This window comes from Erigeron canadensis, chromosome 1, assembly GCF_010389155.1.
Source record: "Erigeron canadensis isolate Cc75 chromosome 1, C_canadensis_v1, whole genome shotgun sequence".
Taxonomy (NCBI): domain Eukaryota; kingdom Viridiplantae; phylum Streptophyta; class Magnoliopsida; order Asterales; family Asteraceae; genus Erigeron; species Erigeron canadensis.
In genome coordinates this window covers 20,888,469-20,960,557 of record NC_057761.1, presented here as the reverse complement: position 1 = coordinate 20,960,557, position 72,089 = coordinate 20,888,469, and the positions used below count along the sequence as shown (strand labels likewise).

At 33.2% G+C, this 72,089-nt stretch overlaps 6 protein-coding genes, 1 long non-coding RNA gene and 1 pseudogene across 8 annotated transcripts; 4 read left to right on the top strand and 4 right to left on the bottom strand.

The window, feature by feature from the left end:
• Window positions 1-3,989: 3,989 nt before the first annotated feature.
• On the bottom strand, window positions 3,990-8,410 carry LOC122580840 (UPF0426 protein At1g28150, chloroplastic). The gene is made up of 3 exons (XM_043752998.1): window positions 8,283-8,410; window positions 8,014-8,169; window positions 3,990-4,277 (listed from the first exon to the last, which is right to left on the bottom strand). Exons 1-3 carry the CDS (start codon window positions 8,313-8,315, stop codon window positions 4,101-4,103), a joined length of 366 nt encoding a protein of 121 aa, XP_043608933.1. The 5' UTR covers window positions 8,316-8,410; the 3' UTR covers window positions 3,990-4,100.
• A 4,516-nt stretch (window positions 8,411-12,926) lies between these two features.
• Window positions 12,927-29,547, top strand: LOC122602262 (ABC transporter D family member 1-like). The gene is given in 27 exon segments (XM_043774974.1): window positions 12,927-13,189; window positions 13,325-13,493; window positions 14,371-14,647; window positions 15,749-15,973; window positions 16,092-16,289; window positions 16,907-17,361; window positions 18,315-18,450; window positions 18,517-18,595; window positions 19,374-19,612; window positions 20,098-20,402; window positions 20,504-20,621; window positions 21,181-21,339; window positions 22,802-22,901; window positions 22,981-23,089; window positions 23,293-23,383; window positions 25,143-25,267; window positions 25,411-25,560; window positions 25,652-25,724; window positions 26,086-26,266; window positions 26,616-26,774; window positions 27,223-27,384; window positions 27,455-27,472; window positions 27,475-27,690; window positions 28,313-28,473; window positions 28,570-28,622; window positions 28,710-28,788; window positions 29,256-29,547. Coding segments are annotated over 26 exon segments (4,020 nt in total). The 5' UTR covers window positions 12,927-13,189; window positions 13,325-13,428; the 3' UTR covers window positions 29,343-29,547.
• A 10,171-nt stretch (window positions 29,548-39,718) lies between these two features.
• Window positions 39,719-41,460, bottom strand: LOC122602215 (receptor-like protein EIX2). 2 transcript variants are annotated; one of them, XM_043774938.1, is made up of 3 exons: window positions 41,082-41,458; window positions 40,049-40,986; window positions 39,719-39,891 (listed from the first exon to the last, which is right to left on the bottom strand). In XM_043774938.1, exons 2-3 carry the CDS (start codon window positions 40,963-40,965, stop codon window positions 39,858-39,860), a joined length of 951 nt encoding a protein of 316 aa, XP_043630873.1. In that variant the 5' UTR covers window positions 40,966-40,986; window positions 41,082-41,458; the 3' UTR covers window positions 39,719-39,857. The 2 variants fall into 2 exon arrangements, with proteins under 2 accessions (XP_043630873.1, XP_043630866.1); XM_043774931.1 differs by having other exon boundaries at window positions 40,049-41,460.
• A 3,906-nt stretch (window positions 41,461-45,366) lies between these two features.
• LOC122586771 (receptor-like protein EIX1) lies at window positions 45,367-46,299 on the bottom strand. The gene has a single exon (XM_043758759.1). It carries the CDS (start codon window positions 46,297-46,299, stop codon window positions 45,367-45,369), a length of 933 nt encoding a protein of 310 aa, XP_043614694.1.
• Window positions 46,300-46,395: 96 nt separating this feature from the next.
• LOC122602289 lies at window positions 46,396-47,561 on the top strand. The gene is made up of 2 exons (XR_006324202.1): window positions 46,396-46,654; window positions 47,280-47,561. It is a non-coding gene; the product is annotated as an uncharacterized LOC122602289 (long non-coding RNA).
• Window positions 47,562-48,379: 818 nt separating this feature from the next.
• Window positions 48,380-51,441, top strand: LOC122586762. The gene is made up of 6 exons (XM_043758754.1): window positions 48,380-48,510; window positions 48,820-48,898; window positions 49,351-49,417; window positions 49,895-50,008; window positions 50,255-50,322; window positions 51,301-51,441. Exons 1-6 carry the CDS (start codon window positions 48,380-48,382, stop codon window positions 51,313-51,315), a joined length of 474 nt encoding a protein of 157 aa, XP_043614689.1. The 3' UTR covers window positions 51,316-51,441.
• A 6,728-nt stretch (window positions 51,442-58,169) lies between these two features.
• On the bottom strand, window positions 58,170-64,338 carry LOC122586754 (annotated as a pseudogene).
• A 1,790-nt stretch (window positions 64,339-66,128) lies between these two features.
• Window positions 66,129-69,540, top strand: LOC122602272 (ABC transporter D family member 1-like). The gene is made up of 7 exons (XM_043774984.1): window positions 66,129-66,137; window positions 66,585-66,743; window positions 66,818-67,054; window positions 68,300-68,460; window positions 68,556-68,608; window positions 68,696-68,774; window positions 69,249-69,540. Exons 2-7 carry the CDS (start codon window positions 66,620-66,622, stop codon window positions 69,333-69,335), a joined length of 741 nt encoding a protein of 246 aa, XP_043630919.1. The 5' UTR covers window positions 66,129-66,137; window positions 66,585-66,619; the 3' UTR covers window positions 69,336-69,540.
• Window positions 69,541-72,089: the final 2,549 nt, after the last annotated feature.

Genomic DNA, 72,089 nt, shown 5'->3' with positions numbered 1-72,089 from the left:
GGATTTATTCAAAACAACTTTCACAATGGGAGTGGACATGGCTGAGACCTCCCTCGAACGCCATTGAAATTCATCAGTTTCAAGAATTACTTACCCGCATCTCACAGGTGTCTCTACGTGATGAAAATGACTCGTGGACATGGAACAAGGATAGCTCGGGAAACTACTCGGTTAAGTCAATGAAAAATCACCTCCTCTCCACAATGCACAGGCCGAACCTGTGGCTTTTTCCTTGGAACCGGCTTGCACCCCTTAAGGTCAACATCCTAGGGTGGAGAATCGAGATGAACAGATTGCCAACCATTGATCAACTACAAAGAAGGAACATTACTATCGCGTCCACATCCTGCCCATTGTGTCTGCAATTCAACGAAACAGAGGAGCATCTTTTCATCATCTTTTCATCCACTGTTCCTTTGCATCCTCACTATGGCACTCCATCGTTACTTGGTGCAATCTCCTGATCACTAGGCCTTCAAATGTCAGAGAACTCTTCGAGATCTACAAGCATGCAATGATACATCCACCGAAAAGGAAACTCATTTGTCTGATAGTCCCACTTACTGCTGGGTTATTTGGAAATGTCGTAATGAGCGTGTTTTCTCCAATAAGTTGCCTTCGATTCAGTATGCTTCTAAAGATATCAAGAACACTAGCTTCCTTTAGTTAACCAGTAGATCTGAGAAGTACCAAGTAGATTGGGAAAAATGGAAAAGTTTTAATGTTTAGCCCCGTGATGTATTCTCTTTTGACTCTTGTACTCCTAGCATTTCAAAAAAGATGGAAAGAAGCGGACTTATAAATTGTACCTCACCATTAGAAACATGAGAGCAATACGCGATGAAGTAATCAATAAATAGTATATATAATAATAATAATTCATGGAAATCATGAGCCAGCCCAGTAGTATAGTTGGGCTAGAGAAGAGCCTAAGGCCTCCAACTAACTCCCTAAATTTATAGTGGTGGGTTTTTTTTTTTTTTGTCGATGATGATGATGATTTGACAAACGTGTTTACTGCTTGTCTGCTATGCTGACATCCGTAAAAGGAAACGTTTTTTTTAACTCCGCCAATTACAAGTTTTCTTAGCTTATTTTTGACAACTTGGATAACGTATGAAAGTTTTTTTTAGAACATTCAAAAAGCCCTCAAAATTAGTGTTTCCTAGAGCCATAAAAAAAATTAAGCCGGCCCTCAGAATCAATTTAGAAGACCCCGACGACCATTTATGAAGACAACACTGACTCCACAACTGATATTAAAGAAAGCTACATCAAAGGAGAAAAAATAAAGCCCTATCTCATCGAAGTTCTTTTCCACATATGATTAACAAAGGAAAAGAGGGATAAATACACAACATATCAAGTCAAGTGAGAACATAACTAGCTAAGAACAAAGTAATTAGCTAAAATCAGTTTCAAGCAATTGTCACACAAAATCGGGCTTTGAAGATTAAAAGACGTTTGACGAATTTAGAACTCATTATACACGTTGCATTTTTTTTACTCAACTAAGTTTATCCCACCGAATTTTCGTAGTAATTTTCAACGGGCAACAAAAAAAATATAATGTATAGTAATAATAATAATAATAATATATACATGAGGGAAAAATTTGTAATATATACATATTCATATGCATTTGCTATTACATATTTGTAACCGGTCTATATAAGGGTCTTAATCATAACCCTTATAACCTTTATTTTTTGCTTTAATACATTGCTCTCTTCCTTCTTTCTATGTGTGTCCCCTTTTTTCCCTAATCATATTCTTCGTCTATATTTTTGACTATTGTGAGAAGATGAAAGCTTATCAATACTGTCTATATAAACAAACTATCCCCAAAAAAAATTTAACACTCTACCTTTAAAATCTCTAATTTACCCTTTTAATCTATACTACTATCTAACACTTTATCCCTAAAATTCCAAAAATATCCTTAAAAAAAACAACCTTCCCTTCCCTGAAGTTGCCCATATAGTATACCAAAAAAACACACATGCGTTAAATTTAATAATCAATCAACATAAAAAATGTTCAATCTAAAACAACAACGGTGGTTTGCACTTTCAGCTGGACTAAGAGACACTTGAGTTGAATCATACATTCCAATAATAACACAGTACCGCTACTTCCAACTTTTTTTTTCCTATGTCCCGTCGCATTGCGCGGGCACAAAGCTAGTAACAGTATTACCATTCTCACACGTTCAATATTCCAAGAATAGAGGTGGGTTATTTTGAGAACCATAAAAAAAAAAGAATGCGAGAACCAATGTGGGCCACACATCTCATCTCCTTTTTTCTCTCTCATCACTTTCATCCAAATTTTTCAAAACGTTTTATCTCACAAACCGTGCATCGTTAGACGAAAAAAAAACCATGGGTAGTCTTAAAATTTCGTTCTCTTTCATTAGAGATGCGTCTTGATATACTTTTGACAAACTTTTAAATTTCGAAATTTTTTTTTTTTTTCGAATTTTTTTTTTTACCTGGACATACCTACACATGTGTAGGATGTATAACCTACACATGTGTAGGATGTGTATGATGTATACCCTACACATGTCTTGCACATGTGTAGGATTATCGCTAAAAAAAAAATTAAAATAAAAAATTGAAATTTAAAAGTTTGTCAAAAGTATATCAAGTCGCATCTCTAATGAAAGAGCACGAAATTTTAAGACTACCCACGCTTTTTTTTTCATTTAACGATGTACGGTTTGTGAGATAAAACCATTTGAATGAATTGGTGAAAATGAGGAGAGAGAAAATTAAATATCATCAAGATCAAAATCAATGGCCGAGTTCTCAAACTAACTTTCCTCTCCAAGAACAATTAGCATAGCAAACCAAAATAGATATTTAAATTTACTCGCTATCATTTATGTGTTTGCCTATTTGTTGCGTTTAATCCTTGTGCTTTATTGCCCATCCTTATACTTTGTTTTTGTATCACTGCCTATCCTTTATTGCCCGTCCTTATACTTTGTTTTTGTATCACTGCCTATCCTTCCGTTAGATGGACGTTAGTTTTGCTCCGTCAAGACCCCCTGTGCGTCCCAGTTTCAACCACATAATTTCGTTTGCGGTGTATATTATAATCACCGTTCTTGAAATGACACTTCGATTATAGCTGTTGTTATGGTGTTCTCTATTTTCCTTCATTGCCTTAGCCTAAGGCGGTATCAGGAAAAAATTCCAAGGGGACAAACTTAGAAAACTTATGAAAAATAAATCTAAAAAGGGACAAAATGTTAAAAACCTATAAAAAAAATTTTAAAAATTTATGAAAAATTTAAAATACATGACAAAATTTAACCCCCCCTCTTAATACCGCCCCTAGGCCTTAGGCTTCCTACGAATTTTGAGTTTTGACAGTAGTGTTAACACCTAATAGTTGGAAAAGTTTCCCTTGTAAAGTGTGACAAGTTGACAGACCATTTTTATTGCTTGTGTCCCACATGAATGCATCGTTTCACTTGCCAAATAGTTTGATACTTTGATACGAGTCTTTTGAGTACAAATAGATACAAGTCTTTTTACCACTATCGTTTTAAAGTTAAAACCATTCCATCAAGAATAAAAATTTGTTTAGTATTTGGTTTCTCTAAAGTGATAATGGTTGTGATCAGTGGCAACATTGATACGGAAACAACAATGTAGTTTTGCCGGTGACGAGTTAACAATGATGGGGAAGCCAGGGCTGAGGGCGCAGAAGTTTGGTCAGGGAGGTCTCTGCCAGTCGATAATGATGACAGTTGCCATACAAGTTATGGCAGTGCGCGTTGATGTTTGTTGGATTGGTGCATAGTGGTCCATATGTATGTCCTTGTCCAAAGTTTTCCACGTAATTACGAGATTGTCACCGATGAATAGTTCAAGACGACAATTTTTTCAGGTCAAAACCACAGTTATTTCCATAACTGTATGGTGATTAATACTTAATAGGTATAGAAATATACGTAAATTTGAGTTGATATCAAATTATCAAAGAACAAGGGATATTACTATGTAGTATATGTTGCAAGGTTTATAGAAAGCGGCATAAATAACGGGTGGCGAAAAGTGATTATTTTACATATCACTCCAGTTAAACTATTCAATCTCTATTTCCTGGGGAACTTCTTCTGAAGTGATATTTTCAGAGTCAAGTTCCTCGTCCGTAAAACCAGAGGCTTCTACAGTCCTGGTAACCCATTCCTTGAGTGGATCTTCATTCAAATCCAGCCTCAGAAGCCCTGCAAACACGCCTCCCATGAAAGCAACAGGCTCCTGTATTCAACAAAAAGAAAAAATAGGGCATGATAAAAGAGAGAATAAAAGAAAGGTTTGAAAATTTAACAAAATGTGAGAACTTTTCTCCACACAACAGGTTATATGTTACCCGTGAATATATATAATAAGTTCCTTAACGTGTATTGTCCTTGATTTTGAACTTGCTTACTGACATAAGGACTTCATTAATACCTTTATGCTCCATTTTGCTAATTATCACCAATTTCCTTGTTTTCTAGAGGGCACTTATATTACGGTCTCGTAGAAGCCGGAACTTTAAAGTTGGGACACTAACGAATAAGTTGATTAGGTTAAGATTAATCATTTAATCTCCAATGGATCACTTTTTATTTTTTCGAACGGCATAAATAATTTTTCCTCCACTAAATAGGAACTAGCAAGAAACTAGATTACAATGAACAACCAACAAACCCAAAACAAAACACCAAAGTTAAAACGCATTAATTCCTAGAAACTAAAAGCTAAAAAACTCCCAAAACTATGTCATAGACAATCCACAAATTACAAAATCCATTTTACACCTTAGAAAATACCCCAAACTAACTCGCCTAAACTAACACCACACCTTCACGAACACTCCTAACATATTAACTAAAACTATACTATAGTATTTAGGTTAAAAGGGCTAATGAAAAGACATTATATTGGTCCTAGGGATGTCCATACCCACAAGGCCACAACCCACATATTATAAATCTGCATATGAAAATGCTAATCTGCTTATAGAAGTACATACCTAATACATTCTTACTCTCAGAGAAAATTGAAATGCAAAATTAGCAAATCAAAGCTAGAGTAAACTTTAAAGCACACAAACATAATAGTCAGCTGCAAACAAAGCAAAAGTTATGGTCAGCCAAGCCTGGTCCAAGGTGAGTTCAGTCATCAAGAACTTTACATTAGTTGCTTAGGAGTTAGAACTAGTTAGTTTCCCGTGTTTGGGATGTAGGAAATCAAATGAAAAGCCACAAACTGGAATTGAACTAAGTCACTAACTAAATACTTAAAAGTAGCCGGCCCAAATTACCCATAATGATAGCAGATACCACCCACATAAAATCTAAACAACTAAGTGTGTTGGGAATTGGGATGCAGTAAGTTGCTCCAGCTATCAAAACCTGCCTATTCACACATACAGACACACACATATATCTATCAAAAGTAAATTGAGATCTGTTAAAGATCCAGATTAAGGTTGTGAATTTTAATACTGAAGATGATAAAGTACCAATCCTGGATGGGCATTTCAAAAATGTTGCAAATAGCATGACCTATAGCCTATAAAATATGTTATAGATGATGTGAAAAAAATTCTTCAGAAATGTTACAGGTTTGGTGAATACAACTGTCATATACTTGAACCCTAGGTCCTAGAATAGGGCGCGTACATAAAGTTTCAGATTTACACCAATATCGTGTTGTAACGTCATAAATAAGCAGGGGCGGATTTATTAAGTAAAGAGTGGGAGGTATGGCCCCGAATGGCCTCCAAGCATATTCTAGTAGCATTTTATTTTTACAATGCTAGTAACTCCTTCTTGCAATGCTTACGTTAGATTGCCCCAAACTAAAAATAATAATGCCCTCTACCAACTATAGTCATGTTCTCAAAAATAAGATAGCCAGAGAATATTATGCCTATGCTTATGCTTCTCTCTTATTAGCCTATGTCAACTGTTGTATGTATTGAAGAGAAGGGAGATGAAATTTGTTTTGTTGTCCGATGTGGGACAACCTTCTAAAGGCTACTCTCACTAATTTGAAAGATTTCCACTTTTTTACCACACTCATAGACATATTAGTAGTAAGTATTAGACATACATGTTAACTTACCACTCGGTTTTTATTCTGGTTTTCAGTTATATTTTCTGTTTCACTTCTAAGCAAATTTAATAGTAAATTTAAAGCTTGGACTTAACCAAATCAACTATATTGTTTAAGAGTTAATTTGATCCGGCCCATTTTGACATACTAAAATTTGGTCCGCTGAACCCGTAATCCAATCCTTAATACCTCGCCCCATGTGATAGCATTTTCTGGATCAGGAACTGTTATAAAAGTATTTCTCAACTCTTACAAAATCAGAAAAAAGGGTGCTTTAGTGCTTGAACGATTTCATGGATAACAATTCCTAAAAAGCATATCAATGATAATATTCTACTAACATAGGACTTTATGTGTAAATATCACATGTGCATTCAAAGTAATGGATATTCAAAAACCATAACATGTGGTCACTTGGTTTTTTGAGATGCGTATCCGAGCAATTTGGTGCCACTCCATGTATAGGTCAGATAAGTTATAACATGAATCATCACAACTTACTTTCCAGTAAATGTTAATGGACTAATGGAGCACATCAACGTTTTTTAAAGCTTTAAATGATAGAAAAGGCTTTGATTCACGGAGATCAAATTTGGTCATCAAGAGGATGAGGGTTCTAAATTAAAAATCTGACAAGTTAATGTTTTGCAAATGACCTGTTATTATTCTATCATGAGGATTAGGTATTGGCTTGCCCCCTCAAATCAACTTACTGGTGCTTCGGGCCAAAAGGCTTTTGCTTCATTCTATGCTTGGTAGCAACCTCACACCCCTACTAAAATTCATCCAACAATTTTTTCAAGATGGCAATCAGATCCATCTCCTAACAACATAATGATAAATATTATTAGCAAAACATAGACAAGTTGAGTTTAACTTCCAGTTCAAATGATAACCAAGACCCTTAACCTGTTTAAGATACTGTTGACAGACACATTTAGGACTCGTATCACAAGTTTAACTAATCCACTTTTAAAAGAAAGTTGTCATAATCCATCATGATAAAACCATATTCGGGTGAAGCTTATAATGCAATGATATGGGTTTTAAATATCAACATTAAATGGACAGCTAGAGGGACCTCATTTCCTATGATAACGATACATAAGAGCGTAAGCTAGTAGAATAACATACACGATCTCCTTTTTTAAGGCATGTTGATTATCATCTAGCGTATCATCTAACTGACCTGACTAATACATGTAGAAATGATGTTACAACATGTTATAAGCCTAAATACATTACTAGACAGTCTAGACACTCGTTCTTGAAACGGGAAGGGGCTTGTTATGTCAATTAAAAAGTAAATTGCCACTCTAGACTCCTCATCTACAAACTCAAACTTAAATCGCTTTTGTTTCAAAATACTTTAAAATAACAGACACATGTATGGTCCAACATGCAGTCAGAGAATAGAGATACTTTGAACTTCTGGGCAAAATGTGCTGAGTTCTTGATCTAAACTGAAATAAATTTGTACGAGATAGTTTGCTCCTGTATTTTGTTAGACCATAATTAACTATTCAACACATTTTAGTGTTTAAGCTTATCTAAACTTCTCCCGGTTTATCTAGACTCCTCATAAGACGGACCCAGATACCAACCTCACGTGTTAACATCTTCGAGTGGCCGGCAAAAAAGTCTATGGCGATGCCACTTACAATAGAGCCAACGGCTTGACCATTCCCATAGTTAAATTTATTAACTAAACACACCCTAAATAACCGTTGGTAAAATCAAAGGGAAACATGACAGTAAATAAATAATGACCATTGGGTATATGAACATTTTCTATATTGGCATTATGGCATAACAGTAGGAATAACAATCATTAAATAAAATAAATAATCGATATTATATATATATAAATATATATATATATATATACCTTGAAAGCCTTTTCAAGAATGCGTTGGTCTGAAGGAATGAGAATAGAGGGAATGGCTTCACATTGATTATCACTGCTACTACAACACTTGATACAAATATTTGCTTTTCTTACTTGCTTCTTGTTCCCACCATTGTTAATATTCATCAATTTCCACTGTTTTACAATAAATTTTTACACAATTATATATATGTATATATAAGACTGATATAATAACAAAATTATTATAGAAAATTATAAAGAAATTAATAAGAAGAAAAGGTTATCACCGGTGAAAGTGGAATTAGGGACAAGGAAGTCATGTGTGTAATTCTTCTTCTTCTGATTCTTTGATTGATTAGTATATTATTATTATTGTTATTATATATCTATATATCTATATCTATATGTATGCTTTTCTTAAAACCACCCTGTTTCTGTTTGTGTGTTTCAACAAAGATTTTCCCACTGTGTTTTTCTAACAAGTACTGGCAGTAAATTGTAAAAACTTACCTGACTATCTACGAGTATTTTTATATGGTCCCAAGCGGCCAAGCGGGTATAATATGTCATGTTGTCACGTTTTGTATCCATGAAATTTCCTCACCAAAAAAATAAAATGAAAATAAATAGAAATTGTATCGAACGTTACCAAGTTTGTTAACAGTAAGAACTTATGACTACATGGTATCATCATTTGAAATCATTTAAACCTTTTATAAAAAGTATTGGATATCTTAAAATTCTAACACTTTTTTTTTTATATATATTTTTACTTAAACATAAAACTCTTATACAGCCTCATTTCCCCGTTCTCTCTAATCATTATATACTCTCATCGACCATCTATCACCAACCGCCGCTTCCCTCGATCTCCACCACCACCTCCTTTTTTATATTGTCATCACCTTCTAGTCCCCGCAACGCGCGGGCAATATGCTCATATTATTAAAAGATTTTTATGAGTATTTAAGTAAAATGTTTATTTCCTTTGTTAAAATATTTAGACAAATCCCCTAACTTTGAAAACGGTTGTATATTCATGTTCATTTTAAAGTACTTTATTATGTCAATACTTACCGGTCTTCTTAAGTATATCATTAGACATTAATACGTGATACCTAGTCATCATTAAAGTTAATAAGTTGGACACTATTATATGGAAGGGATATTATATTAAAAAAAAAAGTAATTTAAAGTTTTCAAAAATATTAAATTAAGTTACTCATTTTTTTTCTTGTAATAAACTCGCTCTATTTTATATGGTTCAAATTTAATTTTTTTAAATATCAATAGTTAGTCTTTCTAATATCAATACCCGTCATGCACAAATCCAATTTAAAACTATTAATATTATAATGAGAAAAAATAATGGCTCACTAAGGAAAAAAAACACCAAAATGCATTTTATAATCTAGTTTGTGTTTATAGATTTCACAAGTCATCAGATGGGGTAAGTTTCGAGTGTAAGAATAGTAAAAATCTTTTCTTTGTACCACATTTTGTTTAGACCATTAATATGATCAAACTAATCGTATCTTTTTTTTTCTCATTGTTGACCCATTTGTATTATTGGAATGGGAAGTGATATTGCTACAACAATGTTTAACCATCTATAACAATTCCTGCATAATACAGTTGTATATTGGGCAATAAATATTGTATTTTTGTTATAGATGGCTAAAACTTGTTGTATTAATATCACTCCTCTATTGGAATAGTAAAAATTGAGTTCGTTAAATTTTTTGTAGTTAATTCGGGCATTCGTTGATGGAAGGAATTGATTTAATTTACATACCAAAAGAGTAATAATTTTGGCTGTAAATTAAGAGGCCGATAAATCCATCAATAGTTCAATACATACAAACAAAAACAAAATATGTGAAAGACCATAAATATTTCCCTCCTTTTTCAATTTTTATTTCTTTACTTTCTTAAATATAAGAATTGCTAAGAGGTATCAACGACTAAAGTTGAGTCATTTTTCCCAACTTTTTAATTTTCCTTAAAAAGAAAATAACTATTACCATTCAACATGCAAAACATTATGGTTTATAGGTCATTTTTTTTCATACAACCATTATTTTCTTAAAAATAAGAAATGCTTGGAGGTATCAACTATTCAAAGTCTAAGTAATTATTTTTTTAACATTTTAGTTCTCCTTGAAAAGAAGATAACTATGACCATTCAACATGCAAAATATTATGGGTTAAAGGTTATTCTTTTTTACATACAAACCATTGTTTTCTTACATAGATCTATCAAATAAAAATAAAGAAAATAGAAATGATTTATTTTCTTTAAACGAAATTGAAACAATCTTTTCTGATTGGTGTATATTTTTACTATTTATGGATCAACAACTTTATTTTCTTCTCGATTTTGTTGTTTTTATATAACTTCACACTTTCTCTGTCATTTTGTGACCTTTGATTGTTTGATAACATTTGAAATTATTTATTGACTTATCATCTATTTGCATTTGAGTGTCGATAAAATATTTTTAGTTTTTATCATATTGACAATATTTTTTATCCTTGTATACATCTTATGGGTTGGTAAGGATGATCCTTTTGTCTGTGTAGAAAATTTTTAATTCATGATCGGTTTTATAAAGGGAAGTTGTTAATGATCACCAAAAGTGTTATGAAATACCATGATGCCAACATCTTTAAGTTTCACAAACTACACTTGGTTGCTATTAACAAATTCTGACTATAACTCACCACCAATGACCACCATAAAAATAACCCATGTATGTATCACGAATGTATAAGTGAAATAGAATATATTAAACATGTCTCATTAGATATTGTATCCATCAAACTTTAAAATCTATATAACATTTAACAAATTTTATATGTGTTGCCAATGAAATAAAAAAAGGTTAAGAAGAAGTCCCCAATATCACATTGAATATCCATCATTCCTCCCTAAAAAGGTTATGATGACAGTAAAACACTTTCACTCAATTCTTACATGATATGAGCATTCTAAAGAATTAAACCAGCGTCGTTAGATATTATATGTGGGCCTAACTAGTTAGATATCTCTTCTTCTGTTAATAAGAGTTTCCGATAATGTGAAAATTACATAGTTGCGTATGACTTGTTAGGAGAGAAAAATGGGTTTGATACACATGAGAACAAAATGTGATAAAATTCTCTTTATTGATACCGACACCATTATTTTCTACTCGTCGTTTCCATACGCGTGTTAACTTTACATATACGTAGATTCGACAATTAGACCCATCTATATATAATTGGGTGATTGTGGATAGTTATTATTGGATTTTGAGTATAATTGGGCTATTTAGATATTATGGATGGATATACATGGATGAATTCGAAAACATAATATAAGTAATTTAATTTTCGATTTGAAAAGAGGAAAGTTTTAAGCCTAGAAAGTGGTTTTAGGTTAGTTTATTTATAAACAAAAGAAAAAGTACATATAGAACTATGAGAATACTTTTTACTATTTTTTGTTTTCAGCTTCCCCTCCTCTTTAGTGTTAATTTGTTGATTTTTTATCTAATTGTTACATATGTCATTAGCTTTTTTTGTTGTACTTTTTAATGTTTCTATCTGTTTCTAGTTACATCTTGTAATTTTGTTAGTTTTTTTTTAAAATTAAAAATGTATGGGTTACTAGCACCTAAAGGTTTTTATTTTTATTTTTTAAAAGCAAGTTAGTAGTTAGCATTCGAGACACCGCAGTGACATCCGATTGGGCAGTATGTGGTGCTCGAATCACGCATGTCTGAAATGAAACCTAGGACTCTCAAAAACCCTCCCTAATAATCTACTCCTACAAATATAACATACATTATCTTAACCGGGTCTACGTTAGAGAACCCCGTCATCTCTAATACCTTATAAGAGGAGAAACCTCCAACTAAATTGTCCGAATACATGACATTTAATTAGGATAAAATCCTATACCCTCAGCAAGTCTCGAACCAGGTCTTTGATCAATGAAAGACTTTGTGAGATTCTTTATACCACATAGTTAATTACTCGTTGCGTGTGGTTTTGTTAGTTATTGTTTGTAAACATGATGACTAATATTTCATTAAATGATTATATATCATATATAATTAGCTTAGTGGTTGTTTTAAGGACATTTTTAAGAAACGACGACAACGATAACGATACTCAATCCGGTAAAAGCTGGGGTACAAGGGAGGTAAGATGTAGACAGACCTTACCTTATTCAAAGGTAGAGATGCTGCTTCCAGGTCCACCGGAGTGGAAGGGACCTCCAGCCCAAAAGTGAAAAATAGGATTACATCTACCGTAGTGGAAGCCTTAACCGGATGAGGATAATCTCGATCCCAAACTCTTAATCTCAAGCTCAACCCCACTCTCAAGGGCACAAAATCAGATCTCGGATCTAGAAAGTTGTTACCGTTAGGAGAGGATAGAGAGAAAATCCATTGTTAATATCTGCGTGTATCTCTTTTAAATTTCGAAGGTTTAGTGAATAATGCATGATAGTATGAGTAGCTTTTTCAAATACTTGAACAAAACTAGTTGTGTTTTGAAAAATTTTATAGAAAAAATATACGGTCACAACTGTTTTTTTAAAATTGTCCTAAACACAATATGACTAAACGGTATTAATTTATTATTAAAACTATTTATTTTCACCCTCGTTACCCAATTCAAAGCAACCCGATCATTATGCCACTTCTATATGACATGAAGATTGTATCCTCCAATCTTTCCAAAACGTTAATTTGGAACTCGAAATTCGTAAACCGATAGTGTCGTATCTTTGTATCACCAAAATAATAATCAAATCAAAAATTTCTATATATCCCATAGTTTGTTGTTTTTGGTTGTGTGACGTAATTAATAAGACCTTCCCAAATAAAAAAAGAGATAAAACAAGAAATGAGTCTTTTTTATTGAAAAGGGTGCACACGTAAATTACATCACCCTTTCTCCTCCTCCTCCTCTCACAAAATTTGGCTTTGCCTTTTGCTGACTGATTGTGTGTGTATGTGTGTGTGATATTCTTCCGTACCTGCCAAAAACACCGATCCAAACCCCCCAAAAATACTTAACAAAAACTCACTTTTTTTTTTTATCCTTTTTTTTTTCTTTCATAAATCCGATCATAAAACACACACACACACACACACACTTCATGCTTCCACTTCAATTTCACTTCATCAAATTATTACTTGTATGATGATCATTATCCTCTATACTTTAATTTAATAATATTCACAGTAATATATTTGTATATATATAGCTACTATTATTTTTAATTAATTAGCTTTTAATTTGTTATTGTTAAGTCTGTTTAATTTAATTTCAGGTTTTTAGCATAGGATAGAACGATTGGCTGACGTCATCACCTAGTCTACTTATATTTATAGATAATAGATATATCATCAATCGATCAGTTGGTGGATTTCAAGTATGACTTCTCTTCAGCTATTACAGTTGACGGAACGAGGCCGTTCCCTCTTTTCTTCCAGTCGCAGGTACATATATATATATATATAACACTCCAGCGAGAACCGTCTTAAAATAAGAACGGTGAGAACACTTAAAAAACATCATTTTGATGAATTAAAAGTCCATATAACTAACATAGTGCATAACTAATTATCATTATTTAAGTGTTTAACAACACATTGATCCGTCAAAATCGAAAAAGCACGTTTTTTGGTGGATGCCTAATTTTGAAGAATATGCATCCAAGATGGATGCACAAAATAAAAAACATGATTTTCTTGATTTTGACATGCCAATGTGTTGTTATACACTTAAATAATGATAATTAGTTAAGCACTATGTTATGGACTTTTAATGCATCAAAATGATGTTTTTTAAGTGTTCTCACGATTGTCCCCTATATATATATATATTTATATATGTGTGTGTATATATATTGTGTTTTTTTTCCGGATTAGAGTACATAAAGTGTTTGACAATAACTTCATGGTTGGTTATTTTGCGTGCTATCTCACTATTTGTAACTAAATTTGCATAATCCAATGTATATCCGCTTTAACGTAAATCGGTTTCTACGGATTTCATTATACACAAGTCATTGTTACGGTTGACCACTTTTAAAGCTTAAACCATTATAGTTGCCACATATTAACCAAGTGAAATTTGTGCTCTTGGTATTTAGTCCCTTTACAATTCAGATTTGATGTTGATCTACTAATAATTTAAATGGTAATGTAACGATAGATGTTAATGGATAGAAATGTAGGTAAGTTTTCTTTGGCAGAGTCTGATCGTCATGATAAATTTGTAAATTGTTCTGAGATGAATGCTTAATTAACTTTATTTTAGTGACATATTCTCCTACACTTTCTGTAAATTGGTTAACTTTTTACATTATTGTAGGAAAACATTATTGCTAGCCACTGGGATTATAGTTGCTGGTGGGACTGCTGCATATATGCAATCACAAAGCAGGATAAGAAGGCCCAATGGAACTGGTGAACTGAATGGTCTGGGAGATGACCATGAACAAGCAGAGTTGGATGTCGGTAATAGAACTATTACAAAAAAGAGTAGACAAAAGAAAGGACTAAAATCACTCCAGGTTCTGGCTGCAATTCTCCTATCCCATATGGGCAAATTGGGTGCAAGGGACCTTTTAGCTCTTCTGGCCACAGTGGTATTCCGTTTCTTCTATCAAATTTCTAACTACATGTGGACTACCTTTTTTGTTACCTCTTTATATGTTTTTTAATATTATCAATTTTAGTTATTCTCCTGTTGCTACGTCCTCTTCCAATATATGCATATCCTTAACCTTGTGTTTTGATAGTGAGGCAGTTTTGGCTTTGTTGTCATTGCTGATAATAAAGATGTCAGCTGTCAAAACAATATAAATAGCAATATTGAGAAATGATCAAAATAGGTTTCGAGACATACTGGTAGTTTTCTGTGTGGGTTGAAACGTTTGAGGCCAAACTTAAACACTTGTGTCCAAAATTTGTTTTGCTGTGATTAGTTAGTGTTCCAAATATGATTGAAACCACTCTATTAGTCCGAAATAAGATAATATCTTAGAATTGTTCTTTGGGAACTTCACATTTCTTTCATGCTAACTTGAAATTGTTCTTTGGGTTTGTAAATGTGAATAAGCCGTGCTCAGTGGCGGTGAATGCTTACTTGGGGAGCAAACCGATGTGATTTGATATATAAACCATAGACTTAGTGGATATGATAACCTATTCTAAGGAGAAATCTATTCCTGCACGTAAATTTGTACATTATGCCATACATTGATATGTATTAGGTGATTTTGATCTTCTCTTTCTATGTTGTTGTCTTTGTATGTGGTGCTTTTGTGGGGATTATCCTAGCTCAGTTTTCTGATGGAAGTTTTTTGTTGTTCATAACAATAAAATAAAAATGCCATGCAAATATGCGCACAGTAACACGTATAACAAGCTCTCACACACAAACTTTACTCCTTGTACTTTTTACTATGAAGGTTATTTTAGGCACATAAAGCGTAGTAGTCCTAGTCCATCACTGTAAGTATTAAATAGCTGAACTAGTTAAGCTGTTGAAGTAAGGTTTTCTGATTTTGGATTTTTAATTAAGAGAGAAATACATAAGAGTGTCTTCTGTGGCTCTATCCCTGCTCTGTTTTTAATTCTGGTAAAAGATCTTAGGCTCCTAGAGATTGCAGTATATGATTTAAGTAATGACTATAGACGTTTTTTCTGTTTCTCATTTATTATTATTATTATTATTTTTTATTCAGGTGTTACGAACTGCTGTGAGTAATAGATTAGCAAAAGTTCAGGGGTTTCTGTTCCGTGCTGCTTTTCTTCGACGTGTGCCAACTTTTGTTCAGCTGATTATTGAAAACATTACCTTATGTTTTGTTCAATCTGCTTTGTATTCTACATCCAAGTATATAACAGGGACCTTGAGCTTGAGGTTCAGAAAAATATTGACAAAGCTTATACATGCCCAATATTTTCAGGTCTTTTGTTGTTCTAATTCTTCTAATTATTACTATTATTATTATCTATACTAATATTATTGTCACTGCTATTCTTAAATCATCTTTTGTAATTGGCAATTGTTTGTGTGGATTCCAGAATATGATATATTACAAAATGTCTCATGTTGATGGACGAATAACTAATCCTGAGCAAAGAATTGCCAGTGATGTACCCAGGTTCTGCTCGGAACTTAGTGATCTTGTACAGGAAGATCTTACTGCAGTTACTGATGGCCTTTTATATTCCTGGCGTCTGTGTTCTTATGCAAGTCCCAAGTACATAGTTTGGATATTGGTAAATCCTTAGCTTTCATAATCCTTAACCTGTCAACTTATATATAGGGTTGAGGACATGCCGATGATGTTTCACCAGTTAGTATAACATGGTCTGTGTATGTACTATGTAGGTGTCTTTTGAATCTGCGATAGAGCTATTAAAATGGCCGGATGGGGGTATCTGTTTGTACAAAGTACAAACTGAAATAGGTTGGGTCTGGCTGGGCTGACCTGAATCACTTTTAGTCGAGAAACTATAGTTGTTCCATTAGTATCTAGTATATTAAATTTATGATTAGAAAAAGCTATACTGATTTGAATAAATATACACATTAGCACCTTTGATGTGTTTGGTATATATTTTTGTAAGCTATATCTTTTTTAATAATAAATCTGTTTGAGATAAAAGTCATTAAACATAACATGATTCAACATTTTCAGTATTTATTCGTAATTGCCTTAAATTTCCATCTTTTATGTGTGATTTGCCTGGATTGATAGGATTTGGGTAACTGGCTTCTTCAGCTATGGTTGGGGGTTATATATAGGGCAGTATAACTACTATATAGGTCCTTTTAATCTACTTATATCTATTTGTGAACTATGACGTATCTGAGCATTTATTGGTACCTTCAGGCATATGTGCTAGGAGCCGGAGCCACCATTAGAAACTTCTCTCCTGCATTTGGAAAGTTGATGTCAACGGAACAACAACTTGAAGGTGAATATCGACAACTACACTCAAGGTTAAGGACTCATGCAGAAAGCATAGCATTTTATGGCGGTGAGAATAGAGAAGAATCGCACATCCAGCAGAAGTTTAAGGCACTTGTTGGGCATCTGAAAAAAGTCCAACATGAACATTGGTGGTTCGGCATGGTCCAAGATTTCTTGTTAAAGTATCTTGGAGCTACTGTAGCTGTCATCCTAATTATAGAGCCTTTCTTTTCTGGAACTTTACGGCCAGACACCTCAACTTTAGGACGAGCAGAAATGCTGAGCAATCTGAGATATCACACCAGTGTGATAATCTCTCTATTTCAGTCCTTGGGAACTCTCTCCATTAGTTCTAGACGGCTTAATCGTTTAAGGTAAGTTATTTTATTCTTAATTACCGGTTTTATATAATATACAAGGAAAAGTGCATACACTGCAAATGTTTAAGCGTTGACAACTCTGTATATGAAGGTATGTTTTCTTTTCCTGATAAAAAATAATATACAAGGAAAAGTGCATACTCTAGTAAATATCTGTAGACTGTAGTCTGTAGTATAACTTATCTAATAAATAATATGAAGGTACATTTTCTTTTCCTTGTGACATACACTATTTTTTAGATCCATACATGCACCCACACACACACACACACACTGACACTTATATACTCATATTACCTTGTTTTCCTTTTGCATGCCACTTATTTTTATAATAAACACTTTTGCTGGAGGTCTTTCTGGAAGCAAACTCTCTACCCTCAGGTAGAGTTATGACTGTCTACATTTCACAACCTCCATACTCCGTCTTTGACGGGATCGGGTATTGTTGTAATACAAATTTTGAAGAATTCGTAATGAATATTCTGTAGAATAGAGGTGATACCACCAACGAAGTAGATTCTGTATATTTAACATACTCCATTTGGAGCGATACCAAGTCTGGATAGAGTATCTGAATCATTCACACCTTTGATGCATTTATTCCTAAACTATTCACTTCCACCAGACATTCCTCAAAAAGGTTGGGCAGCCCTACCTGATAATCAAAAAGTAGGAATAACAAGACAGCAGCTAGTTATTTATAAAAAGAAATATGGTGCTTATCTGATGCTATTTGGATTCAGAGGTGGTTTATGTGTTGTTATATCTAATAGTTTTCTTATCATCTGGTTTATGCTTGAAGAGCTAAAGGAACAATACTTTTTATGTATATGTATGATTGATCAGACATGATTTTCTGTTAAAAAGTAATTCTAATACTTCAGTAGAAATGGGATAAACTTCTGAATTTAACAGCCTCACACATAATGTGTTTTTTCAACTCGCAGTGGTTATGCGGACCGTATTCATGAACTTATGGCTATATCCAGAGAATTAAGTGCAAAAGATGTACCGTCTTTACAACGAAGAGGGAGCAGTAATTATATAACCCAGGCAGATTACATAGAGTTTGATGGAGTCAAGGTAGCTGGAAATTTGTTTTGGATACAAATCTGTAATCTGTGTCTGAAACTTATTTTATCTTTTCAGGTGGTTACCCCCAGTGGTAATGTTTTGGTGGAAGACCTGACCTTAAAGGTTGAATCAGGGTCGAATCTTTTAATTACAGGTATTTAACTTATTTCTCTAGCGACTCTGCTTTTACATTATTCCTCTGTTGATATCTTGACTGAAGCATCAGTTAGAGGGAGTGTTTTGGGAGGAGCCTTTAAGAGCTTTAAGGTGCCTGGGCTTATCGTTTCTAAAAAAGTAAGCTCCTGCTGTAAGAAAAAGCTTTGTTTGGATGTGCAAGCTTTTAGCTTTTTACCAAAATTAAAAATAAGTTCCTCAAAGCTCCTAACAGCTCCCCAAAGCTCTTAAAAGCCCCTTGATTAAAACCTCATGGAAGTGGCCTTGAAATAAAAATCCCTTCGATGTGTGGCCTTGAAATAAAACTCTGCTTTTACATTATTGCTCCTCTGTTGATATCTTGACTGAAGCGTCAGTTACAGGGAGTCTTTTGCAAGGAGCTATTAAGAGCTTTTAGGTGCCTGAGCTTTTCGTTTCTAAAAAAGTAAGCTCCTGCTGTAAAGAAAAAGCTTTGTTTGGATGTGTGAGCCTTAGCTTTTTACCAAAAATAAAATAAGCCCCACAAATCTCCTAACAGCTCCCTAAAGCTCTTAAAAGCCCTTTGATTAATAGCTCACGGAAGTGGCCTTGAAAGAACTCTTCCAGAACTGTAAAGGAATTGGCATAATAGTTTTCTTGCAGTTCTTTTATTAAGGATTCACTGTCTCAATTAGATCATTGTACATACAAGTAAAAGGCATTATTAATTACATTTTTTACAATAACTTTTAACAATTTCTCATAGCTGTTAACAATAAGCTGTATGACCTTTTATGCAGGACCAAATGGTAGTGGTAAAAGCTCACTATTCCGGGTTTTGGGTGGCCTGTGGCCTTTGGTGTCTGGTCATATAGTGAAACCTGGGGTTGGTTCGGATCTCAATAAAGAGATTTTCTATGTTCCCCAGCGTCCTTACACCGCAGTAGGAACTCTACGTGACCAGTTGATATATCCCCTTACCAAGGAACAAGAAGTTGAACCTCTCACTGACAGCAAAATGATTGAGCTGTTGAAAAATGTATGAACTTTTGCATTGTGCCATTTCTCTCTTCCGGAAGCATTTTTACTTATTTAATGTGTCAAAATGTACATGGTAGGTAACAGCTTGAAACGGGTTCCGGTCAAATGGGAGGTTTTTTGTATGGATCAAAGTTGGTTAGGTTGGGTCGGCTAGATATGAATCACTTTTTACCAATTTCAATCTTTTAAAACATTAATTAGTCTACTAATCAAGTTTGCAAGAACTAACACAAATCACATATTATTATAGATATTAGATTAAATGAATTAGGAGTGTGTGCTGTATGCGTTGTACTCGAGAGGATAATTTTCAACCGTTTGACCACCTTGTTAAACCAATATGTTGATTTGATCCATTTGACTCTTTAAATAGCAAACAAAAGTATATTAATCAACCATTTAACAATGAAATGGGTCAAAATTACCACCTCTTTTCTCCATTACTTGACCGTAGATGCTCCTTTTTTTTATTTCTGTTAACAGGTTGACCTTGAGTATTTATTAAATCGCTACCCATCAGAAAAAGAGATAAATTGGGGAGAGGAGTTGTCTCTTGGGGAGCAGCAAAGGTTGGGAATGGCAAGACTTTTCTATCACAAACCCAGATTTGCAATTCTTGATGAATGCACGAGTGCCGTGACAACTGATATGGAAGAACGCTTTTGTGCTAAAGTTCGAGCTATGGGAACGTCCTGCATCACTATATCTCATCGACCTGCTCTTGTTGCATTCCATGATGTGGTGTTGTCATTGGACGGAGAAGGTGGTTGGAGAGTTAATCGCAAAAGGTCGGATTTAAATGTCACCTTTATTTTTACTTGAATGTTTTTACAGCTATGTGGATTGTATATACCAGTGCTTGCATTTTACAGCTTAAAATAATCTACAGGGAGGATTCCCTAATTCGTAATGGTACTGGTATTGAGTCTTCTAAACTGAAGTCATCTGAATCAGAACGTCAAAGTGATGCTATGGCAGTGCAACGTGCATTTGAAAATACAAACAATGTATGTCAATTCTGATATCTTTGTTTTTACCTTTTATTGGTATCTACTAGATCTAGTGGAGTTGAGGAGGAACCTGATGTATCAGAAAAATTCTTGATGGGGCTGGATCCATTTGAGCAGGCTCTTGGGTGAACTTGAATAACCTCTCATACTCTGGCATGGGTTGGTTGGGGATGCCAGATAATCAAACTTCCAAAATCTATTAGGTGGAGGTGTTGATCTTGACCCATGCAGTTAGTTTTAGTGGGTTAGCTTGGGTTGTGTTTCATATTAAACAAAGTTTCACATTTCATTTTTTATTGGACAAATCTTTCTAGTTCATTTTATTTAATGATTTGGATTATGATTTGTAATGATTATGTTTTTGTGATCATATAATACGCATGATTTTATGTAAACAAATATAAAAGGGCAAGTGTTTGCTGTTCAACCCAACATGTTCCGACCTGTTCTGAAACTGGAGTGTTTAGAACTGAACTCTTTTTGGCTGGCTACCAAGCTCACCCATTTTGCCACCTCTAAGATCTAGATTGACATCACTGGGTTACTGTCTATGCAGGAATCTGCGTTTTCTAGTTCCAAGTCACAGTCATATTTTTCAGAGTTAATAGCTGTGTCCCCATCCGAGGGTGTTGTTACTTCTATTCCTGTTGTACCACAACTGCAAAATGATCCCCGGGTACTGCCATTAAGAATAGCTGCGATGTTTAAAGTACTGGTAAGTATAATCTGCTTTGAAGCTTTTCGCTTTCTTAACTTTTACTCTTCAAGTAATTTCTATGTTTGTTTTTAAAAAACCATCTACTGTTTGCATGTTATTTGTGTGTTGTCTAAAAGAGTATTGTGCCATAGTTTTTACCTGACTTTTTCTTCAAGTATTTCATACATTCACTCTTTCCGTTGTAGTCTTTGCGCTAATACTATGATTACTACTGCGCTAAGCAGCTGATATTTTTAACATACAAGTATTATTGCAAGAATCTCACAATACATTTATACATCTTCTTGATTCACAAGGATTATATTATTAGGAGGTTATAGAGGGGAGAACAGGGAATGCTAGGCACAATAAATTAGGGTGTTAACTACTAGGTTCAAAATGCAGTGCAAGCTTTTTGATGCTGGCTATATTACGCAGTCTGCTGGGAAAAATATGTTATAGAGGAAAGATTCCAGTATTTATGCTGGTATTAAAACCTCTGAAATTTAATAAAGCTGAATTGCTATAATCATAATACTCAGTCAAAGCCCGCCTAGTACTTATTGATGAATCTCTAAAAATATACGTTAATACATTACTGGTGAACCTTAGTTTCATTGCATCGCCATTAATATGTTGGTCTTCCATATCTCTGTTACTATGCCCCCTATATGCCCTAACATCCATAGCTGCAGAACTGTTAAATACTATTATAATGTAAGTTGATGCTTGTATTTCTGCTTTCTATCTGGACTTTGTTAGCTTGAGTGTTCAAAGACATCTTTCATTTTTTTCCTCCATCCCAAACTAATTTTTCATTACAGAAAAAAACTCTTATAAGATAAAAATGACAAATTTCTTCTTCATGGCTTCACCATTTATTTAATGTTCATTTGAATTTGAAATATATATTAAGAGTATACGGGAAGCTTAATTAGTCACATCAAACCCATTTTTGAGGGGGGCAGTTATTTTTGGGACATACCAAAATTGTTGGGTGGGTAATTATTTTGGGATGGAGGGAGGTGATGAACTGATGGTAAGATTTTATTCAACAAATCAATCTCCACCGGGATTTATGAACAACATCAAATCAGCAAGATATATGATAATTGTATCTATTAACATGTATTGAAGTGTTCCGACTTCCTAAAAGAAGTTATATAAGCTATTCCAAAAGCTAAAAATCCGTCTTTTCTTTCTTTTAGGCTAATATAAGTCTTTATGTTGAGTGTACAATGATTACTCTTCTCATAGCGATGAGAAATCTATTTCAATAAAATGATCAACATGAAAAACTTACACACTCAGCTCTTTCCATGTATGGATTTTTGTTTAAAACAATGGGATGAGTTACCTAGCCACTGAATCAAGTCAAGTTAACCTTTTCCTGTAAATACAGTAATACACTGGATGGAAGTATTTTAGATGCCTGTTAGTTCCTAGATGCTCGGCTTAACCATTCTAGTTCTAATTTTAGGTGCCAACAGTACTAGATAAACAAGGAGCCCAACTTCTTGCTGTTGCCGTTCTTGTAGTTTCAAGAACATGGATATCAGATCGCATAGCTTCTTTAAATGGTATCTTCAATTCATGTTATTTCGTTTGTTTTTGATTATGATTCTACATATTCTGATTGTCAATGTTTTAACTTCACAGGAACGACTGTGAAGTATGTTTTGGAGCAAGATAAAGCAGCCTTCATACGGTTGATTGGTGTTAGTGTCCTTCAAAGTGCGGCTTCATCATTTGTTGCACCTTCTTTGAGGTATCCATTATCATTCTGAAGATATCATGTACCTATACAAACTTCAAAGAAAGTAACAAACAACTTCCCAAACCCCCCAAATCTATCTCTTTTCCTCTTAAACCAGCACACAAACGAACACCACGCCCAAGCTATATAATGTGTTGTGCTTGCCATAGTTCAGTGACTGGATTTGATTTATTTTTCTTATTTGTTATGTGAAGGCATTTGACTGCCAGACTTGCACTAGGATGGAGGATCAACTTGACTTCACACTTACTAAAGAATTACTTGAGGAAGAATGCATATTACAAGGTGACATACAGTAATATGCGTTATGTTTTACAGAAATTAAATTTTGATGTATTTTGTATATCACAAATCGTTAGGCTATTTGCTAGTATTAATTGTGTGTAACAGCTGTTCAAAAAAAAAAAAAAATTGTGCGTAAAAGGGATATTTATAGAGCTACAGGTTACACTTAGGTACCATCCAGACTAGTATATTTAAATTGTGTACCTGTCTACGATGCCTATGCAACCTAAGGACGGCGAACAACTTGTATCTTGGATTAAGAGAAATCTTGGAGTTAATAGCTGCTTGATCAAGATATGGTTGATCTATGCATTCTTACGTATAAACTGTAAACAAAGATCTTTTAAGGTAAAATTTCTTCAAGGAAATGAAAATGAACTTCCACATGCTTTGTACATGTATGGAATACAGGATTAGTTGAGAAACAGGTCATAGGATAAGAGGTGAAGGTGTATGAACACCAAGTTCATGACGAGAAGCTTGAAGCAGATAGGCTCAACTACTGTGTCCATAATAGCTTTGTATTTAGACCAAAAGAGGAATGAGAAACGGTGTGTTGGTTGCGAGCCATGAAGAACATGTGGGTCCCTTTCCAGTAAGAATTGACGACACCTGAAGTAATGACCTAGTTCCATGAAAATAACGTAAATTCATATATGAGGTGTTCATAAGTTAAGAGTTGGATGTGAAAGAGTGGATATTGAAGAATGCTTTAAACCTCTGTGACAGAGAAGGAAACGCAACAGTTTGGCTATAGAGACCAGAGTAGCTGTGCCCTTGAGTGAGGCCATTGGTTTAAAGCCAGGAAGACCTGTGCGTTGAAAAAGTACCAAAATGTACCTACAAGAAAATATGATGCCCGGGATATGGAGCACATTTTCAAACATGAAAAGTAGTTAACATGGCGGAGATCTTTTTGTGCAAAAGCTGAGGCAAGCATTGTATTAAAGTTTTTGATAATGGCACTATCGTTTATAATGACAATAATGTCAATTGACATAGACACTAATATATAAAAGCCTCATGTTTATGATAAAGTTAACAGAGAAGGATCTGTGGCGAGCTCTCAGGGGGTGTCGAAATCTTGCCACGGGGTCTGTTTCAGGCTGTTTTAGTAGAATATTTCCTTATGGTTTCTATGATAAAATGCATTTTGAACATTGACTCATCAGCACTAAGAGATAGATAGCTCAGATGTATCAGGGATTACGTGCAATAATGGTAGAATAGAGGTCGTTGTACTCATCTCTATGTCCAAACATGGAAAATATAGACTTGCAAAGGAGTAAAGGTTCTCAATGTCAACTGGAGAAATATTTTGATGAGTATGTTGATATCGCAAACTTAGTCGTTACTATTTTATAAGGTACCATGATTAAAATTGAAGCATTAATGCATTATATAGAACAATAACACGCGTGATGTAAGAAAGCCAAATGTTAATTCAAACTCATTGTCCGTTAAGCAAAGTGCATCGTATTAATTTATTGCAACCCAAAATATAATAAGTCAATTCATAAATGGTTCAAAGAGTGCAAACAGTTGTAACATTTATCTTTGTATGCCCGGGTACCTTTTGAGTTGAAAAGGTAGTCGAAGTCTGTTTTGGGTTTCAAGTTTAATATTGAGTAGTTATCGAGCTTTTGTTAATATAACACAAGCACGTGTGAGTGAGAATTCAGTCTTAAGGCCAAAGCTGTCAAATTCTTGATGTAGAAAAGGTTTACAGCTATTTATTCTTAAAATTTACTGGTTTCAGGTATTTCACATGTCAGCAGTTAGTGTTGATGCAGATCAGAGAATAACACAAGACCTGGAAAAGTTAAGCACTGATTTATCAGGGCTGGTGACAGGAATGGTAAAGCCAACTGTCGATATACTATGGTGAGACCATGTATTAGTTTATTTTAGTATATATATATTAGGTGTTTTTTTAGTAAGCCCTCATCCAGGGAAACTTTTCATAGTTATACTTTCTCACATCCATCTCTGCTGATTTTTCGATTAATGCTTAATCTTCTTCTTAGGTTCACATGGAGAATGAAAATGTTAACCGGGCGCCGTGGTGTTGCTATACTCTATGCGTATATGTTACTAGGGTTAGGCTTTCTAAGGAGTGTCACTCCAGATTTTGGTGACCTAGGAAATCGGGAACAAGAACTTGAAGGAAGCTTTAGGTTATTATTGTGCTCTTAATATGTTTTGACCTTGTTTTATGCAATGAAGCTTTTTGGATATTTCTGACATGTTATAATCTGCGTCATCCAGGTTCATGCATGAGAGGCTGCGTACCCATGCTGAGTCTGTTGCGTTTTTCGGAGGTGGTGCTCGAGAAAGAGCGGTAACTCCTTTTACTTGAATAGTTCTTTACAAGGCACAAGTATAACTGGCCTAAGCATACTGGAAAAAATCATTTGAAAGTTTGTTGTCTGTAATTGCTGAACACCTATATGATAGTTCTACAACTAAAATGCTTGGTATGCTTCTATTCATCTATTGAGAAGTAATTTAGAGAGATGAAGTTTATTTAGTCAATATAGTACGTCTCTATTATTACGGTATCACTGGCTTTTATTCCAACAATAATATATCATTGATATACTCCAGTTATGCTAGTGTGCATTGTGCAGGAGAAATCTGAATCTATACATCTCTAATGTATCATTTTATAATACTTCGGATTTGTACATTATTCCTGGCAGATGATTGAGTCAAGATTTAATGAGCTTCTGGCTCATGCCAAAGTTCTACTGAGGAAGAAATGGTTATTTGGCATACTGGATGATTTTGTTACGAAACAACTGCCTCACAATGTTACTTGGGGATTGAGCTTGTTATATGCCATGGAGCACAAAGCTGACCGTTCATTGACCTCCACTCAAGGTGATTTTGGATACATGACTTAGTTTTAGTTACTCTAAAGGTGACAGGATGGTGGTCGGTTAATGTGGGTTTGCTGGATTGACCTCAGTCACATTTTTTTCAATTTTATAGTTCTATACATTTCATTGATTAGAAAAACGATAGTTTAACGATGCTTATCTAATTTTGGGAATTAAACAAATAAGGAGGCTATGTGTTCTTTATTTGGGCAACTTTAGAAACTTAAACCCATTCTCCCTTTAACCTGTTCCGTATATATTTGACCCATTTGCCTTATTTTCTAGCATGTATTTCCATTTGATTTGTTTGAGATAAATCATAATCCAAGTCTATTTAATATTATTCCCAGGTGAGCTGGCACATGCATTGCGGTTTTTGGCATCTGTTGTATCTCAAAGCTTCTTGGCTTTTGGTGACATTCTGGAGCTGCATAGAAAGTTCATTGAACTCTCTGGTGGTGTTAATCGGATTTTTGAACTTGAAGAGCTTCTCAATGCTGCACAATCTGGTTAGTGTATTCTCTGTTATCAAGTAATTCTAATTAGTTCCTTGTTTTTGTTATTCTGTGTTTGTTTTTATGGTGAGTTATATTAATCGCCTTACTTTAAGATTGAACTGTTTTATATGTTGATTTATGAAGGCCGTCATAAGTTATAATTATTTTCGCAACATATGCAGGCTGATGGGTTGGGTAACTGGCCAAAACTGGCTCAGTTAAAAGGTTCATCTTACAGTAAGAGCAGACATGGGACTGGTCTACCTTGTTTCCTTCTAATTGAACCATTTGATTTGATCTGTTTTGTATAAAATACTCCCAAAAATCAAACCATTTATATGTAAATCGGTATTTCTATTGAATTTCCACCTGTAGTTATATGCTTTATTGTCATGTCCCTCCTATAATTGAGGATTGCCTTGATTTATGAATTTCAACTGATCATGGTTATATTTTACAGATGAGACTGTTGGCACTTCATCACAGTCCGATGAGATGCATTTCAAAAATGAGGACGGTATCTTTATTTCGGAGGTTGATATAATTACGCCATCACAGAAATTGTTAGCAAGGAGGTTGACGTGTAATATAGTACCAGGGAAAAGCCTTCTTCTTACTGTTAGTGAAAATATATTCTTTGTATAATTATTCCTCATCTACATATTTCTAACAATTCAAACATAATATTGAAGGTCCAAATGGTAGTGGGAAAGTTCGGTGTTCAGGGCTCTTCGTGGTCTTTGGCCTATTGTCAGTGGACACATTCATAAACCTTCCCACAATGTTAATGATGTTGGTGAATTCAATTGTGGTATATTATACATTCCCCAGAAACCGTATACTTGTTTGGGAACATTACGAGATCAAATTATCTATCCTCTCTCACATGACCAAGCAGAAAAGAGGGCGTTAAGTTTGTATCGAGAAGGTGAGTTTTTTTCTACCGTTATTGCTTATGTTTTCTATATCTTCTAGAGTTGGGAAAATGTTGGGGTCGAGACGGTTGCATAACGTGTCAAATGGAGTTCGTTTCAGAACAAATGTATTTTATTCAAGATGGATTCAGGTTGGAAAAAGTAAAATTTTAATGGGGGTCAAAGAGGGACGTTCTTGTTTACTGAACCAAGATGGGTTCCGTCGGGTTAACTATGTTTAATGTATCAAGTATTATAAATATTTATGGTTTTAAAAGGTATACCAGTACTATTTTTTTAGGTTTGTTTGCCTAAATAGAATTAGGTGGTTGATAATATTTGAATAATATGCATATGGTAACTATTAACCGATATGACTTGCTCTGTCGTTGGTTTTTTTTAAAGTATCATATGACCCATTAGAGATAAGATCTAACCAAAATTTACTCATTCCCAAGTAAATAGATTGAAATGGTCATCTGTGATGGTGTGATTGCCATCTTTACTTGTGATAAGGGTAATGATATAATAGGCAAGGTTTTTCGTGGGAACAACATGGATAATAAAAGATAACAAAGTTGTCTAATTATTTTAATTATAAAGATATCACATGACATGTTTATGCTATTTTTCCAGGGCAAAACGATGATGTTGACGCAAATATTCTGGATGTGCATCTCAGAACAATTCTAGAGAATGTGAAATTATCTTACCTTTTTGAAAGGGAAGGAAGCTGGGAGGCTAGTCAAAACTGGGAAGACATCCTTTCTCTTGGGGAACAACAGAGATTAGGCATGGTGAGCTTCTCTTTTAGATCCTTGATCATGGGATCTTCTTATAAGATTATGTGCCAATCTATATGTTCAGCTTTCTAATTTTTTCTGTTATTTAAGGCCCGGTTATTCTTTCACAAGCCTCGGTTTGGTGTCCTTGATGAATGCACCAAGTAAGTAAACATAGTTTACACACAAGGAAAGGATTCATTACCAATCTTTCTTTTTATATATTTATTTTCCTTTTGTATTCATTCTAGTGCTACAAGTGTGGATGTTGAAGAGCACCTTTATAGGCTTGCACGTGATCTAGGCATTACGGTTATTACATCATCACAGGTACCTACTACTGTTCTCTTGCAACAAATAAATATAGGTGATGGCTAAATCTACATCTTATAATGGGTTCGGGTGAAACGGGTAAATCTTATCCAGGGGTGAAATCGATTGTAGTGACCGCTGGGCCAACCCACTAGCACATTTTTAATTTATAGATACTTGATGTATTACTATTGATAACAAAAGTTATATGCCTCGTATCAGTAACCTTAACGTCTTTCATAAAGTGATGTATGAGCTTTTATGCATTGTAATAAATTATTGCATTTTGACATTCTTAATTCATTGAAATCGTATTTAGAGTTGGTATAACCATTAATCCACTATGATCTGAAAATAATTGGGACCTGAACAATGCTATGTGAATTGGTTGAACTTGCTACTTGCAAGTTAAATCCATTTTGTATATTCTTTATTAAGTTTGTTTAGCCACTAAAGTAAATAGTTTGAAATTTTTTGCCTTTTAGCGTCCTGCTTTAATACCATTCCACTCTATGGAATTGCGATTGATCGATGGAGAAGGAAAGTGGGAGCTTCGGTCCATCAAGCATTGAGTTAAGAGCCTCTCATTTGAAGGTGACATCATAACTACTTGTTAGGCAATTATCTATTCAGTCTTTTGGCAAAAGTTTAATGAAATAAGTAAGACCAGATATAGGGTATACAACTATATAGCTGATTGTTTCATGTATTATACGAAACATGTATATTTGTTTTGCTGTAAAACAGTTTCTATATAGTCGATTTGATTGAACTGTATTAGGAGGAATAATTATTACTAGGAATAATTATTACTACTGTATATTAGAGTTAAAAAAGTTGTTTGTTGGCTAAAGTCACTTAACAGCAATTATTTTTCATTAGCAACTAATTCAAGTATGGACTGAACAACTTTTGCACCTTATGATTGCATGTATTGTATGTATGTTCTTATTCCGGACCATTGTTCTTATCGCCAAGACATCGGGCATATACATTAATTTGACAGTAACTGAGCTGTTTAATAACAGAGAATGATAAACCAATTTAAGTAAATTAGTGCGAATATAATCATGGCAAACGTCCATGGCACAAAATGAATTATCCAACAAAATGTCTGAGTAATCATTATATCCAGTACGCAAAGTGTCATTATATATATATATATATATATATATATATATTAGAACGTGTATGGTGTATCGTCTTTAGACTTCTCAGTGTTAATAATAGAAATAGAGCAAACTTTTCTAATGAGACCTTATAATATTTTACAAATATCATGTAATCAAAACCCTTAACAATAAGGAGAATATCATATATGCCACTAGTACTAGTAAGTTTTATAATATCATATATGTCTAATTTAATTTTTAAATATCAAAAATGTCATTATTAAACTTTTAATATATCAAAAATATGCAAATGATTGAATTTATTCCAAACGAGAGTAAGTACCCGCGCGTTGCGGCGGTGAGATGGTGGGGTGATACCTAGGTCATAGAGTATGATAGGTTATAGGAGTTGATATGTCATATAGTATATGATAGTCAAATGCCTTAGCCGTACGGGTTCCGCCCTCGGATTTAAAAATTTATCGAAAGTATATTGAATGACATCTCTAATGAAAGAGCATGAAATTTTAAGAACACCCATACAATTTTTATAATTTATCGATGTAAGGTTTTTGAGATAAAAGATTTTGAATGAATTGGAGGAATAAATGATTTATTGAGGAGAGAGAAAAAAGATGATTGGTTGAGATTTGAGAAGATAGAAAGGGTATTATAGTTATTTTAGATAAATATAGAATAGATAGGAGAGACATTTTGGGAAAGTACTTAAAATCAATATTGAAAATTTCAAGTTCAATGTTGAAAATCTAGGAAAAATCTGCTTTATAATATAGTATAGATAAAACGTTATTATCCATTAAAACTCTAGATAATATTTGCAATTTACCATCATATCCTTTTCTTTAATCCCTAAATAGATAACAACATCAGGGTAGGCTTTTTGGTTGTGTCTAATTCTCTTTTATCCTTAGATAATGAAATTGTCGATGCAAGGTTGTGTCTAATTCTCTTTTATCCTTAGATAATGAAATTGTCGATGCAAGGATGAGGTTAAGGCAAAATTTATTGTTCTTTTGTTTCACTTTTGTATACTATCAAAAGACTAAAACTATTGGTGGCAAGACTATTCTCACCCATTGAAGATTCAGAGGTTGACTTTAGACTTTAATTTCAGAAAAACCAAAAGGTATTGATACATACAAATTGGAATTGATCAACTATAGTATCAATAAGGTTTTAATATTTGCTTATTTAGATATATATTTGAATCGAGGAGAGGTCCATCATCTTTTCACACACATTTTCACGTTGTGAGATTAGGAATTAGATTTAGGGAAGGAAAACACCGAAGTTTATGAGGAAGCAGAAATTATAGATATGCATATACTTTATGTAATTAAGGATATGATTAGAAGAAAATGGGTATAATTGTAAATTAAATATGTTGTTTATATTTTTGAAGGATTTAATTGTATTTTTTTTGATTAAATTTAATCATGTGGTTGTTATTGATATATTTCTTGTTTAATAGTGGCATTTTTGATATTTAGATCTTTAGTTGGTCATATATGATATTTCGAAGTTCACTAATGTCATATATGAAATTCACCCTTGACAATAACCCATTGACTATCCAAGCAAGAAAAACATATATAGAATGGCTTACCAACTAGAAAAGCTGTCTATCCAAGCAAAAAAAAAATAAATAGAATGGCTTACCAGCTAGAAAAGCCGTTGACAAACTTAACCTTTTCTGGAGGAATAAATGTAGTATCAACACTTGGTGAAGGAGCAACTTTTTTTTTTCTTTAAAGACAAACAATTCTAGTACGAAAATATTTGAAACTACTCGCCTCCAAAGACTTAGAACCTTGGTGGGAAACCCAATGGTACATATACTTTGCTAATAAGCCGTCAATTTTATTTGATTGGACACATGGAACAACATTCTTTTCATAATTAATTTGATATACTTTGAAACATCTTTCGATAGATATCAAGCTTGTAAAAATCATCCATCTCGGTCGATTTCTCGAGATTGTCTCAAGGATCGGTGGGTCAACGAATAGTAGACTTGGACAAAAAATCGGTCAATGCGTCGGACATAGGCAAACATGGTCAAACTCGGCAGACTTGGTCAAGGATTCGGCCAAATCTGTTAAGCCGACTAGATCGATCAAGATTCAACTCAAATTTCTGTTCGCCGACGTTGGTGGTCATCAAAGATGGTGGTGGTGATAGTAGATCGGCAAAAAGATAGATATACATATATCAATACTTAGGTTGGTGATAGTTGGAGATAATAAGGGATGTCATAATTTTTTGATGAGATAAACTTTAAGAGGTAGTATTTTTTGAGTTTTTGTTTTAAATACATCCCTCTCACCCTTGTATTTTTATAGACTTTCAACTATGCAATTTTGAAATTTATATGTAATCAGGTTTCAAATGTATAATCAATAGTATTCATATATATCTCTTTTATTATACATTTTTTACACAGTAAAATTTTTTTCTTATTATTTAAAGATTTATGTATCTAAATGTATATACTAGATTTAACTCTATGTGTATGAGAGGGAAAGTGGGAGAGAGATTTCTTTGAAATGATTGTAAAGTTGATGTGAATAGTGAAGTGAAAATGAAGATGTAAAGTGGCTTTAAAAAGTTGATCTTAGGTACAAGTCCAACATTGCAAAGTAAAAATATTAAATATTGGAAATCATGTTTGTTTCTATATTAAGTTTTACCACAAAGAAACAGAGATGGTGATAGGCGGTAAATCGGAAATTGGAAGATAAGACTACAGTAAAGAGAGATGAATAATGACGGTTGATTGACACTGGTAAATAGTGTTGGTCAAAAGTGACTTGAATTCTCAAGAAACAAAGATAGGCACAAATAGTCAACTAGATTCTAGATTAAATTTATATGTTATAAGGGGCTAAGTAAGAACATAAATAAGTAACTAATAGTTACAGTATCATTCGTAGGTTATAATAATATACTATCAAAAACTGTGAGATTATGATGGAAATAATGAGATTATGATTGAATATATGATTTATGTCAAATATGTTAAATCATAACTATTCAAACAAAATCTTAATAAATCATAAAAATCTTTTATATAATCTATATTTATATATATTAAATATAATATAGTAAATAATTTAATATAAAAAATGGTAAAATTTTAATTTGATATATTTTTTAAAAAATGATTAAACTGGTTGATGCTCTAATACTTAGACTGATGTAATTAAAGTTGAAAATAAAGTTTATCATTTTTTTAAAGGTGAATTTCGTTGGAAACTTTGTGTCGCGATTCGACAACGGGAAGTCCAGCATATGGTGTCTTAACCCGATCTGCACTAGAGAGCTCCCTCGAAGTAGAAATGTCTATTTCAAATACCCGATGGAGGGAAAACCCCCTACTAATCCGCCTGAAGGCACGACGATTAATATGGGTAAACCTTACCCTCTCAGACTTGAACCTGGGTATACTCAAGCCAAACCCTCAAAAAAGGACTTAATTCTTATGTCATCCCCAAGGCTTGAATTCAAAACCTCATGCAAAGGGTGATGGTCTTATAACCATTGAGCTAAAGCTCAAGGAAAACAAAGTTTATTAATATAACTTTTTTAAAGATTAACAACTGACCATAAATGAAACATGATGCTAAAAGTTAGGTGTGACACATGCTGGTATTAAAAACTATGGTCATTATATTTTGCTTTTGGAAGAAAATCTAATAAGGGTAAGGGGAGAGAACAATTAAACTTGTATTAGCGGAACATAGTTTATTTTGTTCACCAAAAAAACAAACAAAAATCATGGTGATTTAAGAGGTAATGTGGTACTTGTGCTATGTGGGAGGTTATAGGTTCTATCATAACTTCTGACATTTTTATAACTTTATTTTACATACTAAATGTTACACATTTTCATTAGTGAAAGCTTATATATTCAAATTTTGTTTAAATTAATTTATTGGCATATATTTACTAATGATTATGATCAAAACATGATGAATTAGAATATAACTAAGTGAAAAATATGTAAGAAATTATGACATATGCAAAAAGATAATTTGTCAAGAGAAAAAGATAGTCACATAAAGTGTGAACTATTCTCTCCTACTTATGGAGGGAGATTTTGTTGGTTTTTCTTAAGTTGCATGGATAGTTGGATACAATACCAGTAGACTTTGTACCGCCCGTGTTGGATTATATCATGATTACGGATTATAGCTGTAAGTTTTGGTTAATGTAATTTTTATTTATTATGTACTTACAATTGTATTTTTCAATTAATATTTTTTATTCACTAATGTTTTAATTATCAATAATTATATTAGTGTATTGTTATTGTAATTATATTAGTGTATTGTTATTGTAAAAAGATAGTTTAAATTCCAATTAAGCATATATTTAGATTTAGTAACATTTTATGCATCATTCTAAATTTGTATAAACCGTAGTTAATAGTTTAGTGAGACTAAGAAATTGTATAAGCAAAGGAAACAAAAGGTTGGAGGTGGTAATCGTTTAGTAGGTGTTATATTATTTACTAAATTAAAAATGAAATTGTTTTTATTCTTTGTTAGGTGTTTAACTTTTCTCACTAAAAGTTATATATAGGTGATTAATATTAAGTTACAACTTTTTAATTATATTCTTTATTCTATGTAGATGTAAATGATGTTAACAATTTATATAAGAATTAGAAAAAAAATAACAAATTATTTGGTATTTACGATAGTAGAAAAAATAAAAAAGTTATGCTATGGAGTAGCTAATAGGTAATGTAATTTTGTGAATTGTAAAGGGAGGGAAGCATGAGAAGCAACAAGATCGAGGTTGATGTCACAATGTCATAACACGAAATTTCCTTTTGTAGTTGTCATATCTACCAATTTAAATTTAAATATATTTTAAATAACTTTTGTATATTGAATTTGGTTATAGACTGTTTCACTTAAAAATTTAAGCATAAAAGAGTATTACACTTTTCGTCCCTAAAGTTGGCTCGTTTTTCACTTTTGATCCCTAAACTTTAAAAATTACAATTTTGACCCAAAGTTGGCCAATTTTTTCAATAATCGCCCTTTGGCCTTACGGCGTTAAAAAATAGCAGTTAACGTACGCACGTGCTAGACACGTGAGGGCACTAATGTCATTTCACCTTACACCGAGGGACGAAAAGTGAAAAAATAGTTACTTGAGGGACGAAAAGTGAAAAAATAGCTACTTGAGGGACGAAAAATGAAAATCATACAAATAAACTTATTCTTTCATTCTTTCTTTTCCGATCATCTTCTCCGATCATTTTTACCGATGGAATTTTCCGACTTTGAATCCAAATCTATACCACAAACAAAATCATTTACTCAAATTCATGACATTCAAAACACAACCAATCAAACAAATTATAGTTCAAACATGTTAGTCATCTTTTTTTTTTCTTTTCTAAATTTTGATTTTAATTGAAAGGAAGACGGTGGATGGTGGTGATTCTAGGTGGCGACGGTTGGTTGGTGGTGAATGTAGACGGAGGTGGTTGGAGGTAACTGTAGATGGCGGTGTTTGGGGGTAATTGTAAGCGGTGGTGGTTGGTGGTGATTGTAGGCGGTGGTGGCTGGTGGTGATTGTAGGCGGTGGTGGCTGGTGTTGATTGTAGTGGCGGTGGCTGGTGGTAATTATAGGCGGCGGTGGCTGTGGGTGGCAGTTGCTCGTGGTGGTTATAGACGGCGGTGGCTGGTAGCGAGGCTGTTGTTGGTGGTTATTTGGTGGTGGTGATTGGAGAGGCTTGGGGGTAAAGGGAAAATAAATGTCTCGTCGAAAATTTTTATCGGAAAAGAAAGAATGAAAGAATAAATTTATATGTATGATTTTCATTTTTCGTCCCTCAAGTAACTATTTTTTCACTTTTTGTCCTTCAAGTAGCTATTTTTTCACTTTTCGTCCTTCAAGTAGCTATTTTTTCACTTTTCGTCCCTCGGTGTAAGGTGAAATGACATTAGTGCCCTCACGTGTCTAGCACGTCCGTACGTTAACAGCCATTTTTTTAACGCCGTAAGGCCAAAGGACGATTATTGAAAAAATTGGCCAACTTTAGGGTCAAAATTGTAATTTTTAGAGTTTAGGGATCAAAAGTGAAAAACGTGCCAACCTTAGGGACGAAAAGGGTAATTTACTCAAGAATTTATTCAAAGCTTTACATAGTTACGTACTCCCATTGATCCCCTTGCCATAGTTACTCATTTAATCAAAAGCCACTTTTGTAACTATTATTAGAGTAAATGACACAAATCTTCCTTGTGGTTTACTGAAATAGTCATGTTTCATCTCTGAAAAGCAAAAACATCACTCAAAGTTCTTTATAAAAAGATAATGTTTGTATTTTATCCTTTCTACCTCAGCTAACACCCCCATGTGACTCACAGATGAGGGGTTTTCTAGTCTTTCAATCTATTTATATCTATCAATATAGCAATGTACCTGCACGCTGCGGCGGCGGTTTGATGGAGACGGCTGTCGTGGTAGTGGCGAACTGTTGGTGGTGGTGTGTGTAAGTAATTGATTTAATGTAATTTATGTAAAGGGGTAGTGGAGATATTTTAGAAATAAGGGATTGATGATGTAAATTAATTTATCAAGGGTAAAATGATAATTTTGCATTTAACACTTTCATGAGAGAAAAATAATTATTATAAGATAGTATAAATAAAGTATATATTTTGTATTTGTCCATATTGAATACTATAAATATATATTTTGCTTTTTTCATCTTTCATCTATATTTATGTTTTCCAATAATCTTATAATCTAGTAAAGTAAAAAATTCACATCTCATTGAATTGCCATATATATGACTGAAATTCGTAGACTTATACATGAAAACGCATGACAATATTGAAGTTAGAAACAATAAAAGAGAAATAATAAAATCTAGATATCATGGTTAAATTTATTAGGCATGTTTAGACATAAATTTTAAGCCTATATAACCGTCTCTAAGTAATTTGTTCTTATCATTCTCAGATACCTATGATGCACCGAAACTCTAAACAGGTAGCCGTACCTGTTTCAGAAACTCCATGGATATGTTTTCACGTACGAAACACATATGAAACGTTCCCTTGAGTTTTCTATAGATACCGAAACATTTTTTTGAAGTTTTCATACGGTTTCTAATTAATATCAAGGTTTTAATGGACTTTTTCTATTTCCAAACCCAAACAGGTTAATATTATATACAATTTGATCAACATTAATTTTTTTCTATTCCAAAACCAATTATTAAACACTAAACATTCAATGAGTGATTACTGATCAAGCATGTATTATACAATTATACATATACAAGTATACATAATCTTTCGAGCCTCAAGTACGTATTTCTCTATAAAAATTGATATAATTTATATTTGTATACTTTTTTATTGTCGTACCCGTATCCTTGATTTTTCAGTTTTGCCGTTCCCCGTTCCCGTATTGTTCTCGTACCCCTTCGTCGTACCCGTTTCGGTGCTACATAGTCAGGTACTACAAAATGAAAAAAAAATTTATTTAAAGGTGTCATTTTTTTAATAAACAAATTTTTTTAGATTACAAATGATTATTATATAAAATATTTTGATGTTAAAAAAACCTCAATACAATAAATCACAATGAAGCTCAACTAATTAAACATATTTCACTACGTTTTAAAGGCGTTTTGCTCCTTCAAAATATATCATCATGAAGAACGCATCATACCAATATATTTATCATATTAATAATATTAACAATGATCAAATGTGTGTTATTTATTCTCTTAATAATAAATATGTCAATATGGATGTTAGGTATTCTTCTTGCTCTTTTGCATGCTCAAGAATTCATAGAAGGTTCTTTATATGTCTAATAACATAATGTACTTTAGCCCATCAACCTTTTACAACATCCCCGAAGACATATAATAAACTAACAAACTCTTCTTAATATGAGATAATTGTAACACCCCAATATTTTAAAGTAATATAAAATTAACCCTTGTCATAGTTTTGACATTAAATTAATTTCCTAGTATTTTCTTTTGAGATAAAGGGTTAATTTAGTTGGAATTTTAGTGGCAAGTGGGTATAATACCCACTAAAATTGAAAAATAACGTTGCATGTGGAGGGAGTATCCAACCCCATTACTTGATGATTCATAATTTCACTAACAACTCTCTCTTAAATTCTTACCTCTCCAAATTATTCTACAATCTTCTATTACACAAAATTAATATATGAAATTCACCCCTAAATTCTTCTATCTAATTGAAGAACTAAGAAACTAATTGAGAGATTGTGGTGGCCTTGTGGGGTTCGAATTTAGCAAGAAGAAAAGGAAGGAAATTGGATTTAGTTTGTTTTATATTTCTTTTGAGGTAAGAATCCTCCCTAATTGTTGAGTTATGAAATTAGGGTTCTTGTTTAATGGAATTAAGGTTTTTGTTATTGTGGGGATTTTAGAAATAAACCCTAATGGAATTAAAAAGGGGAAATTTGGGGTTAATGCAAATGAAGTTTTTATGATAAAACCTCATTGATAAACCTTATGTTTTTGGGCGTTTGGCTAGAATTATGTTATGAAAATTATTATGAAAATTGTGATGAATTGTTTTAAGTAGCCAAACACCATAATGATAGAGTTCATTGTGAATTTAGTTAGATGATTGTGAAAGAGTTGACTTTGTAGAACTCATAGATATATATTGCATAATGTGTAGGTGGTGAAGATCATTTTGTTAAGCCTAATAGTGTCAAATAGTCAAGTTTAAGGTGAGTGTATATGCTTATGATCATATTCTTGTTATTAGAGGTCATAGGTGGGTAAATTCCTATGACCCATATGTGTGTTGAATATGAAAACTAGTAGGTGGGTAAATTCCTACTAGCATAATGTGATTTTGATTATGTGAGCTAGTATGTGGGTAAGTTCCTACTAGCCAATTTGTATGATAAAGACTAGTATGTGGGTAAAGTCATGCTAGCATGATCCATGGCCATGTAGAAAATGATTTGTGTTAATTTTATGTTTATGATTGTTATGAATGAATGGCTATCAAAAGATAGGCTATAAATGATATTTGATGTTTTGACAACTTGATTATGATCATATGTGTATGCATTCACTAAGCATTGCTTATATTTTAGTTGTTTGATCACTTTATAGGAGTTGGTAGTAGCAAGAGCAAAGAGTTGATCAATTGAAGTAAGCATGAAGGTTTTGGACTCTTTGAAGGTTGGCAACTTGGGTAAATTTAGTAGATAATCCCTTTGATGGCTTTGGCTCTTGGTACATGTCATTTTGAGTAAACATGTATATTTTTGGTATAAAAATTTTGTAGTCAAGTAGCATTTTGAGTCAATGGATTTTGCACTTTGACATGTTTAAGGTAAATAGGTCATTTAATAGGTTAAATGACCCATTTGTATGATGGTGATCCTTTTGGTCTAAGACTATGTTTGTAATTGATGTATGTATCGTGTCAAATGAATGTTTGGGTTCAGGATTATGTGTTATGAAGTTTGGATTTGAGTTGGAAAAGTTACAAGTCGAGTTAAGTGGTTAAAATTGAGTTTGTTTCTATCAGGTATAAAAATGCGGCGCATATCTTGGTCCATGCGGCGCATTTTTGGAAATCTGAAATTTGGGAGCCTACTATGAAAAAAATGCGGCGCATGTTTTTTATACATATGGCGCATAGTTCATGTTTGATGAAAAATGACGCGCATCTTTCAAAAAAAAAAAATTTCTTATATCTTTTTAGTTATTACAAAAATGAGTTTGGTCGTTACAATAATACACAACCTATGCATCACTATTAAACACATAATTATAACAAAATTAATACTGAAATACAAAATTACCTTTCTTAAAAATTATAGTAAAAACAATAATAAACATCAAAAACCTCTTTTCTTCAATAAAACATACAATTCAAGCATCTTCAAGCATAGTCTTGAAGTATATCCGCTTCATGACCCGAATGTCCCTACCAAAATTTCGTACCTATAAATGTTTTGAACCCTAAATACTCGATTAAACAACCACATGCTTAAATACATTGCATTCATTTAATAGTCAAAACACAACATCAAACATATGTTTAAATAAATTTATATATAGATAAATTTAGAAAAAAAATGGTGTTTGTGAATCCACATACCTCATTAGAAAAACTCTCTTTAGTCGAACGAAAGTCACTATAAATGAAACCATTAGAAAAATGTAAACATTCTCTATCACATCAAAGTAAATTACCCTCCAAATCCGAATATAGTACAAGCTAAGAATAAGTCCCATGAAACCTACGATGAATCCTGGGGCCATACCAACATAAAACCATGAGATACATTCTGAACCATTTTCACCTTTATCATCACCAACATGAGTGTCTAATAAATTGTTTTCTTTACAACTCAATAGTGGGAATCCACATAGTCCGGTGTTCCCTTCATACATAGTAGGATCATCAAAAGTTTGGAAATGATTTCCAACTGGTAATGAGCCAGATAATTTATTGAATGATAGGTTCAAATACCCTAGAGTGTTCAAGCTAGCTAAACTTGAAGGAATGGGACCGGACAACTTGTTCATCGACAAATCTAATGATTCCATTGACGTTAGATTTCCGATAATTGTAGGAATATGTCCACTCAATTCATTTCTCGAAAGATTCAAATTTGTTAATGCTTTGAGGTTCATCAACACATCAGGAATTTCACCAATAATTTTGTTGCTTGAGAGGTCTAAGGATATGAGAAACCGAATTGTGCTAGTGTACTTTAGTTGAATGCCCTTTATGCAAGCTTCAATATTTTCTTCATAAAATATATCACTTTCTTGTGGTAACTCGATATCACCCTTGATCATACCAGTTAAGTTACGAAAGCAATGAGGGACACTTCCATTTATTACATTATTTGCCAGGTTTAAATGTTGAAGAGTTTTGATTTCACATAGTTCAAGAGGAAGCATACCCATGAACATATTTGATTGGAGATTCAAGATTTTAAGTTTTGATAGTTCTTTTCCAATCCAAAGAGGGATATTACCTGTCAACAAATTGTTCCCCAAATCCATGGTGACCAACCTTTTCAAATTCTGTAAAGACACTGGGAGACTACCCTTAAATTTGTTGTTGTGCAAGTGTATTGACTCAAGTAGTGATAGAGAACCTAATGAATTCGGAATATTACCCGTCATATTGTTACTTGTAAGATCCATCACTCGCAAGGTACTCATGATCCCCAAGCAGCTTGGAAGAATTCCAAAAATATTATTATGCGATAAATCCAACACTTCTATAGAATATAGCTTGCATAAATGTGTTGGGAGTCTTCCGGTGAAACGGTTTTTCCCAAGAGCAACAACTTGAATACCTGGCTTGGAATAAGGAAGTCATCAGTCGAGCTAAAAGTTATAAGACAAGTTGGGTTGGATTAGCATTGGGGTAATCATTAGTCCATTTATAACTTAACTCCCTACATCTCATTTTAAACGTCTTTATTTGACATTTTAAGTTTTTTCTTTTAACTTTGACCGTTAATATTTTTGTTTGTTTTACTTAGTAGGTCATGAAAGCTCTATCTATTGATATATATATATATATATATATATGGGAGAAGAGAATATGAGGCTGTTAGGCACCTAAGTTGGGTGAAAAACCCTTCACATACCTTTTTTTTAAACCATAAAATCATGGGGGCCAAACATTTATTCAAAATATTAAAATATTGGTATGTGAGGGGTTTTTCACCCGTGCATAACAGCCTCATACTCACTTTTCTCTCTCTCTCTTTCTCTCTCTCTCTCTCTCTATATATATATATTTATTTATTTATTTATTTATTTATCTATCAAGTGTTATATTTTACAAAAAAAAATATTAACGTTCAAAGTCGGAAGAAAAAAGATATACAAAGTAAAACTCTTACATTTAAAATGGGACGGAAAAGTATATAAATAGACAAATTCTAGCTCAACAAATCTTTGTAATAAAACTATATAAAAAAATAAAACCAGTAAAACATACTTTTAATGTTTGTCGGCAGTTGGTAAAACCCGCTAAATGAAAATGAAAAAAACATATATCTAGTTTTCTCATTGATAATAGTTTAAGACAATGATTGAATAAATTTAACTAGAAGGTTTTACGCCTCACGATGTACGGCATCATGAGTGGTAATAAGTTGGAGAAAGTAGTAGCATGATTATTTTTTAATAAGGGTAATATAAAAACCATATTTTTTAACTATTATAATATATATATATATATATATATATATATATATATATAAGTGACTACTAAAAAATAAACAACTTATAAAAAAATTAATTAAGAGGCAAAGCTAAAATTATTATATTTTAAATATATTTATTAACTAGATTAAACACCATACAACATAAAAACTATAATTATTAGTTAAAAATAAGATTAATAATCCAAAATATATCTCCACATAAAAACTATATACAACATTCACATAATAATAACTTAATACCAAAAATGATAAATTATTTTTACCTCATAAGTTTGTTAATAAGAAAAACTACTTAAACAATAACAATTTATTTAATAAAATTATTAAAGTAATCATAAAAATTAAAAATATAAAGATACTTAATAAAAAAAATACATTGGTTGTATTGTATATTAATATTCTATGCAGTTGTATTATAGAATATTTTAACAATCCTATTAAGATACAATATAATAGATATAAAAGAACAAATATCTTATTAAAAAAATTATGATATAATAAAAGTAATGGATAATAATAAAAGTAAAAAACTTGTGGTACTTATAAAATAAGGAGTCGAGATATTATAAAATGTTATCATTGGTAAAGAAAAGATATATAATTCAATTTTTATATATACTAAAAGACAACTTACTTGACCTCAAAATATATATATATATATATACACACTAAAAGGCAACTTACTTGGCCTCAATTGACCAATCATAATCCTCAATTTTCAAAATTAATTAAATCAACACATGTTTAAATTAATTTACATTTTTTTGGTTTTCCATCACCAATTTACATTTTAACCCTATTTAAAAAAATTCATTTTATACTTTTTTGGTTTTCTATCACCAATTTACACTTTAACCCTATTTAAAAATAATCAATTTACACTTTTTGGTTTTCTATCACCAATTTACACTTTAACCCTATTTAAAAATAATCAATTTACACTTTTTGATTTTCAATCACGAATTTACACTTTCAAATTTAATAATATTAAATACCTTATTCCATAATGTCTATCGAATAAAAAAAATATATCTAAAAATTAAAGAGGTTACAACATTTAAATTAATACTAATTAATAATTATATCATTTTTTTATTTTATATCATTTTTATATAATTCAAAACTTTTATGAAATACAAATATGACAAACAAAACTACAACATATTTATTTAAATGTATTGTTAAGAAAACAAATACAATAACAAGTCTTGACATGATATTGATGCTTGAACAAGTTAAACGATTTCATCAATGTTCTTATATTGCATTTATATTATTAAATATATTTTTAGAGAAAATTTTCACTAATTTACACTTTTTTGATTTCCATTACCCTCACGAAATTCCTAAATTATAGGAATTTTATTTTGTAGCCATCAACTTGAGAAATTTTTAATTTTCATCATTTAACTAATTATAAAATTTTAAACATATTATTTGTAAACTTTTTTTTATTAATTATTAAAACTTACAATATATGTGTTTACATATCTATAATTATAATCTTTTGACTTTTCTTTACCTACATTTTTACCATTTAAATTACAAATTTATCAATTATTTTTATCTTGAAAATGTTATAAACAACCTATGTATTTGCCACAAACATAAATCTAATATATACTAAAAGACAATTAACATAACCTCAATTGACCAATTACAACCCTCAACTTCTGAAAATTAATTAAATCAACACATGTTTAGATTAATTTACACCTTTTGGTTTTTCATCACTAATTTACAGTTTAGCCCATTTTAAAAGTAATAAATTTACACTTTTTGGTTTTCCATCACCAATTTACACTTTAACTCAATTTAATAATAATTAATACTTTATTTTATAATGTCTATTTGATAACAAAATATATCAGAAAGTTAGAGAGGTTACAACATTTGGATTAATAATGTGTTACTTTATATTATTTAATTGCAGTCAATTAATTGTAATATTGTTGTTATTAGTAATTGTAATTATACTATAATTAGGATAATCATTGTTGTTAATTAGAATCAAACTATATTAGGATATAGATTCTTCTTATATATTCCGCACCTTACAAATAAAACCACAACACACAAAATCATTGAAAACCTACGAACAAACTTTTAGTTTTCTAAATAACTATGGTTAACGAAAATAAAATTACTTTTTTGCAAGACATCAATAGGAACCCAGTCAATTGTGGTTAAGATATTGCTTCTCTAAAAGAGTTTGTATAAAAGAAACCATGTTACACCATTAACCTTGATTTGATTTAACATTCAGTATTTACATTTGAAAATTTCAGCTCTTTTTAAATATATTTCTACATTTTAACATATATGTATTTTTTGTTCTATATACTAATTCTTATATTGATAATGTTGTAAAACCCGTGTATTTGATACGAGTTTAAAATCTAGTTATAAATTATGCTTTAGAGCTTGTTTTTACTATTAACATATAATTGCTTTAATAAAGGCTATAAAATAGCTAAAAACTATCCACTGGAAATCCGGAATAGAATTTTGGTTCTTACCAAAAAATATATAAACAACAAAAACACAATGTACTCATGAAAAGGAAGAAACGTATATATAGTTTTTTCCACGGATAATAGTTCGAAGTGTTTAAGGTAATGATTAATTAAAATTAAAATAGAAAATAAAACAATACTAGCAGTTATATTTAAAGGGATTAAGATTTTAATACAAAGTTGAAATCAATATTATAAGTAAAGTTGAAGAATTTTGACTGTTTCATTGAAATGAAAAGTCAAAAGTCAAAAATCTTATTTGAATTATAATCTTTGATTTTAATCTTAAGATTAACATATTTTAACTTTACTTATAAAGTTACTTCAAATTTATAGGATTTCCATCCCTAATTAAATAAACACAAAACTACTAGCTTGACAAATCTTTTATAAATACATGTATCATGTGATGTGATGCATTCAATAAAAAAATATAAAATCAATATATAAGATTTAATTAGTGGAAGTTATGTTTATAATTTTCTTTTTTTCTTTGAAAATGAGTGTAAACTTGAATTTCCCTTTTATAATCTACATATTTTTTTTAGAAAAAAAGTAAAATGATAAATGTCTTTTATGTTCATACAAGTACAACAAACATGATAAAAAAAGTACTGTAAAAACTAAAAAGTAAAACATTCAAACAAAATTAACAATGGTTATATCAAAAGCTCATAACATACCAAACACCCGTAAAAAAGCTTTTATCCAAACATATCTCTTATGTTGCAAGAATAAAAAGTTATAGTATTATCCAGTAATTGCATACCTGTGTTGATATTCGCTATTATTCGTGGCAGATTTCCATGGATCTGGTTGTCGGACAGATCCAAGTAGAGAAGATGAGAGGAGATGTTTTGAAACCACTCTGGTATTGTATCCCTAATACTCGTATATGAAAGAAATAAATATTCAAGATGAGTTGATGTTTGAATATTTGGGAATTCGGGTCCGATCTGGTTGTCGGACAGATCCAAGTATTGAAGATGAGAGGAGATGTTGTGAAACCACTCTGGTATGCTGTCTCTTATACTCGAATTTGAAAGATCTAAGCGTTCAAGATGTGTTTGTGTTTGAAGCCAGTTTGGGAATTGGGGTCCCATGTTCCAGCAGGAGCTTAAATCCAAATACTTCAGTTGGAAGGGAGGAATCCAATGACGGCTGACGTTCCACGTTATCAATGTATTACCAGACAACTCCAAGTAGGTGAGATTGTAGAGTTTGGTGAAGTGAATTTCAGAAACATCCCCTCTCAACTGGTTATACGAAAGAACGAGGGAATAGAGGTTTGAAAGCTGACCAAGACTAGTGGGAATGTTCCCACTCAATTGATTCGATGAAAGGTCCATGTGAGAAAGAGAGCTCAAGTTTCCAATAGAATCTGGTATTCGACCAGACAATTGATTCCATAAAAGGTCCATGGAAGAAAGAGAGCTCAAGCTTCCAATAGAATCTGGTATTCGACCAGACAATTGATTGAATGAAAGGTCCATGTGAGAAAGAGAGCTCAAGCTTCCAATAGAATCTGGTATTCGACCAGACAATTGATTGAATGAAAGGTCCATGTGAGAAAGAGAGCTCAAGCTTCCAATAGAATCTGGTATTCGACCAGACAATTGATTGAATGAAAGGTCCATGTGAGAAAGAGAGCTCAAGTTTCCAATTGAATCAGGTATCCCCCCATGGAAGCTGTTACCTCGAAGGTTTAGATGCACGAGTCCAGTAAGGTTTGATAACCAAACGGGGATGGTGGAGTTGATACCATAGGAAGTGAGATTAAGTGAGACAACATGAACAGTTCTCATGTCACACTTAACTCCTCGCCACCCACAACATTCTAATCCGGTCCATGGTGACAGCCATTTTGATTGGTTTGTGAAGCCTTTTCTGAATAAAAGCAGTGTTTGCCGCTCTCTTTGGATACATGTAACGTTTGAGGAAGGTGTGTTGCTGCTGCTTGCGCCATATGTTTGAAAGAACAGGCATAATATTGTAAGATTGACAATAAAATTAGTGGCTTCCATTTTGGAGTAATTAGGATAGAGTAGATGTTGTATAATTCAGATACGGGGTGAATGGGGCATATATATAACACAGCATGCCTTAAAATCTTTTATGAATGTATACTTAGGTAGATATCGACTTGAGTCCACAAGATATTTCATAGTAGACTTGGAGTCAGTCTAGGATCACCCAAAGTCTTTCAAGAGTAGTGGCCACACACAGAAAAAGGCAAAAAGCTTATGGGTCCATAACGTGTTTACTCGTATTATGCCCAGCCAATGCTTGTTAGCTGCTGTGTTTTGGAATAATTTGTATTTATGAATTGCACAATTGTCATGATCAAGAATTTAACTGTAGACTTGGATTCATGAATGGCCACATACATATCAACTTCTTTGGGTCATTATAACATGTTAATGTCGGTCAATGATTTTTAAATGCAGTGTTATACACGTAAACTTTCTATCAATAGCCAAAATTTTAATCTCCCAGTTAAATTTTTGTTGTGTCTTCTGGACTGGTATTTCTTTGCCATCATGTCATCTTTCTTTGGTGTCTCAGTTTTTATTTTGTTTTGGGAGTCATGAGGATGACAGATTTCATTGTGTTGCAGGTCCAAGGCTTGGTGTATTGGTCCAAGTTTGGTGGTGACAATAGGCCAAGTACCACGGAGAGGCCTGAACACGAAACTTTAGCTGTGTCAGTCTTTAGCAGGCTTTGGTTTTGGTGGGTTTTGTACTTAAAGCTGTGTCGATTTAAACTGCAATTATAGTTGCTCATGAAAGTGGGCATATTTTAGGTGCTTGATTTCAAGGAATTCATGTAAGTAAATTTGCTTTTGGTTTTAGGCCTATTTAAGCTAAATTTAATGCCAATTATGCTGAGTATTCTTTAAGAGCATTTCCATTAGGTGTCTTTGTTGGTTTTCCTGATAATGATCATGATAGTGATATCCCAAATTCCAAATTGATGATGAAATTAAATAGGCCTATTTTGGATAATATTTGTTATTTCAGCTGGTGTGATTGCAAATATAATTTTGCATATGTTATTTATCTTTACTCAAGTTGTATTTATTAGATTGTCGCTCTCTTTGGATACATGTTACGTTTGAAGAAGCCGTGATTGTGGTATTGTTGCTGCTTGTGCAATATGTTTGAAAGAACATGTATAATATTGTAAGATTGACAATAAAGTTAGTGGTTTTCATTTTGGAGTAATTATTAAGATAGAGTAGATGTTGTATAATTAAGATACAGGGGGAGTGGGGCATATATATAACACCGCATGCCTTAGATTTTATGAATGTTTACTTAGGTTGATATCGACATAGTCCACAAGATAATTTATAGTAGACTTGGAGTCAGTCAAGAGATGGTGGCCACATACAGAAAAAGCTTGTGGGTCACAATGGTCATAATCAAGAATTTAACAGTAGACTTGGAGTTATGAATGGTACGACGTCTTTCTAGAGCCAGTGCCCACATACATATCAATTTGTTTGGGTCATAATAACATGTTAATATTGGTCAATGGTTGTTGGCTGCAGTGTTAATCATGTAAACTTTCTATCAATAGCAAAAGTTGTGATTTCTCTAACCTTTTAAAGTAGGATGTGTCTTCTTTGGTTGTTTTCAGCTTCTTCAGAGGTTTCAAGGTATCGGGTAATTTTTTGCTATCGTGTCATCTTTCAAGCTATCTGTTATTTTGCTAATGATTATTTTGCTTAATGGTCATACAAAAGGCCAAAGACCATGGAGAGCCTTGAACCCCGAACATAAGCATTATCCGAGTGACTTTACTTTTGGTGGGTTTGAAAGCGCACAATCTGTACATGAAACTGTGTCAGTTTTTACAGCAACTACTATAGTTTTTCACGAAAGTGGTCTTTTTTAAGATGCTTCACTTCAGGAGTTCATGTATGTAAATTTGCTATTAGTTTTGGGCTTAATTTATCTAACTTTAGTTCTAAAATGCTGAGTATTCTTTAAGAGCATTTCCTTCGGGTGGTTTTGTTAGTTTCCCTGATCACAATTGATGGTTTTTTTATTCCGAATAATAGGCCTATTTTGAATAGAATTTTTGTTATTTCAGCTGTTGTATTGCCAATATAGTTTTTGCATATGTTTTTTATCTCTGCTCTAGTTGTATAGGTTGGATTCTGTACAAAAAGCTTTCCTTGGTGTGATTGTACCCAAGGTTTTGACCCTTTTTGGCTGCATCCCTAGACAGGTTGCTAGCCAATGATTTATTCTTTTGGTTAATGATGGTGAGTTGCCTAAAAGTATCCCGAATTCAGTTTCACAATTTAGTTGATGACATTAAGAAATGATTTATTCTTTTGGTTTAATAATTTATTCTTTTGGTTAATGATGGTGGGAAAGATTTTTTAGTTAATGTTACCCAGCATAAGAATCTTAATGGTAGTGGTCGAATTGGGCTTCAGAGATGACATTACTGTTAGCAAGGAAATTAACATGTGATTAAGGTACCACATAAAAGCCTTCGTCTTACTGGTTAGGAAAAATATATTGTTTATAGTATTGTACATTTTTCTGACAATTCAAACATAAACTTGAAGGTGCAAATGTATTGGGAAAAGTTCTGTGTTCAGGGTTCTCCGTGGTCTTTGGCCTATTGTCAGAGGATGCATTACGAGAATAAATTACCGTATACATGTTTAGGAACATTGCGAGATTAGATATTATCACACAAGACCAGAAAAGAGGGCATTAAGTTTGTATCGAGAAGGTGAGTTTTGTTTTTTGCTTATCTTTTCTATTTCTTCTTGAGGTGGGAAAATGGCTGGGTCGAGACGGTTGCGTAACGTGTCCAAAGGAGTTCGTTATACAACAGTTAATATTGTTTTCAAGATGGATTCTAGCTGAAATAAGTAATTTCTTTAAGGGGGTTATAAAGGGATTTTTAGGTTGAGTTGACCAAGTATTAAGTAATATAGATAGTTATGGTTTTTAAAAAGCTATAGCACTAATATAGTTTGAGGTTCATAATATTTGACTTAATACATATGGTGACTATCAACCCATATGACTTGCTCCATCAGACCATCAGTTTAGTTAGTTTTTGTTCCCAAACTCGACCCATTCTCATTTCTCAAGTAAATGGGCTGAGATGCTCATCTGTGATGGTGTGATGGCTTCATATGTGTTGTCGGAGTGCTTCAATTTAATAAAGATATTGTGTCACGTGTTTATGATATATTTCCAGGGCAAAACGATAGTGTTGACGCAAATATTCTAGATGTGCATCTAGCAAGATGTATTTCCAGGGCAAAGCTGGGAAGACATCCTCTCTCTTGGGGAACAACAGAGATCCGGCATTGTAAGCTTCTCTTTTAAACCCTTGATCATGGCATCTTTATATAAGATAATGTACCGATCTATATGTTCAGCTTTGTAATTTTTTCCTTTATTTAAGGCCCGATTATTCTTTCACAAGCCTTGGTAATTTTGTGTCCTTGATGAAGGCGTTAAGTAAGCAGACATAATTTCCACACATAAAAAGAGTTCATTACCAAATTTTGTTTCTATGTATTAATTTCCTGTTTTAATCATTCATTCATTCTAGTGCTACAATTGTTGAAGAGCACCATTACCTGCATGCACATGATCATCACGGTTATTACATCATCACAGGTACCTACTACTGTTTTCTTGCAGCCAGCTTATAATGGGTTTGGGTTAAATGGGTAAATCTTATTTGCGGGTTGAATGTTGAAACCAATTGCGTTGGCTACTGGGCCAGCCTACAAGCACCTTTTAGTTTATAAATATCGGCGTATAGTTATTGATTACAAAAACTCTGCCTCATATCAATAATCTTGACTTCTTTCATAAAGTGATTTATAATCTTTTATGCTTTTTAACACATCATGGCGGATGACTTTTGACCCCTTGATTCATTTCAGTTGTATTTAGATTTGGCTTAACCAATTTGAGCAGAAAAATATTTGGAATCTGACCAATTCTAAGTAATTTGGTCAAAATTGCTACTTGCAAGTAAAACCAGAAATAGGGTATACAAAACATATATTTGTCTGTTCCTTTTATTATACGAAACATATGTATATTTGTTTTGCTGTAAAAAAACAGTTTCTATATTTAGTCAATTTGATTAAACTGAATAAGGAGTAATCTTAATACTGATTGTATGTTAAATTTGATCATGGCTTTGGTGTTCCTTGTGCCATATGTGTGAAACTTGTTTGATATCGACTCGAGTCCACAAGATATTTAATAGTAGACTTGGGATCACACGAAGTCTTTCAAGTGATGGTTGCCACATACAGAAAAAGCTTGTATGGGCCCGTAACGTGTTGCTTCTATTATTATCAGCCAACACTTGTGGACTGTAGTATTTTTAGGAAACTTGTTTGTATTCATGAATCGCACAATTGTCATGATCAAGAACTTAACAGTAGACTTGGAGTCATGTGTGGTACCAAGTCTTTCAAAAGTCAGTAGCCACATACATATCAACTTGTTTGGGTCATAGTAACATGTTAATGTCGGTCAACGGTTGTTTCTTGACTGCAGTGTTAAATACGTAAACTTTCTTTCAATAACCAAAATTTTGCTTAAATTACTTAAAATAAGATTTGTCTGTTATGTTAGGTTGATATTGAATAGAGTCCACAAGACATTTAAAAGTAGACTTGGAAGTCTTTCAAGAGATGGTGGCCAGTGGCCACATACTGAAAAAACTTGTTGGTCCATAACGTGTTACTCCTATTATTGACAGCTAATGCCTGCGACTGCTGTGTCATGATCAAGAATTTAACAGTAGACTTGGAGCTATACATGGTACAAAGTCTTTCAAGAACCCGTGGCCACATACATATCAATGTTAACGGCGGTCAATAACGATGGCTGCAGTATTATACACGTAAATTTTCGATGGATTTTGCCAGAATTTTGATCTCTGTATGTGTATTCTTAGGTGGTTTTCTGCTATTTCAATTCTCAATTAAATTCTAAGTATTGTTTTAATGATGGAATACTTTTGTACTCGTTTTTCTCAAATAAGTAATTCTAATCCGGGGGTTGAAACCGACTGTGTATATTACTCTAGATGTTAAAAAAGGTGTTGGCTAGAGCCGCAACTTTTGCCACTTATGAATTTATGATAGCAAGAATTGTTCGTTGTTTTCGCCTTTGACCATTTCCAAAACATTGAACAAATTATTAATTTGACAGAAACTGAATTGTAACCAATATAAGTAATTAAGTGAGAATATAATCATAGCAAACATCCATGGCAAACTATAAGTAAATGGATTAATTTAAGTGTAAACCTGTATCTTAATGATGGTGTCATTTGGATTTGAATTTGGGTAAATTTATTTACAGTAGAATGTTGGAATTTTGTGTTAATATAAAACTCTTTAGTCTAAACATGCTTCTCTTTGATGGTATCTATACATGTCGCGAATGCAAATGAATTTGTAAGAGTTTCAATACATGAAATCCAAGCACCATTAGAAATTATCTCAAAGAAATCTTTGATCCTCAAAGGTGAATCTACTTCCACATACTAGAGTTGAATGGATGGAACTCTTTCAACAAATGAAGGGGCATCTGGTTGGGGCCAAGACCAATATATGATCTTCATAAATTCAGGTCAGGATAATGATTGGCTGAGATCGTTTTGTTCGTTAAAGACTCGGGTGAAGATGTTATTCGTCGAAAAGTTTTGCCATTGATTGGCAAAATAGAACTAGCAGTAGATGTTCTAAGATAAAACCGCAAATGCTATCATAGTAATTTGCATACTTACAAAAGAGACGTATTACACGGGGTTAGTTGTAACAAAAACAAAATTATCATCAATGTAATTTGATACTTCCAAACAAGATGAAAATAAGGTTAAAAAAATACCATTCAAAGTAATTTAAAAAATATATATTCGATCTACAATCCTTTATATCCTTGTCCTCCCCAGGGTTAGTACACGCTCAAAAGTGGAAATTGTCAGAGTATTTGTGTAAATAGGTGAAAGTATCATGATAACCGGCCAGATATATGAGGTGCTAACCATTAAAACTTTTTTTTGCAACTTAATATTAATGCCTTGATTTAAGTACATAATCCATAAGAGAGTTTGATTGCATCACACAACCTATTAAAACTCAGTTAACCAAATTTCTTTCTAGTTACAACTTAAAAGTAAGCTGGTTGAAATTGCCACTGTAAAAAAATCATTTTTATTTCAAAAGCTTTTTAATATGAGTATAAAACATTAACAAATATGGTTTGATGGGTTCAATTCGCAACATGTAAACAGTCGTCTACCGGTTAACATGTTCCCTTTTTGAGTTGACTAGTCATATGCCCACGCGACGCGGTGGTACGGCGTTGATGGTGGCATTGATGGGTGGTGGTGATGGCGGCGACAAGTGGTGGTGGTGGTGACGACGGAGGGTGGCGGCGGCGGTAGTGGCGTGGTTATTAATATAAAAGTAATTGATGTAAAAGAATGTATTGGAGTTATTTTAAGTGTTGAGGGATGTATGTTGTAAATAATTTTATTAAGAATATTTTATATATATTAGGTGAAGATATTTAAATTAGTGAATAAATTAGATGAGTAGTTTGGATAGATCAAATTTTTTTTTTTTTGAGAATATAAGATAATCAAATGCTTTAAGGTAGTTAAAATTAAGATTAAGATTATCTGTCTATAAGTCTTTTGAAAAGACAATAGGAAAGCATGTAGCAATGTTTTAAAAACCAGTATTTTGGTTATACCGGCGTGGAAAAATTTTCCGGTATTACCGGTATTACCGGTATTATCGGTAATACCGGAAATACCGGCTGGTACGACTATTTTTAATTATTATATTATTTTGTGTAAAAATCTTACAAAACTTATTACAATTTAACAAAAATAGTCAAAATGCAATTATAATTTACTCAAAAATAATACCAAATATGTATTTCATAACAAAATATAAGTTTTAAAGTTCACAAGTAACAAAAAATAACATTAAAGTATCATAAAATATACCGGAAAATACCGGCCGATATTGAATAGTAAAAATACTGGAAAAATATTGGACTTAAAATACCGACGTGGTCTCCGGTACCAGTAATACCGGCCGGTATTTACCGGTATTCAAAACATTGGCATGTAGTGTATAAGGAGGGGGAGAGGGAGAGGGAGAGGGAGGGGGGGGGGGAATGGCCCCCAACGGCCCAAAAATGTTTTAGTATAGATATATTATATGTATGTAGTATCATGCAATTTGTATATAGGGGAGAGGGTGTCATGATATATCAACCCACAACATCCACCTATAGTTTGTTGTCAAATCATTTCAACCCATTAATCCAAAAACTCACTATTTTTTTTTCAACGTGTCATGATCATTTTTTTTTTTTTTACATTTCTCGATAAACAATCATAGAAAAAAAATACAACACTTGATATTAATTATATAAACTACATTTATAAAAAACATAACATTTAAAAGTAAATAAAAAAAGTTACATAATTCTTAAACCATTAAATTAAGTCTTCAATGGGTAGTGGTTGAGCCGCTACATCATCAAGGTACGACAAGTCTTGAGCCGTTACGTGCTCTGTAAGATCATATCGGAGGCGTTGATGAATTTCTTCTTCTAATAACTCAGGCAGTGCATCCAGGTTATAAACTACTGCAACTTGAACCAGTGATATTGTCCTTCCGTCATCTTTTATAATCATGTTGTGCAATATACAACACGCATAAACGAGTTTACCAATTTTTTCTACGGTCATAGGCCGGAGTGGACGTACCAAAATCTTTCATTTCCCCTTAAGAACACCAAAGGCTCGTTCACACTCTTTCTTGCCGACTCTTGTAGTTTTTTGAACTTTTTTTCCTTTGGATTAGTTGGATATGGATATGATTAAACAAATGTTGAATACCTAGGATAGATTCTGTCGGAAAGATAGTATCCACGTTTGTAAAATCGTCTATTGATTGACTGTCAATGAACTGTTTGGCGTTGTTCCATTTCGCTCGGTAAGATATAATGGAGACTAATTCAAAACATTAATATCGTTGTTTGAACCGGGAGGACCAAAGAACACATGCCAAATTCACAAATCATATGAAGCAAAGGCTTGAAGCATGATAGTCGCCTAGTCGGGTATTGATGATCAACTCTCTTATATAGGCCAAACAAATTGTGTACAATCAGTGCTACCAAGCATTCCAGGAATTTTATGTTTTAATTCGTGTGCCTGGAACAAGCATGCAGCGTCATCGGGGGTAGGTCTGCGTAAGTTTTCTCAGCCATATAAATGAATTATCGCATTACCAAAACCGTCAAGGCATTCACTGACGTTCTTGCAGGCATGCATAAATAGTCATCAAAGTTTTCAGGAGGTTCATCCATTGTGAGTTGCCAAATTGCCGAAGTACATTTTTGTAGAGCCGTGAAGGTTTCTTTCCCGTCCGTCTTCCCCCTCTTGAAACCATACGAATGTCTCTTCAACGTGACCAAAATTTTTTAAAAAATAAGTGCCTACTCATGCAAAACCGATGATGAAATACATGGTAGCCGAACTTTGGTTCTTCGACTAAATAATCACGCATTAGAGTTTCATGAGCTTTTTCCCGGTAACGTTCAATATACATTCGAGTTTCGGTTGAGCTTCCCGTGTCATCAAGCAAATCATAAATGAATTGCAAAAAATGTAGTGTACTACCCGTGGATAACTCGGGAAGGTTGAAGGGAAGAAAGAACTCATCACAAGAGGAAGAAGAGGAATCTATTTTTGTGAAATGTTTGTGATGGATATAAAATAATATTAGAGAAAGTGTTTGAAAGGGTAGTAGTAAAATATATATGTATTTATAGTTAAAAATTAGAAAGATTATGTTCATTTTAGTAGTAATGCTTGCAATGATACAATTCATTAATTCCTAGACAAAGCAACGGATGATTCATGTATTATCAAAATTGGTTTCACAAACCGATTTCCTTCAAACCAAATGGAAACCAAAAAGGTAGCGGTGGACTTTTCATTCGGCTTCAACCAATCCGTGTGGAAACCAAAGCCCACACCTTCCCCCCTTGTGTTTAAGCCACTTGAAAACTTAAGTAACTATTGATCCATCCATGTTTAAAACTTACCATTTTAGAATATGGATATTTTGTAATCTTGATTTAAGTTTCAATACTTATAACTATATGTATGTTTATTGTTGTTAGTTGTTCGTTCATTAGTGTTCGTTTGTTTGTGTTTGTGAATATTCGTTCCTGAACATAAACAAACGAACATGAACAAGCCATTATGGTCGTTTATCTCTTAATGAACACAACAATTGTTGGAGTGTGATCATTTTATAATAGATCGTATGTCTGGAAATAATTTAAGCCTACGGGGTCACACGAAATGATACGGTAATTCTATATTATTAATTAGTATATTATGTAATATATTAATTAAAATATAATCACGAATTAATTAATTATGTATTTAATTAATTAAGAAGGAAGTGTTTGTGTGTAATTATGAATTAGTGGAAGTTTCCTCATTCTAAAGTGATAGGGCCGAAAATTATAAAGCTTGGAAAGCCTTTGAAGTTGCTTGCCCATCAAGTTTAAAACCCTAACTAGTTAGCTTATAAATAGAGGGCTAATTCCAAGGGTTTTTTACACAATTACACAAAGCAAAAACCTCTCCTCTCATCTCTCTTAGGATCGGCCGAAATCCCCTCTCCAAGGGATTTTCGGTTTTCGACTTTTAGGGATAATAAACAAAGGGTTGTTTGGTTCGTGATTCGGGTACTAGCATACGGTATAGGAGTGTCTAGTGTGCGATCGTAGAGGGGTTTTACTTTAAACCCTACAATAATAATAATCTTATTGGAAGCTTTACGCAAAGGTACACGTTTCAATTCTCTCTTTGTTAATTAACTTGATTGTATATTTGTTTCGATTCTTCCGTTGCGTTTACTCGTGATGTCTATATATTAACAACAATATGTTCGTTTATCCGTTCGTGAACCGTTCGTTAAGTTAAACGAACGAACATGAACAAGATCCCGTTCGTGTTCGTTCGGTTCGTTTACAACCCTAGCTAGGCGTGGTGAAAAAAAAAAGAGATTAGGCATGGTAAGCTTCTTTTTCAGACCCTTGATTATGGCATCTTCATATATGACTATTTTCTCTAGCAACAAATAAACCTATGTGATGGCAAATCTACTGCTTAATTATAATGGGTTTGGGCCAAAATTTTATGCATTTTAATACATCGGTGCGGATGATTTTTGACATTCATGATCTATTTAAATCATATTTACATTAGCTTAACCAGTTTGACCTCAAATTTATTGGGACCTCAATAATTTTATATAATTTGGTCGAACTCGGTTGCAAGTGAAACTAGAAATAAGGAATACACGTTGTATAACTCAGAAACAGAGGCAATGGGTGCACATATAACTCAGCATGCCTTAAAATCTTTTATGAACAGATACTTGGGTTGATATCGACTCAAGTCCACAAGACATTTAATAGTAGACTTGGGAACAAGGGCCACAAAGTCTTTCAAGAGATAGTGGCCACATACAATACAAAAAAAAAGAAGAAGAAGAAGAAGAAGCAGCTTGTTTGGGGCTATAACGTGATTGATATGGAGAAGGAAGGTGGGAGCTTCGGGTGGTTAAGAGCCTCATTTGAAGGTGAAACTATAACTACTTGTTAGGCAATTATCTATTCAGTCTTTTGACAAAAACTAAATGATATAAGTGACCAGAAATAGGTTATACAACTATATCTGATTGATTCATGTATGTATTATAAGAAACATATGTATAATTGTTTTGCTGTAAGAAACAGTTTCTATATAGTCAATTTGATTAAATTGTATTAGGAGGAATGATTATTTCATATTAAATTGTAAGAAACTAAACAGTTTCTATATAGTTAATAACTGCAACTATTTTTCATCGCAACTAATTAATTCAAGTGTGGACTAATTAGAAACTGAACCATTGTGCTATTAAGTGGGAATATAATCATAGCAAACATCCATGGTACAACCATTAGAATCAGGACGTCTCAACCATTTGGTTGGGGGCCGAGATACTAGACATATTATTGTGAATCTCAAAGAAATCTTTGATCCTCAAAGGTGAACTTACTACCAGATATTCGACTTGACTGGAACTCTTTTCATTAATGAAGGGGCATTTGGTTGGGAGCCGAGACCAAGATCGTTTTGTTCACTAAAGACTCTGGTAGAGATGGTAATTCGCCAAAAAACTTTGCCATTGATCAGTAAAATGTTGAAGAATTAGCAATAGATGTTCTAACATAAAACCTCCTATACAATCATTGTAATTTGTATACTTCCTCAAGAGAGATAAATTACACAAGGCAAGTTGTAACAGGAAACAAAATGATCATCATTTAGTTTGATACTTCTAAACAAGTTGAAAATAATGTTAAGCGAAGAAATGCTTAAAGTAATTAATAAAAAAGTACATAATTAACGATATATTCTACAATCCTTTACATCCTTGTAGATGGACCCAACGTAGTTCAATTTCAACTTCACCAGTTTCGACATTTTTTAGTCTAATAGAAAGATGTTGAACAACCTCTTTATCTTTCCATGTTATTTAGCTTTCTTCAACTAGATAGTTTGTTTGACCCGGTGCTATTCTCTTTAAGACAGTCCCATTTGGGTGCCGCTCTAGACGTGGCATTTTCAAGGCCTCTACAAACGATTTTATGTCAAATCCTGCATCACCCATTGGGTCATCCTTCGATAACACATCGTGGTCATACACTGTCTGAAACCACAAAACACATGACATTAAAGCTGGCAATTGGGCTGGTCAGGCATGCCAGTAAGTTAAGTTATGAAAACGAGCCAGATGCTAACCATTTACCCTTTTATTACAACTTAATGATAATATGTTGAATCCAAGTACATAATCCATAAGCGAATGATGATGTTTTATGCCTTTGGTTTTATCACGCGACCTGTTACCTTTTAGTTTACCCCATTGTTCCCTTAGAAACAGAACAAAACAGCTTATGAGTAAGTAAGTTGAAATTGCCACATTAAAAAAATCATGTTTAGCTTAAAGCCTTTTAATACAAGTATAAAACCGATAACAAAGATGGTTTTATGTCCATGTTCAATTGGTGACAAGGTGTAAGCTCACAGAATAGTCGTCTACCTGTTAATACGTTCCCTTTTTTTGGTTGTTTATTTGTCTATGCCTTTTGAAAAGACAACTAAGATTATGTTGCTGATCTTTTTTGCTTTAGGTACATTCAAATTTCAAAGGCTGATGTAGTGTATAAGGAGTGGAGGGACGATGGCCCCCCGACGGCCCAAAACAAATGTAGTATAGATATATCATATTTTATACATATATTCATACAAGTAGTACTCATTTTGAAGCCAAGTGAAAAGTCAAGTAACTACTGAACCATCCATGTTTAAAACTCACCAGATTAATTGGAAGATTGACTACATCTAATACAGAAAGAGTCAATTCTTCATCCCACACAGGGTTGACGTCCTTGTTAACAACTCTGGTCTTTTGTTTCTGCACCAAGTATAAACATGAGACAGTCATGCATCTTTCTAAGTATCATATAATATTTGTTCGATCTACACTTTTCAAAATGCTAACCAATTAGCTCTAAAACATCAAATATCATAACTAACAGAAATTGCTGGTATCTTTATATAATAATAGATAATAATAACACGTTTCGAAATATTTGTGTCTTTAAAGTTTTAGAAAATGAACAAATGGAATATACAACAAGTAGAGATCATAAGAATACAAGGATTAAAATCATGACATTTATGGATGTTTTGATGATTATGAAGGGTTTCGGTGCTATCTAACGCAACTGAAGCATGCAAGTAATATACAATAGCATATTAAAATTTTCTAGCAACCGAAACCAACCCCATGAATCATCTCGTTAAACAAAAGCTCAAGAGAATGAATACAAGAAAACATACGCTTGAATATTTCCTTAATATGAAGATTAAAAGATTCAAGATAGAATCTCTCTATCCGGGGAGACATCCAAAGTTCCGATCTCGATCCTTAACACCTTCTTGGAGCTTGACACACCCCATGTTCTAGCCTCCAAAATTACCCTTTGTTAGGTCCAGATTTACTGGACTCGCTCCAGACATAACTACTGAAGCCCTCTGAAGATTTGTCCAGAAATTATGTGAAGACCAGTGAACAACTTACTTGTATAGAAATCTGGATACCACCAGATTTGTTCACTGGACTTCACTCCAGTCAAGATCTTTCCACTGAAGAATATTCTCACTTAAGTCGAAGACTGAAGTCTGAGGAAAGAAGTCTGACAAATAGCGGAGCTCACTGGAAGACTTACCAGATCTCCTGACTGGAGTCCTTGTCAGTGTTCTAGACCTTACAAGTCTGAACACTGATTACGAGGAATTGACTTTATGCCTTTACATGCCTTTAATCGGACAATCCATTTGTCTTTTGTTAAAAGCCTTACACGCATGTAAAGGTGATTGGTTAATTAGAAGACAAGTCACCATCATGTGACTTTATTCTTGTACTTTAATCAATGCTTTTAAGGAATTAATGTAATTTCCTTAAATGCATGTAACCATATTTGTACGGCAAAAAGAATATTATATTTATTCTTTTTGCCTATAAATACCAAGTCACTTCCTCGTCCAAATTACATACTTTTGCAATTTGGTGCCTTTGCTCATATACTCTCGATCTAAACAGTCATACTTCACAACTTTAAGTATTTCGATCAAAGAGTTTATTTAGCAAAGATTAGATCACTTGTAATTCATAGGTTGTTTAGATACTTACTTTGTAATATCTTGTTCCGCAACAACCTTGTATTTTATTTAACATCAATAAATAAAATACACTTGAAAATTACATTGTGTCTCACCATTTACTTATTTGCTTATCTTTATATTGCTTAAGTACGTATTACATTATATATTCTTGCACTTATATTAATTGTAATACTAGTCCAATCTAGTGCTTACTTGACGTTTAATACTAGTCATCTCTAGTGATTACTTGACTTGTTATTCTACACTTATGGGTTAAACCATCGAAGGGACTTCACACCCTTCAACTTGCTTCTTTCTCCTCAAGATAACAATACACTATATTTGTTTATCTAGTACAAAACTACTTAATTAAATATAGTTTTGACACTAGATATAAATCCAAAATCAATGCCCAAAAGTGGGTTGTTGTTTTAGGTGAGAGAGAGAGACAACCGTGAGTTAGAAAGAGAGAGTGAGAGTGATTTCTTTTTGTGTGTAAGACAATTTACATTGAGTGTATATCTATGTAAGGTGCATGCTTGTTTTTTTTGTTTTTTTCTATAGTTAGAGGAGTGGGGGGCCATATAGTATCTCGGGATTTCACTAATTTCTTGTAATTTTTATGAGTTTCAAAGAAAATGATGTTTATAATAATAATAATAATAATAATAATAATAGTAATAATAATAATAATAATAATAATGGTTAATTACATGAATGATATCTGGACTATCTACTATATTATTGGTTTCATACCTAAAACTTTAAAATTTACGGTAGTTATACCCCAACTTAACGGCTAAACTGACACACGTCAGGTCAGGTATCGTCCGAGTGGAGAATTGATAAGTTGGGGTATGATGAGAGTAATTTTAAAGTTATAGGTATGAAATCAGTAATATAGTGGATAGTCCAGGTACCATTTCAGTAAATAACCTTATATTATATATTAAAAATAAAAATATTGTTAGTTAATTAGATCATATTAACCTCCGTACAAGTCTGCATACAACTTTAATATACATATTAATATTAGAAAACAAAAAACTAAATTTTCATCAAATTTAAATTTAGATGTAACTTGATCAATATTATATTTTATATTAGTTAATATCTCTATCTCTATCTCTATCTCTATACTAAATAAAACAAAATTGACATCACATCACATTTTACATAAATGATTATCCGAGTAGTCCCTGAATCTAAGTTTTCGTATCATTTCATTCCATAATTTATTACCGGCTCACCTTCAAAGCCCGTTAGCACATAATCACTTGTGTTTCTTATACGATAAATAAATTGAGGGTTTTCGGTTGACATTAATTAATTAGTTAAAAAATAAAGTAGAAGTTCAAAAGGCAAAGATCAAACAATCATTTTTTCAGAAAATTGGGTTTGGTAGTGTTTCTTGCTAATAAACATTCAACGATCATTTTATTGGTATATCTCAAATTTTCTTACGGAGTATTTTTTTTATTTTATTACTTATGTTGATGTTGATAGTTTACTATTAATAATGGATTGTTTAATTAGAAATATAATGACATCTTTAATAGGTTATTATTATCATAATATAACTAATGATGATTGTGAATTATAACTTGTTGTCAAAGTTTGGTGCTTTATAACTACTAGTTAACTAGTTCATTTTATGGTTAATATAACTAGAGTGAGCATGGGCCGATTTAAGTCGGATTTTGCCTAAAACCAAAACCCGAACCGATCCGTTTGGTTTTTAAAAAAACAAAATCATTGGAGTTGGTTTTGGTTCGGTTCAATTTTTCGTTTTTTGGTTCCGTTTAGATCGGTTTTGGTTTTGGTTTTAAATATATATTTTCTTTAATGTTTTTCATGTATTATGTAATAAATTTTAGAGAAATTGTCTCAAATCGTCCATGTGGTTTGCTCGATTCACATTTTGATCCCTGTGCTTTTTATTATTATTATTAGGTGTCCATGTACATTTCATTTTCAATGCTAGTCGTCCCTGCCACTAACTACCGTTAGTTTTCATCCGTTAAACCCCTCATGTGTAATGCACATGAGGACATTTTCGTCCGGTTTGTAACCATATGGACTATTTGTGATAAAACATCTCTGAGGGACTATTTGTAATTATAAAAAACGTTCAAGCTTTAATACAGGTTGTTATAGACCTGAGCATGCTCGATTATTATGTTTTTCTCTTCGGTTTTGGTTCGAACCGCCATAGACCACCACTTTTCACCACTTTTTATCACCATCGTAAACCATCACTGTTTTGTCAATGTTTTCAGGACTGAAAGGATCGACTTTTGTCAATGTTTTGTTAACCATAGTGGGATGGTGGTTCTCGGTTTCCGAAGAACTTTCGACTGTTAAGGAAAAAAATTATGATATAGAAGCTAAAATATACGGATGTTTTTTATTAATTAATTATATTTTTTAAGTGTTAAAATTGGCATAACTTTCGATAAAACGAATTGATTATATTGTTTATTTTTATCTAAAACATACAAATTATATAGTAATGTATCCTAAAAAGGCAAAAAGTTTAAGTATATTAACATATTTACTAAGTATAAGTAATGAATATGAATGTAATAGGATATGAGTATAAAATAAATTAAAATATTTTGTGTTCGGTTGGTTCGGTTTTTATCGGTTCTTTTGCATATGAAACCAAAACCCAAACTGATCCATTTGGTTTTTAGAAAATGAAAACCAAACCAACCAGTTTTGTTCAGTTTTCAGTTTTGTCGGTTCGGTTTTCTCGGCTTTTTTTGGTTTTTAGTTTTCCGGTTCGATTTTTGCTCACTCCTACCAAAAACGACAAAGCAAAAAAGGATCAATCCATTATTAAATATTTTGGCATTTATTTATGTTTTTTTTTTTTTTTAAATTTGGCACCCTTAACCTGAATTCCTAGCTCGACCACGGGTTACAGGGTCGGTAAAAATGATCGGAAAAGAAAGAATGGAAGAATAAATTTATTTATATGATTTTCATTTTTCATCCCTCAAGTAGCTATTTTTTCACTTTTCGTCATTCAAGTAGCTATTTTTTCACTTTTCGTCCCTCAAGTAGCTATTTTTCACTTTTCGTCCCTCGGTGTAACGTGAAATGACATTAGTGTCATCACGTGTCTAGCACGTGCGTACGTTAACGGCCATTTTTTAACGTCGTAAGGCCAAAGGAGGATTATTGAAAAAATTGGCCAACTTTAGGGTCAAAATTGTAATTTTTAAAGTTTAGGGATCAAAAGTTAAAAATGTACCAACTTCAGTGACGAAAAGTGTAATTTACTCAAAAGACTATAACCACATTTCAGATATCGTTTATCTGTGTAATAAGGGTTTGTGGAGAAAATTTTGTTGAGTTCTCAATAATTAACAATTTTTCCATTCTATTTTTTTTCTACCATTTTTATAATATGTGTCATATTATACTAAAAGCTTTATGAGATGTCTTAAAAAAACTCGAATGAATCTTGAAAATGTTTTACGAAGGATATCTATACTCCTTTATAAAAGTTATTCACCCCTACAAATAGAAAGTGTACTCGAATGTTAAATAGAAAAGTACTAAATTACTCTTGATAAACACCCATTGTGGAAAGGGTTTTTATAAATTATAAACTTTGCCCTTAATTTATTAATTTATACCTAAACTCTTTTTTAACCATTAACACTTTAAGTCCTTATCTATTTAAAAATTTCACTATCACCTTTACCTCAACCTACACTACTTGACACCGCCACCAGCACCAATAATACCGTCACCAACACCACTAGATCACCGACCCCCACCACGACCGCCGCATCACGTGGGTACCATGCTCCTAACGAATAAGGCATTTCCTGTTCTTGAACACCCTCTCTATGTTACAAATAACTTGATGGGTCAAGTTAGAGCGATTTTGACCCTTGATTTTAAAAGGGTCAAAATTTACCCAACTTTACAGAGAATCCTTTTCCCTCTCTGCTCAACCAAAACTCACCAATTTTCTCACTCCTTTTGTTCTCGGCGTCTTCCCAGCGGTGTTGCCATCCGTGAAGTTTTGATGAGTATGTTGATATCACAAACTTAGTCGTTTCTATTTTATAAGGTACCATGATGAAAATTGAAGCATTAATGATTTAATGCATTATATAGAACAATAACATGCGTGATGTAAGAAAGCCAAATGTTAATTCAAACTCATTGTCCGTTATATATGCCAAGTGCATCGTATTTATATTTTGCAACCCAAAATATAATAAGTCAATTCATAAATGGTTCAAAGAGTGCAAACAGTTGTAACATTTATCTTTGTATGCCCGGGTACCTTTTGAGTTGAAAAGCTAGTGGAAGTCTGTTTTGGGTGTCATGTTTAATATTGAGTAGTTACTGAGCTTTTGTTAACATAACACAAGCATGTGTGAGTGAGAATACAGTCTTAAGGCCAAAGCTGTCAAATTCTTGATGTAGAAAAGGTATACAGCTATAGGTTATTATTGTGCTCTTAATATGTTTTCACCTTGTTTTAAGCAATGAAGCTTTTTGGATATTTCTGACATGTTATAATCTGCGTCATCCAGGTTCATGCATGAGAGGCTGCGTACCCATGCTGAGTCTGTTGCGTTTTTCGGAGGTGGTGCTCGAGAAAGAGCGGTAACTCCTTTTACTTGAATAGTTCTTTACAAGGCACAAGTATAACTGGCCTAAGCAGACTGGAAAAAATCATTTGAAAGTTTGTTGTCTGTGATTGCTGAACACCTATATGATATTTCTACAAGTAAAATGCTTGGTATGCTTCTATTCATCTATTGAGAACTAATTTAAAGAGATGAAGTTTTTTTAGTCAATATAGTACGTCTCTATTATTACGGTATCACTGGCTTGTATTCCAACAATAATAATAAATCATTGATATACTCCAGTTATGCCAGTGTGCACTGTGCAGGAAAATTTTGAATATGTACATCTCTAATGTATCATTTTATAATACTTCGGATTTATACATTATTGCTGGCAGATGATCGAGTCAAGAGATTTAATGAGCTTCTGGCTCATGCCAAAATTCTGCTGAGGAAGAAATGGTTATTTGGCGTACTGGATGATTTTGTTACGAAACAACTGCCTCACAATGTTACTTGGGGATTGAGCTTGTTATATGCCATGGAGCACAAAGCTCACCGTTCATTGACCTCCACTCAAGGTGATTTTGTGGGTTAGCTGGATTGACCCCAGTCACATTTTTTTCAATTTTATAGTTCTATACATTTCATTGATTGCAAAAACGATAGTTTAACGATGCTTATCTAATTTTGGGATTAAAACAAATAAGGAGGCTATGTGTTCTTTATTTGGGCAACTTTAGAAACTTAAACCCATTCTCCCTTTAACCTATTCCGTATATATTTGACCCATTTGCCTTATTTTCTAGCATGTATTTCCATTTGATTTGTTTGAGATAAATCATAATCCAAGTCTAATGATTCAATATTATTCCCAGGTGAGCTGACACATGCATTGCGGTTTTTGGCATCTGTTGTATCTCAAAGCTTCTTGGCTTTTGGTGACATTCTGGAGCTGCGTAGAAAGTTCATTGAACTCTCTGGTGGTGTTAATCGGATTTTTGAACTTGAAGAGCTTCTCAATGCTGCACAATCTGGTTAGTGGATTCTCTGCTATCAAGTAATTCTAATTAGTTCCTTGTTTTTGTTATTCTGTGTTTGTTTTTATGGGGAGTTATATTAATCGCCTTACTTTTAGATTGAACTGTTTTATATGTTGATTTATGAAGGCCGTCATAAGTTATAATTATTTTCGCAACATATGCAGGCTGATGGGTTGGGTAACTGGCCAAAACTGGCTCAGTTAAAAGGTTCATCTTACAGTAAGAGCAGACATGGGACTGGTCTACCTTGTTTCCTTCTAATTGAACCATTTGGTTTGATCTGTTTTGTATAAAATACTCCCAAAAATCAAACCATTTATATGTAAATCGGTATTTCTATTGAAGTTTCCACCTGTAGTTATGCTTTATTGTCATGCCCCTCCTATAATTGAGGATTGCCTTGATTTATGAATTTCAACTGATCATGGTAATATTTTACAGATGAGACTGTTGGCACTTCATCACAGTCCGATGAGATGCATTTCAAAAATGAGGACGGTATCTTTATTTCGGAGGTTGATATAATTACGCCATCACAGAAATTGTTAGCAAGGAGGTTGACGTGTAATATAGTACCAGGGAAAAGCCTTCTTCTTACTGGTTAGTGAAAATATATTCTTTGTATAATTATTCCTCATCTACATATTTCTAACAATTCAAACATAATATTGAAGGTCCAAATGGTAGTGGGAAAAGTTCGGTGTTCAGGGCTCTTCGTGGTCTTTGGCCTATTGTCAGTGGACACATTCATAAACCTTCCCACAATGTTAATGATGTTGGTGAATTCAATTGTGGTATATTATACATTCTCCAGAAACCGTATACTTGTTTGGGAACATTAAGAGATCAAATTATCTATCCTCTCTCACATGACCAAGCAGAAAAGAGGGCGTTAAGTTTGAATCGAGAAGGTGAGTTTTTTTCTACCGTTATTGCTTATGTTTTCTATATCTTCTAGAGTTGGGAAAATGTTGGGGTCGAGACGGTTGCATAACGTGTCAAATGGAGTTGGTTTCAGAACAAATGTATTTTATTCAAGATGGATTCAGGTTGGAAAAAGTAATCTTTTAATGGGGGTCAAAGAGGGACGTTCTTGTTTACTGAACCAAGATGGGTTCCGTCGGGTTAACTATGTTTAATGTATCAAGTATTATAAATATTTATGGTTTTAAAAGGTATACCAGTACTATTTTTTTAGGTTTGTTTGGTGTCCTTGATGAATGCACCAAGTAAGTAAACATAGTTTACACACAAGGAAAGGATTCATTACCAATCTTGCTTTATATATATTTATTTTCCTTTTGTATTCATTCTAGTGCTAGAAGTGTGGATGTTGAAGAGCACCTTTACAGGCTTGCTCGTGATCTAGGCATTACGCTTAATACATCATCACAGGTACCTACTAGTGTCTCTTGCAACAAATAAATATAGGTGATGGCTAAATCTACATCTTATAATGGGTGCGGGTGAAATGGGTAAATCTTATCCAGAGGTGAAACCGATTGTGGTGACCGCTGGGCCAACCCACTAGCACATTTTTAATTTATAGATTCTTGATGTATTACTATTGATAACAAAAGTTCTATGCCTCGTATCAGTAATCTTAACATCTTTCATAAAGTGATGTATGAGCTTTTATGCGTTGTAATAAATCATTGCAGATGAATTTTGTAACACCCTGCTAAAACGGAATATACGGAATGCACAGATAAGCACAATTGCACACAGTACAAGATGGGTTCCGTCGGGTTAACTATGTTTAATGTGTCAAGTATTATAAATATTTATGGTTTTAAAAGGTATACCAGTACTAATTTTTTAGGTTTGTTTGCCTAAATAGAATTAGGTGGTTGATAATATTTGAATAATATGCAAATGGTGACTATTAACCGATATGACTTGCTCTGTCGTTGGTTTTTTTTAAGTATCATATGACCCATTAGAGATAAGATCTAACCAAAATTTACTCATTCCCAAGTAAATAGATTGAAATGGTCATCTGTGATGGTGTGATTGCCATCTTCACTTGTGATAAGGGTAGTGATATAATAGGCAAGGTTTTTCGTGGGAACAACATGGATAATAAAAGATAACAAAGTTGTCTAATTATTTTAATTATAAAGATATCACATGACATGTTTATGCTATTTTTCCAGGGCAAAACGATGGTGTTGACGCAAATATTCTGGATGTGCATCTCAGAACGATCCTAGAGAATGTGAAATTATCTTACCTTTTTGAAAGGGAAGGAAGCTGGGAGGCTAGTCAAAACTGGGAAGACATCCTTTCTCTTGGGGAACAACAGAGATTAGGCATGGTGAGCTTCTCTTTTAGATCCTTGATCATGGGATCTTCATATAAGATTATGTGCCAATCTATATGTTCAGCTTTCTGATTTTTCTGTTATTTAAGGCCCGGTTATTCTTTCACAAGCCTTGGTTTGGTGTCCTTGATGAATGCACCAAGTAAGTAAACATAGTTTACACACAAGGAAAGGATTCATTACCAATCTTGCTTTTTATATATTTACTTTCCTTTTGTATTCATTCTAGTGCTACAAGTGTGGATGTTGAAGAGCACCTTTATAGGCTTGCACGTGATCTAGGCATTACGGTTTTTACATCATCACAGGTACCAACTACTATTCTCTTGCAAAAAATAAATATAGGTGATGGCTAAATCTACATCTTATAATGGGTTCGGGTGAAACGGGTAAATCTTATCCAGGGGTGAAATCGATTGTAGTGACCACTGGGCCAACCCACTAGCACATTTTTAATTTATAGATACTTGATGTATTACTATTGATAACAAAAGTTATATGCCTCGTATCAGTAACCTTAACATCTTTCATAAAGTGATGTATGAGCTTTTATGCATTGTAATAAATCATTGCATATGACTTTTGACATTCTTAATTCATTGAAATCGTATTTAGAGTTGGTATAACCATTAATCCACTATGATCTGAAAATAATTGGGACCTGAACAATGCTATGTGAATTGGTTGAACTCGCTACTTGCAAGTAAAAATCCATTTTGTATATTCTTTATTAAGTTTGTTTAGCCACTAAAGTAAATAGTTTGAATTTTTTTGCCTTTTAGCGTCCTGCTTTAATACCATTCCACTCTATGGAATTGCGATTGATCGATGGAGAAGGAAAGTGGGAGCTTCGGTCCATCAAGCATTGAGTTAAGAGCCTCTCATTTGAAGGTGACATCATAACTACTTGTCAGGCAATTATCTATTCAGTCTTTTGGCAAAAGTTTAATGAAATAAGTAAGACCAGATATAGGGTATACAACTATATAGCTGATTGTTTCATGTATTATACGAAACATGTATATTTGTTTTGCTGTAAAACAGTTTCTATCTAGTCGATTTGATTAAACTGTATTAAGAGGAATAATTATTATTGTATATTAGAGTTAAAAAAGTTGTTTGTTGGCTAAATTCACTTAACAGCAATTATTTTTCATTAGCAACTAATTCAAGTATGGACTAATCAACTTTTGCACCTTATGATTGCATGTATTGTATGTATGTTCTCGTTCCGGACCATTGTTCTTATCGCCAAGACATCGGGCATATACATTAATTTGACAGTAACTGAGCTGTTTAATAACAGAGAATGATAAACCAATTTAAGTAAATTAGTGAATATAATTATGGCAAACATCCATGGCACAAAATGTAACATCCATGAATTTTGACCTGTTGACTTTAAGTGTCATGTTATGAATTATAGTAGTTAAATGACTAATTGTATACTCAATGAGCCGGTTGACGGTGTGCTAGATGTAATGTCGTGGGTTTTGAACTAATTAGTTATGTTGACGGGTCAACCCATGGATCAAAGTCTTGACCCATGACCCACCTTAGTCAACCCAACCCCCACCCACCTTATCCTTTCCTTCCCTTATTCTTTTTATCTCTCTCTTCTTTACTCCCAAGAACACACTCTCCTTTCACTCTCTCTCTCTAATTTAATTCATAGTTCATGGAAATTCAAGCTTAGTTAATGCAAGAATAATAAATCTTATCACCATTTTAACTTCATATCAAAAACTTGGGTTCCAAAGTGTAAGAAATGACCTCATTTGAATCAAAATTCGGGTTTGAGGATTTGTGAAGCTTTTGGTAAGTAAATTCTACTCTATGACCTTCACTTCATGTTAGTAAATGTATCTATAGTTGTGCCAAAACATTTTCGGGTCACAAATCGGGTCAAAAGTCGAATTAGGGTTTGTCTAGGGTTAGTAATGGGTTAAACCGAATTTGAACTTGAGTTTGGTGTTTTGAAGAAAGATTTTGAAGTGGGTTTGGGTTATTCATGTGTAAACATGCTTAATTATGCTTCATATTGAGTTTTGAGGCTTCACAAATCGATTTTGGGTGTCAAAAATGAGTTATGGGTTAATTTTGGTGTGTTTAGGTCGAAATGGGTTGCTGATGCTGAACTGGGTGAGCTGCTGCGCAGCTTCACAATTCTGTTTTTCAGCTGCTGCGCAGCTTCGCGAGTCTGTTTTTCAGCTGCGGCGCAGCGATAAGTTGCGGCGCAGTTGGGGGCTTAAATCACTTAACTTTTTCCTAGCTTTAGTTCTAACATCCTAGGATCGTCCCGACCTTTCCGGAATGTACTCTTATGACCTTATTGGTGCCCTACACATGACAAACGAGTCGTTTAAAGTTGGGTGTCCTCTTTGGAACCTAATTCAAGACATTAACATAAACTAAATAAACATATAACTTATGTTTGAGAATGAGGCGACCTTGGGGCGACTTCATTTTGGTTACAAACTATTACATGACCTCCCTAACGACCATGTTGGGTCCCGAAAGTCTTTCAAAGCCATAAACTAAAGCTAAAACCTAGTTAGAGAATCGTCTTTGGTGAATAATGCATGTCTTGTATACATTACTAGGTTGTGGACGCGTGGAGCACTATAATCACCTATAATCTCATCTTAATTCGATATTAGCCTCTTTTGCCAATCAAGGTGAGTTCGTATCTCCCTACTCTATTGAGATTCGGGCTGAAAAGTGTACATTGTGTGTTTATTTGTTTGAATTAGTTGTTTGTTGATTGAATGATGATTGATGGATGAATCATTGAAATTTTTTTGTGTATGTTGGTATTGAGAAAGGTTATATTTAGGTTAGATGTACATACATGGAAGTCGACTTCGCTTTCAAAAGGTTAGAGATGTGGAGGGTTAGCCGCTGGTACACCCTGTATACAAACATCGAGGACTCTTTGAAAGCAAGCCCTCTCAAGTGTATGTATGTATAGTTTGATCATATTGTTGGTTATTGGATGGTGGATTGATGGATTGTTGGGCTTGCATTGTGTTGGTTGCTTTGAGATGATTGGGTTGTCTGTTGAGACAAATGTGTTTATCCAGGTATAGACGTATACACTGGTGTTGGTCATCCGGGTTATAGACGTATATTCGCCGACGTTTTTGAGATGCCACAATGGTCATGGTGATGACCTGTGAGTATCGTTGCATAGATGGCATAATGGCCCTACATATTATATGTATTTTGGTTTGGCATGCATATCATTCACATCATGGCATTGACATTGCATTGATTGTTCTTATACGTTTGTTATATAGTGATGCATTGGTTGGATGACGTGTAAGACTACTTGTATGTGATAATTGTTCTTGTTTTTATGATATGTGGTTATGGTCGGTGGTTCATCTTGGGCCACCACTACGAACTCACCAACCTCGTGTTGACTTGTAGAACACTTTTCAGGTAATCAGGTGGTTCAAGGATGTGATGCATGATCTGGTGTAGCTTTTGGTTTCGGGCATGGACTTTATGGATCATTCGCCCACTTTTGGATTAATGCTTAGGATCGATAGCCATTTCTAGAATTCTCTTTTGTAAACTTTGATGGTCATTTGCTCCTTGTGCATTGTTTGAATATTTGA

Excerpts from the sequence above, each read along its gene's own strand:
- LOC122580840 (XM_043752998.1), bottom strand. The coding sequence starts at position 8,315 with ATGACTTCCTTGTCCCTAATTCCACTTTCACCG. Across the intron at positions 8,170-8,282 it reads CCCTAATTCCACTTTCACCG|TGGAAATTGATGAATATTAA; the intron begins GTGATAACCTTT and ends ATTGTAAAACAG. Across the intron at positions 4,278-8,013 it reads TTCTTGAAAAGGCTTTCAAG|GAGCCTGTTGCTTTCATGGG; the intron begins GTATATATATAT and ends TGTTGAATACAG.
- LOC122602215 (XM_043774931.1), bottom strand. The coding sequence starts at position 41,127 with ATGAGTACCTTGCGAGTGATGGATCTTACAAGTAACAATATGACGGGT. Across the intron at positions 39,892-40,048 it reads AAGAGAGTTTTTCTAATGAG|GTACGAAATTTTGGTAGGGA; the intron begins GTATGTGGATTC and ends AAACATTTATAG.
- LOC122586771 (XM_043758759.1), bottom strand. The coding sequence starts at position 46,299 with ATGGACCTTTCATTCAATCAATTGTCTGGTCGAATACCAGATTCTATT.
- LOC122586762 (XM_043758754.1), top strand. The coding sequence starts at position 48,380 with ATGATTATTTTGCTTAATGGTCATACAAAAGGCCAAAGACCATGGAGA. Across the intron at positions 48,511-48,819 it reads CAATCTGTACATGAAACTGT|GTTGGATTCTGTACAAAAAG; the intron begins GTCAGTTTTTAC and ends CTAGTTGTATAG. Across the intron at positions 50,009-50,254 it reads AACAACAGAGATCCGGCATT|TGCTACAATTGTTGAAGAGC; the intron begins GTAAGCTTCTCT and ends CATTCATTCTAG.
- LOC122602272 (XM_043774984.1), top strand. The coding sequence starts at position 66,620 with ATGCATTTCAAAAATGAGGACGGTATCTTTATTTCGGAGGTTGATATA. Across the intron at positions 66,744-66,817 it reads GAAAAGCCTTCTTCTTACTG|GTCCAAATGGTAGTGGGAAA; the intron begins GTTAGTGAAAAT and ends ATAATATTGAAG. Across the intron at positions 68,609-68,695 it reads GTCCTTGATGAATGCACCAA|TGCTACAAGTGTGGATGTTG; the intron begins GTAAGTAAACAT and ends TATTCATTCTAG.